Source organism: Hakea prostrata, chromosome 1 (assembly GCF_041222555.1).
Source record: "Hakea prostrata isolate BN-2017 chromosome 1, UWA_Hpros_2, whole genome shotgun sequence".
In the NCBI taxonomy this organism is placed as follows: Eukaryota; Viridiplantae; Streptophyta; class Magnoliopsida; order Proteales; family Proteaceae; genus Hakea; species Hakea prostrata.
Window position 1 is genome coordinate 42755435 of NC_142600.1, and position 72089 is coordinate 42827523.

Genomic DNA, 72089 nt, shown 5'->3' on the forward strand with positions numbered 1-72089 from the left:
AGAGATAAAGAAGGCAAATTTGATCTACGGCTGAGATTTTAAATCAAATCTACAGAGATATTATTGAGAGAGTCCAAATGGAAAAGAGTCCTTGCATACCTCAATATCTTATTTCCTATCTTGGATTTAATTAAAGAAAGAAAAAGAGGAAAAAGAATTATATTCATAAAGAAAAAGAGGAAAAATCCCGTTTTTGAATGCCTCTGTCCAGTTTCGATCAAACCCTTCATCGAACGGTCATCCGATGTCCGATCGTGCTGATTTTTGGAGGGAGAGCTTCACGACTACTTAAACCTCAAATCAAACGGTGGAACTATGCATCGGATCTCTCTAAGTTGGCGCGATTAGTACGTCAAAACCCTAATTGGCTGAGTCAGATAGAAACCCTGAGTTTTATTCAAATTCAGTCGTACTTCATATCTCATGTAAACTCTATAAAAGGAGAGCATACTCCATCAAAGGAGAACGTGTTCTAGAGCTTAGTAGAAGCATTCTTTCTTCTCTCTTCAGTTTATTTAGGCTTTCTCTAGTTTTCTTTGCTTGCATTAGTGAGATTTAAATTTCTAGATTCAATGTTTAGGTTTAATCTTTTTATGTAATGCAATTCAAGTTCAAGTTTCAATTTTTTTAGATTCGTTTTTCTCTGAGTCTAGCAATTGCAGATTTAGATCATTCTAGATCTAGATCTGGTTGTTAGGGTTGGTTGAGATTCGAATTGTTTGTTCAATTCGCAAGTAAGTAACCTTCTTTATTAATCTTCTCTCCTCCCTCCATTCCCGCTTCTATCTACCCCTCCATATTATTAATTTAGGATTTACTTTCAGCATTATTTATTGTTCTCCCTTCCCCTGGATCCTTGATCAGAGATGCCTACAGTCGTGCCTCTCTTTGGTTAAGGCTTCCTTTTCCTTTTATTGCTTTGTTATTTATTTTCTGTTATTTACTTTCTGCCTATTCATTCATCATCTCGGACCACATAACCGGAGCAAGCCTACAGTCGTGCCTCTGCTTCTGGTGACGGGTGTTATTGCATCTGCATTTTAGCTATGAACTAAATTTTACTGACTGCTTTAACATACTAACTGGTTTTATTTTATTTTTTTCCTTTTTATTTTTATTGTTCGCATTTTTTTTCCCTGTCTTTTATTTATGCATTGATTGTGTTTAATTTATTTTTCGTTTCAATTCGATTGCATTAGACGTATAGATTAGGATTTTTTAGTTTAGTTAATTAGTTAACAAAACTTGAATCATTCCACTCTCGCATTATTATTAAGAAGTTGAATTATAAGTGGCATATCTCCTTGAGATCGACCCGTTAGCTACACGATACCGTGCGCTTGCGGTTACTTTTAAATTTCACAGACATGCGCCCATGAGCCTTGGCTTATTATGTGCAACCTTACCAATGAATGGCCCCCACAATGTGGTTGTGTCCTCTCATAGGTTGGTTACCGGTCTTGAGCGCCCACCAATCCCCAGTGTTGCCACAAGTCACTCAGCCTCAATACCCCTTCCGATAGGGTCAAATATGACAGGGTTTCCCTAGCCAAACTCATCTAGACAAGTCTTAAATATAACATCCAATAGTTGCGGAAAGCGCTAAGGGGCACCATAGGAATGCGTCCCATACCACCTCCACCGGTGTCGAATGACAGAAACACCAAAAGGGCATTCCCCAATCCACAACCACACTTAGGCAATCACAATTGAAATCAATGACATTCATACAAGCATGCAATTTACATAATGAAACATATTCTAGAATTACAAAAGTATAACATTATAGAAAAAGTATAACTACAGTAGCTCACACTTGCATACAAGTCTTAGCATATCAAAACATATAATTGTATTAATTGTGAGTGAACGTACTAACCTTGAATTTGAGAAACTCTAAAGAATGAGGTCAAAGGGTAAGTCCAAAATCACCAAAATAACCCTAAACAAACAAATATAGAGTACACGGATTAAACCCTAATGATCGGAGATGAAATAGATACAAAATAGAGGAAAGTTGTTGTCAGGCACCTCTTTGGTCATTTGGGCTTGGACGCTTGGGGTAACCAAACCAGGTGACCAAGCCTCCTGTGTACGGACAACAAACTCTGAAATTGGTTAGAAACTCATCGTTTGAGATCGGAACACTCCGAAATTAATAGGAAAAATCTGAAATAGTATACTAAAACTATCTAGCATGATCTAAGCATCAAACATGGTCATTGGAGTGAAGATCTAATAAATCATATAATAGGCTTGATCTACGAATTCTCACAAAAAGATTAGAATGAATAAGGATTCACTTTAGAGATAAGAAAATAGTAGATCATGGTTATAAAACAATCTAGGAGCAGATTAACATAGATTGGAAATCAAACAACACAAGTAAGAATAAATCATGGTCGTCATGCTAGGTTAAACACCGAAATCACACCGTGCTCTCCACAGAAAGAATAGAGTGAATGGGAATTCACTCTAAGACTATGAGGATCAGATATTAGGTCATTACAGTAGTGTAAGACCTTCCTCACAATCAAAACAAAGAGTTGAACCAGTAGAGAGAGTAGATCAATAGAGAATCTTGTAGAAGAAGATTCAATGTAGGAATCTCTCACGGATGCTTGGAATCAACCTTGGGCTTGAAGAGGAAGCTCTAGGGTTCTTCTCATGTTCTCCAGAGGCTAAGAGGCAAAGTGGTATGAATTAGATCGAAGTTTGAATATATATAGGACTCCAAAAACCTAACTTTTCCAAAATAGACAATTCTATCCCTAGCCAGCTTTGGTCGCTTGGCTTGGTTGCCTGGGGTGAGGGGTGACCAAGGCAATCGACCAAGACAGTGCCTTTAGGTCAGTTGCTGAATTTTGGCCTTCGAAAGCCATATTCAGCACTTGGGTCCTCTACCAACTTAAGAAAGGGCCTTACCTGATTTCATAAGACCTTCCGAAGGTGTCAACACCTTACTCAAAGTCCACTTCCCAAGTCCATCTTCATTCAAGCTACATCTTCTCTCAAAGTCATTTAAGGTTTCCATAATAGGATCTTCATTATTAACCTCCATTGGTTCTATGTCAGAGCCAATGGTTCAAATGAGAGGGTCCATAGCTGTCTTCCACCTTGACTTCGGATCTTTGGATCTACAACATATATTTTTGGGTTAGGGTTTGGGCGGGATTTCACATTTGGTAATTGCCCCGCCTCACTAGGTAGCGAGCAAGAGCAATGTCATCCTCAGAAGACTCCTCCTGTTCAACCTTCTCTACCAAATGTTTCCCCTACTATTTGGATTGAGGTAGGTTGCTCAAGAAGGAGTTTGGGAGCCAACCTCCCTAAAGACAATCCTAGGGAGCATGGGAGTGCGTGGCTTTCTTCTGCTGCCCATTCTTAGTGTGGGACTCTGCCTTCTTCCAATCCTTAGCAATGGTAGTATTAAGATCAGCACTTGTGAATTTGCAAGGCATTTCCAAAAGGATGCCGAGTAAGAAGAGTTAGAACATCAGAACAATAAAAGAAAAACTAGACTAGGACAAAGGATGAAGAATTCACTTAGGGCAAACCCCCAAAGGCATAGGAAATTTAGGTACTCTGAGTACGCATGCATAGACTCATCTATGGTGAGCCTTATAATGATTGCAATAGCTTTCTGCTCTTTAGGAGATAGAAGGAGTCACTTGTTTGTCCCTTTAATTGTAAGTAGAGGCTAGATGATCAACCCAAGAAATTGGGAAGTTTGGATCCCTGGAAGAAATACAAGAGATAAATTTGGGCCTCCACTCCTTGTGATTAGAAAGGAAGGGCTTTGGATGTGATGAAGTTGCCTTTCCATTTAAGGACACTCAAAGAACGTTTGGAAAAATAAACCTAGCCATGCAGGGAATTTTTTTTTTTTTTAATTTTTTTTTTAACATATAGAAATAAACAAAATGGGGAGGTCAATTTAGATCTAGATAACTATAAAAGCCATAAAAACCAACCACATGTCTCCAACTGTTTGGGACTAACATCCTCGGGCATATCCCCTAATGATGGAAAACTGAAGCAAAGGTTTTGAGAATGGGTAAACAAAGACCACTAAGGAATTGTCATCACGATCATTGGGCTTGGGAACACGAAGAATAGAATTGTTGAGAACTTGGAAGTCCTGCCTAATTTCTACCAAGTCCTCCTCCTTGAGCTTGTGTTCGTAGAACTTTGGGCCAGGAAAATTGAAAGTCATAGTCAATGTGTTTGGTAGTCAATGGTGTGACCTTGGCTCTTTCTAATTTGATCCTTCAAGCTCAGATGCAAGAGCTTGGTCAGGAGTAGGGGATTCCGAGGTTCAAAGGCCTCTATCTCAGGTGGAAGCTCAACTAAAACGGAATCTGCTTCCTCAGAATCAAGAATTATGTGGGAATGGGAGGTCGCAGGGGGGGATTGATCATGCATGGGGTTAACTCGCTCGGGCCTATATAGGTACCCCTAAATTGGTCACTGCTCCCTCTCTCATTGAGACGTCCTCAATATCATTCCTCTTTTTGGAGTTTTTGGAATAGGCTTTTACTATTTGTCTACAACCCATTGAGGAAAAAGAACGAAATAAAAGCAAGAAATATGGAAAGCAGAGAAGGACAGAGGACTTACTTGTGAAAGAAAGTAAGAGAAAACAAATGAACGATGGGTGGAGGCACTGGAAGACAAGAATATTGGATGCACTAAGAGCTCAAATCGCCTTTAAATCACGTAAAGAAGAAATGAAGTAAGGATCTCCTATTTATACAAAGAAAAGAAAGGGAAATTTTTGAATCAATGGACGTGATTGAATTTAATGGACACATCAGATTGGGCAGACAACTGAAGATCCCAATGGCTACATTGTCTTAATGACGGCATTTGATTTTCCTAGGATTTTGCTTTAGTTCAATGTCATTAATGCGTCGAACCATTAAGCATGTCTTAAGGCCGTCAAATTGAGATCTCGTTCGGAAATCTCAACCAAGATCTCGATTCGATGGCCCATGTTTTTGGATTTATTTTGGCGCTTGTGTGGATTATCATTTGCACATGCCTCAAACGGCCAACACTTGGCACTTGGAAGATCCAAGGGTCGAAACAAGACTAAAATTGTGAGTGTTGTTTTCTAATATTATAGTTTTCTCAAATTGACATATTGAATCCTTGTACTTAATCTAATTCATTTGAAAAACCATTGTTACATGATTTGGGGGAAATTTCAATAGTATCCCTAGATAGAACTTCTCCTACCTCATTGACGACGACAAATAGGCAGTCCACCATTTCCATCGTCGCTTGCACTTGACCTTAGCCTCTCCTTCTTCCTTCATGGGGAGATCTCAACACCTTGAAGTTTCAAAAGGCCCCACATCACAGTAGCCTTTTCAAGGGTCCTCAGCTCCCTAGTCCCCGTAACTTTGGTAGCGAGTCTTTTTCAACCTTTGGCACTGAAAGTTTTGTTCATTTTGGTTATAAAACCCTAAAACTTTTAATGTGGCAAAAGAAAAAGAGATATGTTTGTTTTTATTATCCAATGGCGAAGAAGAGAAACGTTGCTTCTAGAGCACAACAATCTCCCTGTGATGATGATGAAGACGACGTGAGGAAGAAGATGAAGCTTCAAAGAGGGGAAAAATCGCAAGCTCTTGGAACCCTTTGGGAAAGACCAACTAGTTGAAATTCTCAAAGAAATGCTTTCAAGGACCGCTCGGTTGTCTCTAACATTAGCAAAGTTGTGGAATCTGACACCGTTCATCACAAAAACATACGTTCATGGCCTAGGCTAGGACACCACCTTTGAAACCTTAGTTTCAACTTTTAAACAATGTGCTTCCTCTTCCTTGTACTCCTTCCATCTCTCAGATTCTAACTCACCACGATCAGAATTTTCGAGCCCATATCCACTTTCTTTAGACTTTATAACGTGACAGAGTTAGAAGTGGTGAATAGTAAGGGAGAAATGATGGTCTGCTCTAAGACCCAAATCTCAGAACTGTTCTTTGGGGTTCTCAGTGGTTTGGCCAGTTTGGGATTATTACTAAAATTAGGGTTTTGTGAGTTAAATTTATAAATCTTATAGATCGTAGGACACATAATTGTAATACTGAAAACTTATGATATATTAAAACCGGTTATAGATCTTCACTTGTTTATTTTGTTAGGCTATTTCGTGTTGGATTCTGATGCCTGGACGACCTGCGGACAAAAATCCATGTTTTTTCGCTTTAATTGTTAGCAAACTTCCTGGGCAGCCACCACCGAAGCAAACTTCGAGGGCACCCACCAACCATACTTCTTCTAGGGTGCATATGTAATATGTTATTTCTATTAAGCAGAGGTAGCTGGGAATTTTACATTAGAGCAAATTGCACTAGCAACCCAAAATGGAAGCCTTAGAGCATTAACACCCAATTTTATGTTTAAAAAGCACAGAGACCTCAAAATTGGATTTTTATTAGATATATTTGTTCAATTAATCACTAAAAAAGCTAAATTATCTTTTTTTTTAAAAAAATATCCGGGGGGGGTAATACATCAAAAGAATCAATTCATAATTGATGGGGAAAAATTACGATCGCCCCTTACTTGAAGTATTCACGCGGAGTTTAGATCCACGCCGCCACCACCAAGGTTACGGCGAGATTCCCAACACGGGAAAGGGAATAATATCACAACCAAATGGGGTTAATGGAATGAAGACAAATACAGCAGAAGAAAAAAGGCGATTCTAAGAGAGAGGGGAGAGTGGGGGGGAGAGCCGGGAATGAATACCGACGCCACTAAGGGGGTTACAAATATATAACCTATTGAACCGCCTAAAGTGAGTTCAATAGCCCTGGGCATTTAATTTATTAATCAAATCAATAAATTCACGCCCCACGACAGGGCAAGGAACCAATGTGCCGACACACGTATACCGGATATCACACAACCCGCATGTACCCGGAACAAGACCTCGGCCCGGACACACAGCATAGGAATACAAATATGATCCTCACATGTATCCCGATACAAGACCGGCCCGGACACAATATCCACAATCAACGGCAAATGGGTGTGCGACCGGTGATATACCGCACGCGTGAGCCCCAAACAGAAACCTCGAGGCGAAGGCACATCACCATAGAAACAAACAAAAAGCATTAGATAACACGGGCAGGTTTATTCAAACCACGGACTAAAGGTACCGACCTGAGAGATCACCCTTGCCAAAATGTTCACTATTGAACACATACAGGGCGCACAAACACAGGGTGCGTGAATCAAACCTTTCCTTTCACCCCGACCATCACTACACCGGGATTGACTCCTTTCCCGGTAGTGCCCCTTTAGGTCGAATCTATCAGACCATAGGTAACACCCCAAAGTAGCCACATCAACCCTCGTCATGATGTGCGAAAGTCACTAAGAACACTAATGGACCATAAGGCCAGGACTCACACAATGAGAGGAGCGGGATCCATCCTCTCATTCCAAGAGCAAGCACACATAGTATGATATATGTGCTATGGTGGAGCATTCATATACAAAGAACGATGTCCATCCAACACCATACGGGCTAGTCAGGCAACGGCTAACGAGTTACATGGCCACCCGCGCACATAAAGTACCGACGCTCATATAGGCAACATGAATAGTGGGAACATCATGGATTCTCTCACAAAGAGAACCTCATCTGATTCCAAATCAAGGCGACATCATGATTATGAATTGACCTACACAAAGTCATTCACAACCGCCATCTCGCCGCCCCAAGGCGCCGGAGGCGAATGCTCGTGTGAGTGAGCCATCTCTGCCTATTGACATATGTTGTTTTATGCTAGAAGAAACACAATCACACGAAAGTGAATAATAAAAATGGGAATGAACTCATATTATTCATTAATAAGAAAGTCTCGACAAAATAAGTCACAACTACGAAGCCCAAGGATTTTACAGAGAAATAAAACATCCTGGCTATAGGTTTGGTAAGAGGGTCGCTACCATCAAACTAGTAGATATGTGCTTAAGTACAACTTCTTTCTTGATGTAATGTCTCTAACAAAGTGATATCTCAATTGTATATGTTTGGTCTTCCCATGATACTTGGGGTCCGACATAGCAAGAGGCGACATCACGAGACAAGGGCGCCTTGGATGTCATCACAACAGAGGAAGGAATCTCCTCAACCAAACAGCCCGAACGCAGGGAGCATGCCACATACCGCCCAGGGAGAGGGAAACAAGCGCCGCTACACACGAAAGGCGATAGAGAAAGCATATCGAGGTTGATTTGCGCCATTGATGTCCAGCCGGGCATCACTATAGCAACAAGAAACGATCCTTGGTAACACAACATGTAGTAGCGAGATATCTCAATATCCTCTGATCGCTTTCAGTGCTCTATGGGGTTTGATTGGTATGACTAACCAAACCACGCATAACAAATATCCGGCCTAGTACACACATAGCGACATAAGGCTACAGCACCGGAATATGGAACTCTTCCACTTGGTTTTCTCCTCGGAGTCTTAGGACCCATATCAAGGCCAAAGCAAACCCTCTCGGAGTATCAATTGGTTTGGGGGATTTGGTATCTCGTAAGACATTGTCAATATAGGTCTCTTGAGATAAACCCAGAATCTCTTGCCTATTTGAGAATCTGACACCAAGCACAAGCTTGCTTCACCCATGTCCTTCATATCAAATACGGAGGACAACCATTCGAATGGTTTCCAATAGCTCCTTGCTATTGCAGCCATAAGTATGTCATCTACGACGGGTGAATGACATAATTATTATCGGATCTCTTGGTGTAAACACGTGGTCTTCCTCAAGCATGGAAAAACCATTTTCCATCATAGCTTGGTGGAAGCGCACATTCCACGTCTAGATGCTTGCTTTAAGCCATATATGGACTCTTAAGCTTGCACACTTTGCGCTCAAGTCCAGTGCTTCAAAGCCTTGAGGTTGATCCATATAGATCTCTTCCTCAAGTTCTCCATTGAGAAAAGCAGTTTACATCCATCCGATAAAGCTCCAAGTCCAATTGAGCAACAATGGCTAGTATGAGGCGAAGAGGCAAACCTAACCACGGGGAAAAGTTTCCTCATAATCAACGCCCTCTCGTTGGGTGTAGCCCTTAGCCACTAAACGAGCCTTGAATCTCTCAATAGATCCATCCGCCTTTCTTTTGATCTTGAGAACCCACTGTTCCCAAGCTTAGGCCCGGCGGAAGTCAACCAAGTCCGGACATGATTAACTTCATGACTCCAACTCTTCCTTATGCTTTAACCATCCTGAGCTTGACCCCGCAAGAGCTCCGCACGCTCTTTGGTTCATGCTCATCAACTGAAATCATCTCACGGCGATCTCTTAGGAGTTACCATGTAGGCTTCATCCTCTATGTCGAAACGCGACGAGGAACAGCCGCGCCACACGGCGCAAGTGCATGTCGGATTGCTCACCGTCTAAGGTAGCTATCACATCTGCACTCCCACTCCCACTAGGATCTCGGATGAACCCCGGGTTCATTATCCGAATCGATTCCCTGGAGTGACAAGACCACTATCTTGTATCTCAAAGAATTCGATGATTCTTTGTTAACTCGAAAGAGATGGAAAATCATTCTCCAAGAATGTTGCATCCCTAGACTCAAGTTCCGTTCTCCTCTCACTCTCATCTAGTCCAATGAAGACATGGCCCTTTGAGGGTTCGGAATATCTCACAAAGATACACTTTCTTCCTCCGGGTCCAAGCTTTCCATATTGGTGAGAAGTAGAGTGAACATATGCTGCACATCCCCAGCGCGCAAGTAACTCAAACGGCTTCCTTCCGGTCCACAACTCATATGGTGTGGAAGGAACCGATTTGGTTGGAACTCGTGAGGATATAGGCCTGTCAGCAAAGCATCTCCCCAATAAGAGATGGGTAGATTTGCCTGCGCCATCATGGATCTCACCATGTCTAGCAAGGTTCTATTCCTCCTCTCGCAACCCCATTTTGCTGTGGAGTCCCTGGAATAGTAAGTTGTCTAGATATCCCCTTTTCATCACATAACCCTTTGAACATATCGGAGAGATACTCTCTACCTCTATCCGTTCTAAGAGTTTTAATCCTTTTATCTAACCGATTCTCAACCAAGCTCATGAATTTCTTAAAACATTCCGAGCTTCGACTTATGAGAAATTAGATAAATGTGACCATACCTTGTATAGTCATCTATGAATGTGATGAATTATGACTGTCCTTTTCTAGTATGCACATTCATGGGTCCACACACATCCGAATGGATAAGTTCTAAAGGAAGAGAGGCTCTCAAAGCCTTTTTAAATGGTTTTCTAGTTGCTTTTCGCTAGACATGACTCACGAGGTTGGCAAATCGGATAGTGAACCTTGGCCTAAGAGACCTTCTCTTGCCAACCTGCTCATCCTATCTAAGCCAATATGTCCTAGTCTAGCATGCCACAAATTAGAATCAATACACATAGTATTTTGGCAAACAAAAACATTACTAGAATTAAATGAATAATCAATTGTATCCAATACAATGAAACCATTATCAAGAAAACCATAATCATAAACCGATCACCCAGATACAAAACCAAAGAATTGTTTTCAAATACAATTCTAAAACCATGTCTTAAAAGATAAATAACGAAACAAGATTTCGCCGAATGTCCGGAGCATACAACACATCATGGAGTAACACGCCGGCCACCTCGCAAAACTAATTTGCATGTGCCTATGCCATGAACCTCCACTCTTGAGCTGTCCCCATCATTATCCTTGCTTCCTCTTGAATACGACGGTATTCCACGAAGCTCGAGCATTCCCTTGTTATGTGTCGTCGCCCGAATCAACAATCCACAAAGGATTTAGTTCAGCAAGCATAGTAGAACTTGTTACATAACAAGATGAGGTATAACACACAAGACATACCTCTTGCTCGGTGCAATCACGAGCAAAATGACCAGGCCGGCACTTGAAGCAAATCAAAGCCGATTTCTTCTTGCAAGCACTAGTCCCCCTTGAACGCTGGGCCCACTCGTTGTTCCCACCCGGTTACTTTGCTTGGACCGCCGAGGTTGAGCTCTCCTCTTGCGCTAAGCCCGCACCTACTAGTGCTAGCCAGCAGCAAACACATCGACTTGAGGGGTATCCCAACATCCGATCCTCATCAAGCTCAAGGTGCTTGGCGGCTGATCGAAAGTCTTGACCTCATCGGCATGAGTCAAGAAGATCTTCATATGCTCCCAAGTCTTGGCAATGACCCGATGACTGCGGAGACTTGCTCCTCATCAGCCTTGGCGCCCACATGCGCTCAACTCACTAATCATGTTAGACATGATGGTTATATGCTGCCTCATGGTGTGACCCCGGCGCATCTTATAACCGCAAAAGTGAGTCCGAGTGGCGGCCTCTTGTGGTGGAAGTCCCTCCACCCGGAACTTCACGCCTCCCACAAAGACTTTGCAGCCTATGCTCTCATAACGAAGCATCAGGTCATCCCTCATGGAGCTCGGGATGAACCACGGCACCCGGCTTTCCTCTCCAAGCATTGTATATATCAAGGTCCCCGCGACGTGCGGTGGTACCTCCTCGGGTGGGTCATGGTCCGGTTTATGGTCTCTAGCATATCCCGCTCTCCAGGAGATATTGCACCTTCGGTGCCAGAGGTCATAATCCTCTCATTCAACTTATCACCTTTAGTGAGGTCAAGCAACAATGCTCTTGGTAGCAGCCATTTTCTAGAGATATTACATACAAGAATGAGTTCAATAAATCTAGCATAAAACACAACTCATGCAACAAAAATCACACTAGCATAGTCAACCTATGGGATAAGCACTTAAACCAAAAGAGATGCTAAAAAACATTCAATCAAATTCTCATGCAAACCCACATAGACTTATACACTAACTTCATTCGTGCAAGAAACATGATTGATAGACCCATAAATAAAAAAAATAGTTTATTAAAATAAAACATGCAATCATGTTAAAGCTATGAGGTGGTTCACACAGAACACTTCTACCTCATTAGCTCCCACTAGGCCCCATTAGGCCCTAATGCTCAAACATCACCTAGATTGTGAGCCATTGATGTCCAATAAATAGAAACACATTCAAAATTGGACAAAAAACTCAGACGGATTCAGACGGATCACCGCGACAACCGTCGAGACAAATCCAAGACGCCCCGAGTCCATCAGCCCAGATGAGCCGCCTCACCAGACGGACTCCAGCACGGACCAGACGGATCCGAGACGGCGCACCGCGAGAGTCCGTCGCACGGACCAGACAGATCGAGATGGCGCACCATCCGAGAGTCCGTCGCACGACCAAACGGATTACGAGATGCGCACCATCCGAGAGTCCGTCGCCGACCAAACGGATTCGAGATGCTCACCTCTCGGCATCCGTCGTACCGACGCCAACCCCATTAACGTTTTTTTCCTTCTTTGAACGGAATTTTTAAAAAAAACGGAAAATCACGTTTTTTCTTTACAAAAATTCATCCAAAAACACATGAAAAAAATCCAACAATAATTATTAACAAAAATTATCATCATGGATTATCAATTCATGCAAATCTTCATTAGGAAAATTCACGGGATCCTCCCACTCGAATCCGAATCAAAAATAAAGGTTTCCAAAAACCCTATCAATCTCCCATGGGTTTCGATTAAACCCTTGATCCTCCCATTGATCCATACAATAAAATTAAACAATGGGAGGAACAATAAACGTGGGAACCAATGGCTCGATGCCAATGTAGGTAATACGTCAAAAGTAATTCAATTCAATTAATGATGGGGAAAAAATCCTACCGAATTCGCCCCTACGAAGTATTCACACGGAAGTTAGATCCACGCTCGCCACCACCAAAGGTTACCGCAGATTCCTCAATCACGGGAAAGGGAATAATATCCACAACCCAAATGCCGTGGATTAATGGAATGAAGATCAAATACTAGCAAAGAAGAAAATCTAAGCGCGATTCTAAGAGAGAGGGAGAGAGAGATGGAGCCGCCTTTCTAGAGATTCGCCGTGCGAATGAATTACTCCGTTACTTGCTCACTAATGCGGTGGTTACTAAAATATATAACCTATTTTGTAACCGCCCTAATAGTGAGTTTCCAATATTGCCCTTGGGCATTTAATTTATTAATCAAATCAATAAATTCCAACAATCCCTATAATAAAGAGTGTATTTTTAATAATAAATTAGACTAATATATCAAATAAAAATCCAATTTTAGAACTTTTATGCTTTTTAAACATAAATTGGAGAATCAATGCTTTAAAGCTTCCATTTTGGAGTGTATTTACAATTTGCTCGTTACACTATAAACAACGTTCGCGGATAGCGTTTTATAGGGAGGTCATGTTTACAGGGCTGGGGCCAAAAAAAAAAAAAAGAAAAAAGAAAAAAATAGAATATAGGTACAGCAACGAGTACGGATCATCTCGTCCAACGGGCCGATGGCTACAGAAAGATCTTTATTTCGATGTGTGGCTGTGGCTTTTTCCTGTAACTGAAGAGTCTGAAAGAGGTTTCCCTCTTTGCTCGGGAAAAATGCCCAAATGATAGTTTTTCACTAAAATAAGTTAATCTTCGCCAAAGGGGAAAGAAGGTTCTCTTTCACAGAATGCCTCTCTTGGAAAGAAATGAAAGAAGAAACAAGGAACAGAAAATGGGGATGGCTAATTTAGCTGGAAGCTACAAAATTTATATAGTTATGACCTTGTCTTCATTAACCATTGCAGGTTACGTAGTTGTACTTCATTCTTATATCTCAAGTGGTGCAAGCGCCAGTGTTCTGGTTTTCTATCAACACATTGTCGCCACCGTTCTACTTTCCTCTCTCGCTTTCCTCTTTGAAAGGTATGCTTTAACCCTTAACCCATTTGAAAAGTATGCTATCTTATATTGGCTTTCTCCAACACTTGCATTTGCAGAAAAAGAAGGCCTCCCCTTACATTAGAGACAATCAGCTGGGCTTTCTTGTTGGGTTTATTACAGTAAGTTTTCTCTCTACTTTTGATTCATTTAGGATAAAAAGACTACAATTCTCTGTTTGAAGTTGTGGAAAATCACAAATATGCGGAAGTCTTCTCTTCTTTTCTTGAAACTTCCAATTTAGGGTTCTGACTGTTCCAATGATTCTGAGTTTATCCAAATCCTAATTAGTGAAGGTTCATCTAATGTCTTTTTCTGTACTTCTTTTTCGTTATTCTTTTCCCTTGTAAAACATTGATAATGATATTCTTTATTTATTGTTATTATGAATTATGAATGAAGAATTGACAGCCTTTCTGTAAGGGTATTGAAAATCAACTAGCACTGATTGACTGATTGGCCGACAACCAATCTAAATCAAGTTTTATACCAAAACCAGGAGTCAATTAATAAAGAACTGAAAATATGAGAAGTTCTTTTAGGAAACCAGCTCTTCTTGAGCAAACTTTTTGGAAAGAGAATTAGGGGTTACAGTGGCTATTGACAAACATACGACACAAGGGCTACTTGGTTTCTTTGCAAAAATTTTGGTTGAAATTCAGATAGATGCTGAGAGGGTTGCTGAAATACAGGTATGTTCAAGGTATTTAGTTTCATTCAGGAAATTCAATTTGAGGATGAACTCAATTGTTGCTGCTTTTGCAAAAAAGGTGGACATTTGGTGACACAATGTCATGCCAAGGAGTCTGAAAGGAAAATCAGGCTGTGGAAGTTGAAATTCCAGGTGCTAATTATGTGCTAGTAGAAAGACACAGTGGGAGGCAGTGGTGGAGGGCTGCTCCAAGGAAATGATGGTCACGGAAGCCCTAGAGAATCAAGACACTGTTGATGTCGCAAAGCAATTGCTGATGGAGGTGTAGAGCAGATGATAGATAAAATAGTTGATCGGGTAATGGATGACAGGTTGGACTTTCATGCCTCAGGATGGATTACCAAGTGTAGAAGAATCTAGCAACCAGGAAGAATTAGGCTGTCAGAAGGATCTTCATACTTTAGAGGGGAGACTTAGTGATCTAGTGGGTGAGTCTAATTGTTCCCAACTTCAAAAAGTACCTTTGATCCTCAGGTTGGGTGTAACAAGGCCTAAGAGGAAGGGGGTGACCTATGGTGCCCATAGTGTAAAATCAATAGGGCGTGGGAGGGGGCAGAAAGGGTCTGCGTGGTGGGCAGACAAAGATGGCGGACCAGGTGAAAGGGGACAGGAAGGTGCAATGGTAATGCGTTCGAAGCCCTCTCCAGGACAGTTGATGGTCTCTTTTGAGAATGTATATACAGTGGAAAATAACTATAGGAAGATCTGGCAGATGAGTCTGATGAAGAAAAAAGTATATCAGATCAGTGATGAGAATTTGCTTTTGGGATATTAGAGGAGTTTAGGAAGTAGCAAGGGTGAACTCTATCAAGTTATTGGTAAGGAAGTACTCACCTGATTTGATTTGTCTTGCTGAACCAAAATTAAAGGTTCAAGATTGTCCTCTTTTATTATTTAATAAGTTCAAGAGTATTTTGCTGAAGTTATCTCGAATGAGCCAAAAGAAGAGTGCCATGGCCGGATGTAATCTCGAGTTCTAAGCAACAATATCAATGGTGGAGTGTAGAGGAATTCAAGTAGGAGTTACCTGTGTCCATGCAAAGTGTCTACATGTGGATTGACGATCCTTGTAGGAGGAAATAGTGGTGCATCCAGTCTCTTCAATTCCATGGGTTGTCTGTGGTGATTTTAGTGTTAACCTTACTAGAAACAGAAAGGTGGGCATGTTGCTGCAAGATTGGACCGGAGTTTCTATTCAGAAAAAGCCCATCTCAATTTGGGGATGTGTATCATGTAGGGGTGTCAATAAAACCCTATTGACGTAGACCGGCCAAACCCGCCCTAAGCCCGCCCTGATCCCAACCCCATTTTTTCAACCCGAGGGCTGGACTTGGGTTACAAAATAATCAGCCCTGACAGGGTCGGTCGGGTTTGGGTTTGGGTATAGCCCAAGGGCTAACCTGACCCCATGTTACCCTATGTTAGTTTAATTAAAGTTATACTTAAATTTAATACCACTGCTGGGTGGCTCAGTCGGTTAGATCAGCACCTCACAATGAAGAGGCCTTGGGTTCAATTTTGCTTGATGACATATTATCTCTTTTGTTTCAAAAATTACGGTCAAGGTCAAGGTTAATCAGGGTAGGTCGGGTTGGGTCAGGCTCTGTCAAGGTTGGGTAGGACTTGGGTTCAAGGCTGGCCAGACTCAACCTGGCCTGTTGACACTCCTAGTATTAGGAGGTTGTATCAGGGATGGCATCAGAGCATAAACCTAATCCTAATTGCTGGAGACAAAGATGTAAGGATCAGAGCATAACCCCATCCTAATTGCTGGAGACAAAGATGTAAGGCCTCATAATGTTCCTTTTTCGATTCTGCAAATTTTTAGTTAGAAAATGAAAGCTTTTTGCATGTGGTGAAGGATAATTGGGAGCTTTCTATTGAAGGTAAATCCAATAGAGGTACTGTACCGAAAATTTAAAAAAGAAATTGAAGGGTGAGTTGATAATTTGGGCGAGAGCAGCATTTCCAAACTTGAATGAGGAAGTGGATTTTGCTTCGGAACATTTCCAAGCGGTGCAGGAAGAAATAAAGAAGGGTGGGATGACAGATTCCCCCTTAGACAGAGAAGCAGATACTAAGACAGTTGCTAAAGGCTGTATAGTTATAAGAAAAAAATGTTAGTTACAACTACTTACAAGAAACAATGTTTTCTCAAAAGGCTAGGATTAAGTAGTTGAAGGTAGGGGACAAGAACTCTAAATTCTTTCACTTATTGGTCAAACTGAAAAGGGCAAAGAATAGGATAAGAAGGCTTTAGAAGGAAGATGATTCTTGGGCAGTGGGGCAGATGGAAATTGCGGAATATGTGAAAACTTTCACAAAATGGTGGAGACAGTTCAGCATTTGGATCTCTTCGAGGTCATTCCTTAGGTATTGACAACTGAGGAGGTGGAGATGATTTATGCAATTCCCACTCGTGAAGAGGTGAAGGTAGCGGTTTGGGACCTTGACCCAGATAGCTTGCCAGGTCCTGATGGGTTTCCAGTCTCATTTTTTAGAGCAACATGGGATATTTTCTACTGGGATTTCTGTACGGTTATATGCTAGTTTTTTTCACTTGCAGAAAGGGAGGTTACCGAGGGGTGTGAATAACAGTTTGATAACTTTGATTCCCAAAGTAGAAGGGGCTCTGAGCTTAGGGGAATTCAGGCCAATTTGCATGGCGAAGTTTTCTATAAACTCCTATCGAAGGTGGTGGCATCAAGACTAGCTAGACTACTTCCTAAGCTAAGTTCAGCTGAACAGGGGGTGTTTCAGAAAGGAAAATTTTTATCAGATAATATTTCGTTGGCCTCGGAGATGACAAACTTGATTCATGAGGTGGTGAGAGGTGGTGGTATGGGTTTGAAGTTTGATGTTTCTGAAGCATATGATACCTTGGACTGGGATTTTCGATGCCAGTGTTAAGAAATTTGGTTTTCTGCAAGATGGACTGAATGAATCAAAGAGCTCCTAGTGCCCTCTAGAAGTTTGATCCTTCTAAATGGGTGATTGGTAGGGTTTTTTGGGGTTAAGCGAGGACTAAGGCAGGGGGATCCAATCTCCCCAACGTTATTCATTATGGTAGAAGAAGTGCTTAGTAGAGGGCTGCCTTTCTTGGTGGAGGTGGTGGAAATCTTGACATCGAGAGGTCAAAGAGGAGCTTCGGTGCCATCTAATCTACTTTATGCAGATGACCTCATTATCTTTCAGAATACTTCTTTGAGGGATGTGAAGAATCTGGGTGTTTTTTCGCAGAAGTATCAAGAGTTCTCAGGTCAGAAGATTAATCTTGAAAAAAGTAAGCTGCTGGAAAGGTGGCTCCCCTTAGATGGCACAAGATTGTGGAGCAGCTGAACATCTCTGCTGCAAAGTTTCCAATGATCTTTTTAAAGGTAGAGTAACAGCAAAGAGAATGCAGCCGCTGTTAGATAAGCAAAGGATGAAAGGGTGGAAGGGAAGCTTTTGTCACTGATAGAACCCTCTTAAGCCTTCCCTGGAGTCCTATCTCCTTACCCTGGATTCTACCAATAACTACTTATTTCAAATAGGAAGAACAGCACAGCAATATAATCTTTCATTCATTATCACAGAAACAGCAAATACAGCAACCATGAAATTGACTCTATTCATTCGATAACACTGATATCAATTCATCAAGGATACCTACAGCTATCACTAGATGAAACTAATTCTTGGAATTAAAAGACAGTAAGTAAAACAAGGTCCCTGCTCCCATTACGAGTGATAGTCCCCATTACCTATCCTCTTCCCCAACTGAGAGATCACTCTCTCCCCAGCAAGCTCTCTGCTGCTCTCCTCTTTTCTCCTCCCCCTTTCCCTGCCCTCTCCACCTTACATATATTGTTTTAGAATCCTAACAAACTCCCTATGCATAACCCATTCTGTCACCATCAGCCACTCTCCTGTTGCCAACTGGATGACCCCTTCTGCTCCTCTGACTACAGCAAGTTAGTGGTTGCTGTCCACTTGGATGCTGCCAGCTGTCTTCTTTTCAGTTGTATCCCCTGTAGCAGCTGTAGGTCGTATCATGTAGTCCCTATTCTTCTCTCTTGTATACCTTGGTGATTAGGGGCTTATCAACACTTCCCCCTAAGTTTCACCTTGTCCTCAAGGTGAGGGGAAATTTGAAACCTGGACTTCACATACTTGCCACATAACCACGCTAGTGCAGTAGCTTGAAATTCAATCATTACTTGGATAAGAGCGAGAGCAATTCGATACAGCAGGACATCAGTGCCATGATCATGAACAATTTGCACTTGCTCTCCCAAGATCCTAATTAGATCAACAGCAGCTGGAGACTCATCAACCCCAACTGGAAGGTTGTATACACTTAAGCCCTGAAATGTGGGAGTTGTGGAGATAGCGGCCCTTTCTTTGGCTCATTCTTCTGCAATGTAGAATCCTGGTCCAACATTCCATTTTAACTATGTAGAATGCTTCTCCATATCCTCCAGGACCGTTCATGTAAAGCCTATCTGGTTTAGAAGGAGAATTGCCACTTGACAACAAACTTCCAAATCGAGATCTACCAGCTGCATGTGTTTTCCTAACCATGTGATCACTGATAAATCCCATATGAGGCTGTCTCTTACTTCAACAGCATCAAGCACTGATCCAATCCGAGCTTTTCCTTTTCCAATTAAATCTATCATCTCACGTTTAAGCTGAGTATAGCAATTACACAATTCTGATATCCTAAGCCTCATCCAATCATCTGAAGAAATCCTTTGCTTTGCCAACTCAGAAACTTTGTTCTTTAAATGGTCTTCAAGCTGCAGTCCCACGCGGAGCTTGTTTTGAGGATGGTGTACTGAATTTCGTAACCTCTCCAGCTCTTCTTCCAAAGATCTTTGAAATCCAACGTAGAGGGAAGCTATTTCTGGCGTGATGTTTTGTTTTGATTTCATGGCACAGGCATTGATGGAGCGCAGGTCTTTGAAGTCGAGCACCATACCACAAAGAAGAAAAAGTGAATGTAATCCACCGCAGGATAGACCTCCAAGCAAATCGAGAAAGACTTGCATCGAAAAACCAAGGGAACGATGCCGATCAATGGTTTCTCTTGGCATAAATTCCAGTTCAAGTGTTGTTGTTGGTGCAAATCGCACCCCTGCAATTTTTGCTGCTGTTGGGAGAGGAACCCCAAAGACCTTGTTCCTCAGCACTAGAACCCCTACAAATATCTGCAAGACAACTGGGAAATAGTATCAAAACCAGAGAGGATCCACTCGGTCTTAAAGCTTTTGTTGCTGGTAACAAAAACAACACCCAGGTCAATCGTTGCAGCCTGATTCTCGACGCCTCTTTTTCCGTCTTGAATTTTGAGAGGTTGAAGACGATGCCACCCGAACTTGCTAGTTCGGTTGTACCATTCTTTGGTAAATGCGTGGTTCGAATTAATGTTAGGTGTGGGTCGTAGTCCTACTAATGTATTTGGGTCCAAACTATAAATGAGATCTATTGGGTTGTGTTGTGATGAAATGGGCCAGGCCCAGAGTGGGTCTTTTAATTCGGTGGGGGTGCAGCCACTTAAACCCAAGAGTGTAAAGGGATAGGCTGGGTGTTGGGTTAACGGACTTGGCTGGGCTTAAGAGAATGACCTGGGTCCATAGTGTTAGATAAGGATGTTGGGTTGAGGCTAAACACTTGAAATCACGGGCTAAGACAAATGGGACGTAAATTGGGTTATTGAAATAGGATGGGTTTGGGCTTTGGTACATGAGAAGGGAATGGGCTGGACTGGTTAAGCCGAACCACTTAAAACCTTGGGCTAAGGAAATTGGTGTAATGAAATACGATGGGCTAGGGTGTAATGGAATGGTCGTGGCCCAAGGGGGTTTCGATGGGGGTCTGGTGGACCAAACTTGGTATTGGGTGTGCTTGGGCCCTATGTATGAAATGAAGCATACTTGAATGTGGCCCAAATAACACAAGCTATGGCCCATAGGGTTTGGACCAAACCCAAGAACCATTTTGGGGTGAACCGAACCAACCCCAAGAACCCTAAAACCCCATCGTCTTCTTCCTTTCCTGCGAATAGATTTGGTTGCCGCCGTCTGGAGATTTCCACTCAACTTTCCGATTGCTTTTGGCATCCTGTGATTCTTCTTCTTCTTGCAAGTAGATGTTCTGGCGGCGTAATTCCTTGCTGCTAAAGTAGGCCGGTAGGTTTCGATATCCAGAACTCTCCTTCTCTTCTTCTCTCTTCTCTGAGTAGGGTATGGAACCACCGTAGCAGTCGATCGCTCTCTTCCGGCGATTTCACTCAGTGTTCTTTCTGTCGGATTTTCTTGGTCTCCCTTTTCCTCCACTGCCTTAGCATTCATTATTTTTTTCTGGTTGCCGTCCCAACTCACGCTCACCTCCGTCGCGTGGCTATCGCTAAACTCAATCTGCAGGGCTTCTGTGAAACTTACCCAATCAAATACTGGCCAGCGATTTTGGTAAACCCATTCCAAGGCTTCACCCTCCAAATGCTGGAGAGCCACACTCTAGTTGTTGCTCATACTCGATCTGATTTGCCCAACAGAAGAACAGTACCTCGATCAGCCATTTCCGAGCACTTCCATCACTGGGAAACAGCGACAAATGCATCTCACCTCCCTGGGATCGTTAGCGCTCTGATACCACGTTGATAGAACCCTCTTAAGCCTTCCCTAGAGTCCTATCTCCTTACCCTGGATTCTACCAATAACTACTGATTTCAAATAGGAAGAACAGCACAGAAATATAATCTTTCATTCATATCACCGAAACAACAAATACAGCAACCATGAAATTGACTCTATTCATTCGATGACACTGATATCAAGTCATCAAGGATACCTATAGCTATCTCTAGATGAAACTAATTCTTGGAATTAAAAGACAGTAAGTAAAACAAGGTCCCTGCTCCCATTACGAGTGATAGTCCCCATTACCTATCCTCTTCCCCAACCGAGAGATCACTCTCTCCCCAGCAAGCTCTCTGCTGCTCTCTTCTTTTCACCTCCCCCTTTCCCTGCCCTCTCCCCCGTACATATATTATTTTAGAATCCTAACAAACTCCTTACGCATAACCAATTCTGTCACCATCAGCCACTCTCCTGTTGCCAACTGGATGACCCCTTCTGCTCCTCTGACTACAGCAAGTTAGTGGCTGCTGTCCACTTGGATGCTGCCAGCTGTCTTCTTTTCAGTTGTATCCCCTGTAGCAGCTGTAGGTTGTATCATGTAGTCCCTCTTCTTCTTTCTCTTGTATACTGATAAAACCCTAATAATATGTTAAAACCCTAATAATACTTCCCAAAAATTCATACAAGAATGCAAGAAATAACAAGATAACACTGGTTTCTATGGTGCCAGTCACCCCCCACACCTCACAGTGTTTCTTTAGCCTACGGCTGCCCACAAGACTCTCCAAACATTCGATATTCTCTCCACTCACTTGTCCCTCTATTTATAACCCTCAACTATCCCTAACTAACCCTCATTCTCTCAGTCTTCTCTCTCTATTTATTATCTCAACTAACCCTAACTAACCTTCATTCCACTTGGCCTCATCCTTGGGTCCTAACACTACCGGCCCCTCGAAAATCACCTTGTCCTCAAGGTGATGGAATTGTTGAAGTTTATTCGTGTGATGGTGCCGCATAACCGTAGTAATTCAACATCATCCTCCCAGGCTGAATAACACACCCACTACTCAAAATCAGACTTGGAGCGAAGCGCTTGGTCTGGAATTTTTTTTCCCGCCGTAATGGAGCATTGCATCTCCCCTTCAGTCGCTGCAGAGGTTGAAGACGATGGATTTTCCCCTTCTTGGCTCGGTCAGACCACTGGTTTGGTGAATCGTTGGTTTGAATTGAGCCTTGGGTTGAACCTTGGTCTATTTGAGTTAATTGGGCCCAAATTAAAAATCAGAAGAAGTGGACTATGGGGTAACGAAACGGGCCAGGCCCATGATAGATGTGTTAAATGGGTGGGGTCCAAATACAAACTATGGCTTTTGATAAATGGGTGGGACGTTGGTTTGATGGGCTGGATTGGGCTGTGGGTCTTGAAAATGAAATGGATTAAGAAATATGGGTTAATAAAATGTGATGGGCTTGGGGTTAAAGAGATAGGTTGGGCCCAAGGAGGTTTCTTTGGGAACCAAGCGGCTCAATCTTTGTATTTGGTTTGTTTGGGCCCTATGTGGGAGGATAAGTGTACTTGAGTTGGGCCCAATTTAGAAGAACCTAGGCTCTTAAGGGTTGAAACCAACCCAAAACCCGGTCTGGGGTAAACCAAACCAACCCTAAAAACTCTCCAACTCCACCATTGTCTTCCCCAATTTTTGGGGATAGAAACTTCAGCCGCCGTTTGCAGCTTTCCAGCGAGTTTTGCTGGAGTCCTTCGATCCTTCTTCTTCTTCGAATCATCGGCATGATCTCTCTCCTTCTCAACTTTGGGCTGGTAGGCATCGATACCTGAACTTCTCTCTCTCTTCTCTCTTCTCCATGCTCGGCGAGACATATCCCAACTGGCTGCAACTTCCACCGCTTTATCTATTGATTTTACAAAGTGGTTTTGCGATTCTTCCTCTCCAAGAACCAATACAGATTCGATAGGAGGACTCGTTGCAACCTTCCCGTTACCGAAATTGTTAACCAACGCCTTCTTGAAGTTCGTCCAGGTAAATTCCATCAAGTCCTTGCCATAGATCCAGTCGAGTGCCTCTCCTTCCAAATGTTGGATTGCCACTCCTAGCCATTGCTCTTCCTCGATTTGGTTCTCCCAGCAAAACAACATAATTTCTAGAATCCATCTCTGACTTTCTCCTTTGCCAGAAAATGAAGGTAGTGCCATTACCTCCCTGGGATTGTGAATGCTCTGATGCCAATTGATAAAACCCTAATAATGTGTTAAAACCCTAATAATACTTCCTAAAAATTCATACAAGAATGCAAGAAATAACAAGATAACACTGGTTTCTATGGTGCCAGTCATCCCCCACACCTCACGGTGTTCCTTCAGCCTATGGCTGCCCACAAGACTCTCCAAACATTCGATATCCTCTCCACTCACTTGTCCCTCTATTTATAACCCTCAACTATCCCTAACTAACCCTCATTCTCTCACTCTTCTCTCTCTATTTATTATCTCAACTAACCCTAACTAACCTTCATTCCACCTGGCCTCATCCTTGGGTCCTAACATATACCTTGGTGAGTAGGGGCTTATCAGTCACAAGCTGGGATGGTGGAGCTGGTAAAGTCAGGTGTTTCAAGCATTTTGATAAACACTCTCTCCATCTAGTGGTGCCTTCAAGTTGTGTGAAGCAAGTGGAAATATGGATGTGAAATTTCATTTGGACAGGGGAGATAGAAGAGGGCAAGTGCTGCACTGTAAAATGGGAGAAAGTCAGTCATCCATGCGAAGGAAGGTTAGGAATTTGTCAGTTGAGAGACATTAACAATTCATGCTTATTTCGCCTTATCTAGAGGATTAAAACTGAAAATTCCCCTGGTGGCATGGTTCTTGAGAGCTAGATTTCTCAAACAAGATGGATTTCTAAAATCAGGGGATGTGAGATCTTCAATTCTGCCAGGTCTGAGAAGGACATGGGGATGTAGTGGGGAAAGGAGAACATTGGATGGTGGATGCCAAAGGGGAAATGAAATGCCACTGGAGGTAACACAACTAGCAGTGAGTTTTCCATTAAATCTTGTTGGGAGGAGGTTAGGAATGTTTCACAGAAGGTTACATTAGGAATGTTTCACAGAAGGTTTCATGGAGTAATTAGGAGTAGAAGTTTGGTTTACGGGCCCCATCACACGGTGCTTGGTTGGCCATTTTTTTGGGACAGAACTGCAGTGGATGAAAAACTTAGTAAATTCGGACCTCCCATCTAGATGTGACTTGTGGCTTGAGGAGGAGAGTATGCAACATCTTGTTGTCTCTTGCACATGTTCAGCAACTATTTGGAAGATTGTAGCTGGTTGGTTTGAGGTCGATTGGGAGGAAAAAGGTTCAGTGGAAGAATGGAGTTGTTGGTGGCGTAGTAAAGGGAAGCTGCTGAATTTATCACAGGTGTGGATGAAAGTTTTCATTTTGACATTGCATGTGATTTGGATGGAGCGGAACAATAGACAGTTTAAAGGAAGTAGATAGTCGATGGACAGGCTATGTTGAAGTATAAAGATGGAGCTGGGTGATGACAGTTGCAAACTGACCAAATCAATGGAACAAGTGGATTAGACTACAGCTGAGATTAATTCCAAACTGGTACATGATCCGCCAGAAGTGTATTGGAACACCCCAAAAAGGTTGGTGAAGCTACAAATCGATGGATGTTCTTTCGGAATTCTAGGTAAAGGAGGTGCTGGTGGGGTATTTAGGGATGAAAAAGGCAAGGGTTATTAAGTGGTCAACAAATCCTTGGGTGTTTGCACAAACTGTGTTGGAGATAGAGGTTATAGTGACAGGTTTTGAATATGCAAGACAGTTACAGCTTGTGAGGATATGGATGGAAACTGATTCAGTGGCGGTAGCAAAGTGTTTCAGCAAAGAAAAATACCCTGGTTTGTGTTTCAACAATGGTGCGATTTGCAGCTTTATTTAGATACGGTTGAATGGAAAATAACCCATTGCTACCGTGAGGCGAATCCCATTGCTGTTAAGCAAAAGAGGCAGCAACATCTCAAGTTTCATATTAACTGGCCAACTCTAATAGTCAAGGAAATGGAAAGGAGATGCAACTCATCAGCCGAGATTTAGATTTGAGTAGTGGCTATGTTTGCCTCTAAGGACAGTAGGTTTGTTTCTCATTTAGTTTGCAATCGTATCATTCATTCATTCTTTTCAATAAAATCAATCTTTAGAAGGAAAAAAAAAATTATAGTGCTGAAACAGATAACAGCTTGAAAATGACTTACCAATAACTGTCAGTTTAGTTTTGCTTTTTTTTTTTATGTAAACTGAGACACCTTGTCCATTTAGTTCCTGTTTGCTCCAATCATGTGAAAAAGGGGTAAGGGTGGGTTTGTTAGTGTCCTATGTGTCTATCACTCTCCTACACTTTTTGATTGGTCAGGGAGTCATTTTAGAGGGGGAAGAGAGAGATGGTCATGTTGGGTGCTAGCACATCGTATACCACTAGCATAACTATCCTTCTCCATATTAAAAATGATTGAAACCAAACCAAACCCTTAGTCTGACAAATGTAGAGCTAGGATTAGAAACACTTATCCCCAAATAAACCCCCAAAAAAGAGGAAGAGCTAGAAGAAGATAAGGACATAATTAGCAATTTAAGGTCAAGCTAGCCTAGCCACCAAAACTATGATCAGGTCAGGTTCAAGTGAAGCTATGTGTGTGAACCACAGTTAAAAGTTTCAATAGAATCAAATGGTTCAATTGGTAGGCATGAGGTAGCATACAGTCCTCATTTTCAGAACATGGGAAGAAGACTAATGCTTCAAGGGCAGCAGACCTCCTAGAAATAAAGAGAGAAGAAAGGGACTGATTGTATTTTTGTTGCCCTCAAAATGCTTTGCCTTGCCTTATTTTATTTATAGACTACATATTGCTCCTCCATGTTGTGACCCTTCTAACTCTAATATTCCCTATCCCTTGACCCATTTCTTGAAATGACATTCCAATCCAGATTTTCTCTTACAATTCATTGTCCTATACTCGTAACATTGCCAACCCCTTAGTGCACGTTTGGTAACGGTCTTTTCTGATGATGACGTTTTTTGCGAGAATCGTTTTCTAGCATTTTTATCAAAGAACAATGGTTTGAGCACAGATTTGACTGTTTGATAAATTAATGCTAAGAACACTTGAGATGATGGAGACTTTGGGGGGGGGGGGGGGAAGAAGAGGAGATTCTTACGAAGGCGGGAAGGAGTTAGAAGTTGCGAGTGAATGAAAGTTTGGATTGAGTGTCCCTCTTTGATGTAATTTTATGTGCTTTTTCTTTTTGAGAACGACGAAACAAATCAAAGTTGTTTTGCAAAAAGCCTTCTCACACAAAAATTGGGCCGATTCATTTCTTGAAAACTAAATAACAACCCATTTTACCAAACGCTTTTTGGTGTTCTTGGGTGTTCTAAGAACGAAAGAACGCAAACAAATGTTCCTTGGCTGGTTACCAAACCTATCCTTAGGAGAACCTTGTCCTCGAGGTTCAGATGCAACAACTATCAATACATTGTAGATACAGCTTCGTTGAATGTCAATGACATTGTTGTTTCTTGTAAGGTAGACTTAGATAGTCGCAGAGAACCCCCCCCCCCCCATCATTGAGGAAGATGAGCTTCCACCCAATTAAGTGCAACCAAACTGCAATACCTAGATTGTCAATAGCGATTCTCTCAGCTGTCTTAATTTTTGTGCACCTGTAGGTCCATTGAACGTCCAGAAGTAGGAGGAAATGCCATTTACTTGCTGCTCTACCTCAAAGTGGAAGTCAAGAACTTGTTTGGGAGTCTCATTTGCAAGCTTTCATCCTCATTTATGAAAGACACCCATGTTTCAACAAGACCATGCTCAGAATTGACCTCAAAGTGTGGGCTTGACAATTTTAAGAAATCTTGACTGGGTCTGAATCCATCATTGTTCTGTTGTGACCTGAATTCTTGTACCTGATTTTGAAGATGGGCCCGCATCAACATTTTGGTGGGCGACCCTGAATGACCTGCTTTTGGAGATTTGTGATGGAAGTGGAGGGCTTGAGCTGCCCATTACTTATCTTGGTTTATGGAGGGGGTTTGGGGGCGTAGCCCCAAGTACGGTATGACTTGATTCGATGGATTAACCCGTTTACCCTATTGGAGTCTATATATATGTACATGTTTGCTTACGAGTTACGAGGTTATTGAGAGATTTGAGATTTTCGCTTTAGGGATTTGGCTGAGAGCTCTTGTAGCTCTATTTTGGCGATTGGTTTCGAAGTCTTTATTCTATACTTCTCCTACATAGTGGAAAGATCTTCTTCACCCGTGATGTAGCAAACTACACTGGTGTGTGAACCACATTAAATCTCTCTTGTGTTTTCTGTTTCAATTTGCTATTTCTTGGAGTTCGTTTTAACAATCATCGTATATGACAAATGAATACTCTTTGTTGTAATCAAAACATGGCTGAATTAAGGTCATTAGCTTTGTGTCCCTTTCTTAGGAGTTGGTGCCTATAGATTATGATCAGCCCTCTTTGCCTCCTTTTAGGGATTTCAGCTCCCCTTAGAATTTAGAAGTGTTTTATTATTTTCATTAGGAATGGAGACCATCTCTTGGCCAGTCCAACTGAAGTGTATCCGTGACTGACAATGTATAAACCTCTCTCTCATTGTACAACGGAAATTTGAATGAGAACCATAGGAACACACATGAGTCTTCAAGTTCATATGTTTTTCCGTCTCCCTTGTGCTGCAAGGTCTTAAACTAATCGAGAAACAAGATGATGTAGTAACCAATTGAATGACTGAACCAAGAACAGAACCATAAATAATTTCAAGAATGCCTTAGCCATTATGACTACTTAATCAGCTACTTGGAACCCTCAAAAGTTGGATTAGGCTGGAATTCCATCCTTTAGGATCTAAGAAAAGAGTTGCCACTGAAACAAGAGAAAGTAAATTTGCAAACCTCATTAATCTTACTCTATTTTAAATGATACGATCCTCAATTCTAGAAAGGGGAAGATAGATGAAATAGCTGCTCTGAGGGCAGCAGACCTTCTAAAAATAAATATAGAAGAAAGAGATTGATTTTTCATTTCCCCGAAAATGCCTTGCCCTGTTGTATTTATAAACTATGTATTACTCCTTTGTTTTCATCACCATTACAACAACAAGAAGAACCCTTGTCCCAACTTAATGGGCATGGATTCTTGCCTTCCAATTAGCTCTTTTTGAGGCCATACTAGATACAAGGCCTAAGCTATGCTTATCCTTTCTCACCACTTCTCTTAAGATTATTTTTGGTCTACCCTAGCTCTTCAAATTCCTTCAATCTAGATTAAACCACTTCTCCATAAAGGGGCATTTACAGTCCTCGCTGAACATGGCCATGCCTCCTCATATGACTTTCTCGTAGCTTATCATTTTTCGAAGCTACTTCCATACTAGCTTTAATATGATCATTCCTTATCTTATCCTTCCTATTTTTATCCACTCATCCATTTTAGCATCCTTATTTTTGTTACACGAAGTTTATCTATATGGTACTTTTTAATAGCTTTGTGCCATACGACATAACTGCTTGTACGATAGTCTTATAGAATTTTTCTTTAAGTTTTAAAAAAATATGTCGATCACATAAGACCCTAGACACACATCTCCATTTCATTCACCCTATTTGAATTCTTTGGGAAATGTCATCCTCTGTCACCTTTTCTATTTATGATTGAGCCAAGGTAGCTACTACAATAATCGGTTTGAGGAATCTTGTTAGTTGAGTTATATTAAGAGTTCAATTCTAAGAGTTTTAGTTCCTATAATTTTCTATTTTTGTTACCTAAGTAAGGCTATTTTTGTAATAGTGTTTTTTTGTCACGTTATTATAAATAAAGGGCTTGGAATCACATTGATCCATTCAAGCCATTCTATTATAATTGATCCTTACAACATGGTATTAGAGCCAAAGGATGATTAGGGAAGAAGGAGAGAGAAAAAAAAAAGAGAAGAAAAAAAGAAGAAGATCGTCTCTTACTGCCACCATTGTAGTTCCTAAACAACCATCCCACCACCTTCATTGTGCCTCAAACACCACTCCATCTCCATCGCTGACCTATAACATCTATCGCAAAACCCCTATAGCCATTGCCTAGCTAGAAATTACCCTGCAACTTTTGAACCAACACCTGTAAATCCCTTTTTAGCCATTGCTTAGCTAGAAATTACCTTGCAACTTTTGAACCAACACCTATAAATCCCTTTTTACCCATTGTTAGCCATTCCATAGCTTGCAACTCCACTTTGCACCCATCGTTTCTCACTGTCGCTGCACCACCATCACTGTACCAGAGGTTTTCTCTTTCTTTCTATTCTGCAACTATATTCCATCACCATAGCCTCTGCTACCATCACTTTTCTAGCAGCCATTAACATGCCTTCACCTGATTTCCCCTAACCGATTGCTATCGCCAGATCCTTGCAATCATCTTCTTCCTTATTTTCAAACACCCTATCAAACCCAACCATAGTTGTCACGGCGACGAGGCGATGCAAGCTGGTTTAGGCTAATTGAGGCGATGAGTCGACGAGGCGCCCTCCTAGGCGCTTTTGAGGCGGTTGAGGTGTTTTAAGTGAAATTTTTAGTGTACATCTCATTCACTATAAATTTATCATATCTTATATAACAAAAAAAACTAATATCAGACTACCTCAAGTCATCCAACATACTATAAACCACACATAATAGGTCCTAAATAAAAAGTCGCGAGAAGAAAGGAAGAGAAGAAGTTGTTTGTCGCTGGCCACTGTTTGCCGGAGTGTCGTCGAGGGAATGGAAGAGAAGAAGAGAGGAAGAGAGAAAGAGATTAGGGATTAGTGAGAGTGAGAGTGTGAGACTTGAGTCAAGAACTTATTCTTTATCGATTTTATTTGTTTTTATTTTTATTTTAACATTTGATCACATGTAGCATCATTATACATGTGCATATAGGTTCAAACAATAGATACTTTACAACGGAATCTAATAAGTGTTTCAATATATGCCTTCGATTAGGCATCTTTCTCGTGATTTAAAAAAAAAAAAAAAAACCGGACGCCTTATTGCCTAAAAATAAGGCGATGCCAATTTGAGGTGTTCCGAAGGAGCCCAGACGCCGAGGCGATGCCTTGGCAACTATGAACCCAACCTAGCATTAAACCCATTAATCAATTGTGTCACATCCTCCCAGCCGGTACCCTAACTGGCATACTCGAGAGTGTGATTCACATCCCCGAAGATCAAGTATCGAGGAAATCATCCTCCCACATATTCAATAACATAATCATAAACAGGAAAAATCAAGGTTTAATATTATAAACAAGGTTCAAAACAAGAAATGAATAAACAATATAGTCAGAGTGCGGAAAATGATACCAGATATCTGTAGATATCAAAAGAAGTAAAGTGAGGCGGAAACTCACTCCACAAATACAGCGGAACGTAGTATGTAAGTCTAAAAGGAATTACAACTAAAACAAAGGAAATAAGAAAGATATCAAAACTTAAGAGTCTTCTATCCTATAGATGACATCTTCAAAATAGTGGACTTCATCAATCCAACGGAGATGTTCCAATTCCACGTTGCCTTTAATCATAGTATGAAACTTGATCAACTAAGGGATCATCAGAGTAATCTTGATTGTCGCCAACACCTTGCGTGTAGTACGCTTCATCGGCTTGCGCTTCATTGTACTGTTCTTCATAGTAGTCGTTCCCTGTAGAATAGTCTAACAAAAGATTGTACAAAAAGGAATGAGTTTCGAAGAAATTTAGTAAGGTAGTTTATCCATAACAACATAAATAACATGTGGTAGAACATAACAAGATGCAATGCAGTATGAAACAGATAATGTATGTATGCATCTAAACTCTATGTATGCTGGTCTTTATTGGCAGACATGCTTTAAGTCATAGCACCGTACTTCTTTGGGTAAGTCACGCGTACGGCTCCTGTTGGTAGTGGGTCCGGCATCCCTCGGGACAATCCATGGTTGGGGGTTAAGTCACCGCTCTCTCACATCACCATTTGATCTAAGTACCGGCGCATGTCAGGGTAAAGCCTAGCCCAATGCAAGTCATCTACTCAATTACATCAACTCAGGTCCAGATACTTCCATTCCTCCCCTCTCGGGATCCTTTCCACTAGAGTCCTAATAGTCTCGGACTACGGACTCATCAACCCTATTGGTTATCCACATATGGTAAACGGGAAGCTCTCATGTCCTCTCATGGGTTGGTTACCGGTCTTAAGCACCCATGAGCCCAAGTCTAGCCATATGCATCCCTCCAATACATGGCCCCCACAATGTGATTCCCGTCCTCTCACGGGTTGGTTACCGGTCTTGAGCGCCCGTGAATCCCCATTGCTGCCACGGGTCGTTCGGTCTCAATACCCTTCCGATTTGGGTTTGATATAACGGGGACATCCTAGGCCAAACACTGCTAGGCAGTCCTAGGTATGACAATCAATAATTCGGGAAAGCGTCGATGGGCAACCCCGGAAACATCCCATACTATTTCCGATAATGTCCAAGGACAGAAGTGTCAAAAGGACACCTCTCAATCCCAAATCATACCTAATTAGACACAATCTCAGATCAGATATGACATACACAATCAATAGTTCATCATATACAAGAGAGTATACAGTCATGATCTAATCGTTAAACAATATAGTAATAAGCAATTCACATAAGCTTAAATAATAAAAAGAAAACATAAGCAAGTGCTATGTTCTCACAGTAGTAAATCAGAAATATAAAGTATAACAACAGTAGGTAAACTCATAGTTTCATAAGGTAGAAACCAGAGAGTATGCGATCTATGGTATTATGAAATAACTGTCCTTACTTTCTAACTCATAAAGGAACTTAGGGAAACAAGTAAGACCTTGACTAAACCTGAGAAGAAAGTCTTAAACAAGTGTATACAACATGTTAGGAAAGATACATAGAAGGAAAGATATCAAATCAATCAAAACAGACCAAGAATGAGGTTGCTGTACTCATTGGTCGATTGATTGGTCTATCTCCTGATCGATCGACCAATGAGTCGACCAACAGAGACAGTGGCCTTCAAGAATCCGAATTTTTAGAAAAAGAAACCGAATTTGGTGGTTCAAAAGGGTACAAAATAAGGGGGAAACTACAATGGCAGCATCCTAGTATATATAGGACATCAAACCACCAACCAAATCAAGTTTCCAAGTCACAACTTAGGAACTAAAAAGTTAACCTAATTAGGTTAAATCATGGATCATGAAGAAAACATAGTATGATCAAGGATAAAGAATTAGAGGATGATAGGTTACAATTCTTGTAAGGAAAATACATTAATTGGCTATTAATAGGGTCAATAACATATATCCAAGAAGTTAGGGTTTCAACTTTTTTGGCTCTCATGAAAGGTCAAGATCACAGGATGAAAGGGAAGTAAAATTGTTGGCCAATAATAACAAGAAAAACATAGAAGATCAAATTTAGATTAACCTAAATATTACCCATGAGGTTTCCTTAACATGGGAGGTTACCAAAAGGTTTCCAGAAAGATCATTCAAGGGTTAGGGTTACAAGAATTTAATTGGCTAGGGTTTCAAGAGTTCAACTGGTTAGGGTTAACATCATGACGATGATCATAGATCTTAAAGAATCGAACGAGATCATGGAATAGATGGTTGCAAGAATGCAACATCATCTTCCTGATCTCAACCAAGAACAGATCAAAGAAAAGAAAATCAGAGATGGGAAGAAAAATAGAACATAAACATACGTTTGTTGCAGGAGGAAGGAGATCACTTGAGTTCTTGCGAGATATCAACCAAGGATGTAAGGGAATTGATTAGAATGGAGTTCTAACTCGTTCCAGAGGCTTAGGAGGCAGATGAGGCGGAGTATTCCCGAGATTAGACTTAAATAGAGTAGCCACGACCTAATTTACAAAAACAGAATCAATTAGTCGATTGATTGGTCGACTGGTCTAGTTGACCAATGAGTCGACCAATCAGAACAACAACTTCAAAACAGGGAGTTGAAGGCTCAGATCAAGTCCAAACATCAAGGGGTTTTGCACACACCTAAAGTGACATACCTAGTAGGTAGAAATGCCTTCGAACCAATACAGAGAGCACTCCAAGTCCATCAACTAATCCGATCTTCAACAGGGTGCAGTTTCCATAAATGGAACACTGACATCAACACTCAAGGATTTCAATCCAGCCACCAAGTCTTCTACTGAAATGGCCCAAAGCTGACTTCTTGCCTTACTTCGGGTTGCTGAACCTACAAACAACAGGTTTTCCGGGTCAAGGTTAGGGCTGGGTTTCACAAATTGACCCACCTAACCAATTAAACCAATGAACCAGGGTTGATTTCCCCTTTACAGTAGCCGATCCCTTTTTTCCTTGCTGTTAAAACCAGTACCCAAAAAAAAAATGTTGTACCTTACCCTATGGATCTTATAAATCCCTAAATTTCTTTGGGTGGTCATGCTATTCAAATTTGTGATGTTTCAGTTGTTTTGAAAGGGTGAAGACTAAAGAACAATGGAAATTTTTTGAAACATGGCAACCAACGATAGTACTATTGCTCCCCCTGGCTCCGAACATTATCCCACTCTTCCTCCTCTTTTGGTAAGATTTGATGGAACAAATTATTTGATCTAGTTTCGATCTACATACCTGACTGTTGTTGGAATAGGACTTGTTTGACACATTACAAACACCACTATCAAACCTACTACCACTGGTTTTTCTCAGGATAAATGGATCTTGACTGACACTTTTATCATGTTGTTTCTTTTAAATTCCATGAATCTAAATATAGTCTGTGGATACCTATTAAGATACTGCAGCCTAGGTCTGAAAGGCCATGAGAGAAATATATGGATAGTTGGGGAGTGATGCACATGTTTAAGAGCTATGGAAGAAGCTTTATGAGACTACCCAAAAGGAACTGATTATGGCTGAGTATTATCTTTCGCAAGAGTTGTGATATCTTTAGTAAGAGTTGGATCATTATGGTCATTATCACCCCACTAATCCAGACGATGTGGCTACTTATAGGAAGCACGTTGATAAGATTCGGGTTTATAGCTTCTTAATTGGTTTTAAATGTTGAGTATGATCTTATCAGGGGACAAGTATTAAGTCGTTCTCCCTTTCCTATACTAGAACAATCTTATGCTCTTATTTAGTGTGAGAAAAGCCATCGATTAACCATGCTTCATACTACTATTGTGGAGAAATTAGCCCTACAATCTGTTAGCACCAAATTTGATTTAAAGAAGGAAACTGTCAAATGTGAGCACCGTCATAAACCATACCATACTAGGGCCAATTGTTGGAAGCTCCAGGGAAAGCTTGTTGATTTTGAATAGAAAAGGGCACAAAGAAGGGGAAAACTAAAGGCTAATCTTTCTAAGACTGTTCCCACAATACCCTCTGTAGACATTGGTTTTTCACAAGAGGAATTAGCTACTCTGCGACATATTTTGCAGTCTCTTACTGCTAATGTAGCCTCTACCACTACTTCCTCCACTACCTATGCAAACTCCTACCTTACTATTAATGGTAAAACTTTTATGGGCTTCCATGTTTCTTCGGTTTTGCTCCTTAGATCATTGATATATGAGCCAAAAATCATATGACATATTTATCCTTTTTTTTCTTACATTATTCACCAACTTTCGGGAAAAATAATTTTTCAAATTACTGATGACTCTTATTCTTCTATTGCTGGAAAAGGGACAATTCAACATTCTCCATCACTTTTTTTGTCTAAAATTTTGCATGTTCCTTCCTTTTCAATTAATTTACTTTCTATCAGCAGTTTTACACATGACTTAAATTATAAAGTGACATTTTTCCATCCTGCTGTGTCTTCCAAGATTTAGTAACGGGAAAGGAGATTAGACGTGATAAACTAGACAATGGACTTTATCTGCTGGAGCGGATTGGAGGATTTACTTTTGCTTTGGCTGCATCTTCACACTGGTCCATTCAGTAATGTCAGACCTTCATCAATGTCATCGTATGCTCGGTCACCCCGTTCTAGGGACTCTTAAGAAAATATATCCTAATTTAGTTTTTTCTTATAATGACGATTTTTTTTGTGAAGCCTGCATTTTTGTGAATTAGACTTGTTCTACTTATTTACCTTCTCTTCATAATAGAAATCTATTTCTTTTGTGTTAATTCATACTGATATATGGGGCCTTTGCCGACGTGTGTTTATTACTGGCCATAGATACTTCGTTACTTTATTGATTGTCACTCTCGTTTTACGTGGATTTATCTTTTTAAAAAAAAAAAGAGTTTTTTTCCGACGTTTTTGTGATTTTCATAATATGATTAAAACTTAGTTCAATGCCACTTTGAAGGTCCTTTTCAATGACAATGGCACGGAGTATATTGATGGTGAATTTTAGAGATATCTCTCTGACTCTGGCGTAATACACCAGACCAGTTGTGTTGATATGATTGCTTAGAATGGGATTGCCAAAAGGTAGAACCGAGTCAACCGACATCTCTTAAAGATAACCCATTCTATTTTGATTACTATAAATGTCTTTGACCAATACTGGAGTGATGCTATACTCACTGCCTCCTACCTTATGAATATGATGCCCAATAGAATACTTGGTTTTAAATATCCTAATAAGATTCTCTAGGGAAACTCTTCCTTTCTTATTCCCCTAAGGTTTTTGGTTGTGTGTGTTATGCCAGAATCACAGCCCACCAGAGTAAGTTAGCTCCCCATAGGCTACGTTGCATATTTATGGGGTATTCTGTTACTTAAAAGGGTTACAAATGTTATCATCCTCCTTTCAAGAAAACTATTGTGTTTATGGATATAATTTTTAATGAGTTTTGCCCCTATTATACACCTTTAAGGGAGGAGTCCTAGAGGAGAGGTGTTTTTTCCAACTTTGGACCTTCCTACCACACAGACTTCCACACACCACCATTGCACAATTTAGTAGCTCAGGAAGAGTTCGACTAGGGGGGACTTCGGCCAGTATACCAGAGGACTCTAATTCTCCCCCTTTGTTTTCTTAACCATGTGACGAACCTAGTCAAGGAGATGCCACTTCTATGAGGCATACAATTGAGGTCTTTCAAAACAAAATTGATCATAATAAAGAGGTGCAAACTTATCAGAGGAAGAATTACAATCGGCCAAAGTAGGTGAAGAAAGATGATATGTTACCACTTCAGTCTCTTACTCCAAAATCAGATTCTATTGTTCCCCCCTAAGGTATAATCTTTTGATCTTTTTATTGTTGTTAGAAAAGGGTTAGGTCTTGTACTCAATATCCTATAGCTTAATATGTTTCGTATGACTCTTTGTCTGACTCTTACTGTGCTTTTATATCCTCTGTATCATCTATTTCTATTCCTAAAAGTTGGTAGGAAGCCTATGTTGATAAGAGATGGAAAGCAACTATAGTAGAGGAAATGATGAAAAATGATACTTGGGAGCTGGTTACACTTCCTCCATGAAAAAAACCCGTGGTCTATAAATGGTTATTTGTGGTTAAACAGAATATGGATGGATTGGTGAACAGGTTGAAGGCTAGACTAGTTGCAAAGGGGTTTACCTAGACATTAAACAACTTTTGCCCTTGTTGCAAAACTGAGCGCTGTCGAGTTCTTGTTATCTGTGGCTGTGGACAAAGATTAAAACCTGCACCAACTAAATGTAAAGAATGCCTTCTCACATGGGGAGTGTGTGTGGAGATCCCACATAGTTCTTTTGATGACAATACTATAAGGGAAGTTTGTCAATTAAAGAGGTCAATGTATGAGAGAAAGCTGTCTCTTAGATGTTGGTTTGGACGCCTCCATAAGGCAGTGACCTCTATTAAGTACAAACAAAGCAATGTTGATCATACATTATTTGTCAAGAAGTCAGGTATCAATATCACACTTCTCGTTATTTATGTGGACGATATTGTCATCATAAGGAATAATGGTGAGGAAATACAAAGATTAAAGGACTTTCTTAGTAAAGAGTTTGAGATTAAAGATCTAGGGAAGTTACAGTACTTCCTAGGAATTGAGGTGGCTCGATCAAAGAAGGATATATACCTATCCAAGAGAATATGTTCTAGATTTATTATCAGAAGTGGGAATGTTGGTGTGTAAAGCAGTTGATAGTTGATACCCCTATTGATGCTGGAGCTAGACTTAAGGAGAAAGAGGGAGAACTAGTGGACAAAGGAAGATATCAAAGGCTGCTAGGTAAGTCTATTTATTTATCCCACAGCAGGCCAGACATTGCTTATGTTGTAGGAATAGTAAGCTAGTTCATGCAGGATCCATATTCAACTCATAAGAAGGTTGTTACCAGAATACTAAGTACTTGAAGGGAACTCCTAGAAAGGAATACTTTTGTCACCCACTCATAATCTAAGGGTGGAAGCTTACACTAATGTAGACTAGGCTGGGTCTCCTGTCAGGAAGTCAATTTTAGTTACTGTACCTTTGTTAGAGGTAATCTAATTACTTGGAGGAACAAGAAATAGAATGTGGTAGCTTTATCTAGTACAAAAGCTGAATGCTAATGGTTAGTGGAGTTTATGAGCTAGTATGGTTGAAAGGTTTGCTAGAAGATATTGAAATTCAAGCTCTAGACCTTATGATGTTGTATTGTGACAGCATAATGGTCATTAGTATTGCCAATAATTTTGTGCAACATTATCGAACTAAGCACATTGATATTGACAAATTTTTTGTCAAAAGAGAGCTGGAACATGGGCTGATTTGCATGCCTTTTATGAGATCTGGAGACCAAGTGGTAGATATTTTTACTAAGGGTTTAAAGGAAGGAGATTTTCTTCATATTGTAGGCAAGTTGGGCATGACTAACACCTATGCCTCAACTTGAGGGGGGAGTGTTGGTTGAGTTCTATTAGGAGTTCAATTCTAAGAGTTTTAGTTCATGTAATTTTCTATTTTTGTTACCTAGGTAAGGGTATTTATGTAATAGTGTTCTTTCCATATTATTATAAATAGAGGGCTTGAGATCACATTGAACCATTTAAGCCATTCTACCATAGTCGATCCTTAAAACTAATCTCCTTCTCATCAAGTTTCAATACCTCATTATCTGCCTAATCATGACCAAAGTTACAAACTAAATATTTCATCTTTGTTTTGCTTAGTATAAAGCCTTTTGATTCCAAATTTGTTTTTTATGATTCTCTTGGTATTAGTCCTACTTGTATCTCATTTATAAATGCAATATCATCAGCAAAAAGCTATTTTGAATGTCTTTGGTTCATTCATCTATTATAAGGGTAAATAAATATGGGCTTAAGGCTAATCCTTGATATAGTCTAACTGTAAATGGAATGCACCACGTTGTCCCCCCACTATTCTTACACTTGTCATTGAACCATCATACATATCTTTAACTATATCCGCATATTTTCTTGCAACATTTATTTGCTCTAGTACTTGACAAATTCATCATCTAGGGACTCTATCATAAGCTTTTTCTAGATTAATAAAGACCATAAGAAGAGCTCTCCTACATTCTCTATAACTCTCCGTAAGTCTCTAATAAGATAAATAGCTACCATTGTAGATCTTCCCGGCATAAAGTCAAATTGGTTCTCCGTAATTGTGGTTACTTGTCTTAAACAGGTTCTAATTACTCACTCCCATAATTTCATAGTATGATTCATCAGTTTGATGCCTCTATAGTTATTACAACTTTGAAAATCTCATTTATTTTTGTAAATTGGAACCACAATGCTTTTTCTTCCTTGTGCTTATAATCTTTTTGTTGGTCAGTCAAGCTAGCCTTTAGGTTCCTAAGCTCCTCCATACTTCTATTGGGATTTCATCCAGAACCTGTGTCTTGCCTGCTTTCATCCTCTTTAGAGCTTCTTTTACTTTGGACATTGAAATTCTCTATATATATCTTTGAAGGTTGGTGCCATGTTGAATAGTGTAATCGTCTGAGTCATAAATACCTGAAGTATGTCCGTTTAGTAGATTAGAGAAATAGATTTCCCATATCTTCTTGATGTCCTCTTCATGCACTAGTACCATGGAAAAAAATTCAACCGAAATTATTGAAATTTTGGTCGAAATGTCAGCAAAATCACAGATCAAAACAAAACACATAGGCAAACACACAAAATGTACCATATTGTATCGTATCGACCGAAATATTGGTCGATACTATATGATATTTCGAATGATATTGTATCGACCCAAAACGACACAAACCTATGTTAAAATGTATATTTTCGACCCAGTTTTCGACCTATAGTCAGTTTCGAGCATACCGAGCGATATCGCCTCAGACATTTTGACCCTATTTTGACATTTTTTTGGATGTCTCTTGCTTTCATCCCCCTTTTCACCTAATTTCTACAACTCTATTTCATTCAAACACTAGTTTTGCTCCTCCATTTGTGGGTTTTCTCAAATCTTGTAAGATGAGTAACCAACTTCCTCATTTTTTTATTTTTGTTTTGTTTGTGCCTTAAATCTTCTTGGATTGCTTCCAAATTTTAGTATGTTTACTTTAGAGTGTTAATCTATGAATTTATAGTGTGAAAATTGATTTTTGATTCTTCCTACTATTTTTATTTTATTTTTCTGTTATTAAAAAATATTTTGTAAATTATGTATATTGGTAAAAATGTATATGTATGAGCTTCAAATTATTGTATATGAGAGTTGAAACACCATATTGCTGTGATGGTGTTGAACCAATTTTTTTATTCTGTTAATTATGTATTTTTACGGTATTTAATATATATTTAAATAATTTTAAAAAATATTTAAATATTATAAAATAATTAATTTATTTTTTAAATTTAAAAAGTGGAGTATTAGTGGAAGCATGTATGCGATTTTTGGAGCATGTTGTGGAGCTTTTTAAGATAGTGTGTATTTTATATAGTTTTAAATTATTTATATATTAAAAAAAATACTTATATATATATATATATATTATTTTTTATATTTAAAAATAGGAGGTTATTATTAGAAGCATGTGTGTAATTTTTTGAGCATATTGTGGAGCTTTTCAAGATACTTAGTGTGTATTTTTTGTATTAACCACTCTATTTCAAAGATATCAGACATAGCTAGGCAACACGGGAGGCCACCGATAGCTGATAGGAGGAAGAGCGAGTGTAATTACTGCAAGAAAAAAATAGGAGTAGGAGGGGCTACTAGACTGAAGGTGCATCTAGTTGGTGAAATAGGGATGTAGTAGGGTGCCAAAAGGTGCCCTCAGAGGTTAAGAAGGCAATAGCTCATATATTAGCGGGGGAAAGCAAAAGAGGAAAGAGAAGAGAACACAGAGGGAGGAGTTCAAGGTTGCATGCTTAGATGACCTTCCAAATCCCGAGGATTGTGGACTAGATGAGCCAAGAGAGAATGGATGTGGCCCTAACCCAGAGGCTGAACAAATCAAGAGGGAGCAATAGAGGATTGATGACATGAGGAGGAAACAAAGGTCTCTAGGTTGTGGGTCCTCTAGAGAGCCAACAGGTATGGGAGGCACAGGCTCCTCCTAAGTCCCTATGAGGAGGAGTTAGAGTGTGAGGCAGGTTCCTATCCCACGGGCCCCTACAAGGGATCGAGCTTCATTAGCACATCCTACAGATCCAGGCAATGATTCAACCCTATTTAGGAGGCCTGAGCAAAAGCAGAGAAAGTTGAAGCACTTATGGGGGAGTGTGAAGGAAAAAGTGGGGATGACTTTCTCCAAATGGGCTTATTACTATAGTATTCCAGCACATACAGTCCAAGGGTTTTACTATAGGGATATGATTGAGTAGATAGGCAAGGCTAAGAGTGGTGTACAGGGACCCACTCCATATGAGATATATAATGTCTATTTGCATAAGCATAATGAGGAGTTAATTAAGTAAAAATTAATGGATTAAAGCCCATGTGGGCTAATTATGGAGTGACCTGTGATAGATGATGGTTGGACTTGTCCCACTAAACAGTCCATCATCAATTTCATGTTAAATTTTTATGGGAGGACAATGTTCCTCAAGTCAGTAGATGCATCTGGTGATAAGAAGGATGCAAAATACATTTATAAATTATTAAAGCAAGTCTTGAAGGAGGTTGGAGTGGAGAATGAGATCCAAATTGTGACTGATAATGGCTCTAACTACAAGAAAGCTGGGTTGAAGATGCAGGGGAACTCTAGGTATCAAAACATATAGTACTAATTTTCATTTTTGAATACATACATTACATTATATGTACACTTTATGACTTTGTATTGATGCCTTGATGGATGGACATATATAGGTTCTTTTGGACTCCATGTGCTGCTCACTGCATTGACTTAATGTTCAAGGACATCAGAAAGGTCAAACTTTTGAAGAAGACTATGGAGCAAGCCTGACAAGTTAGCACCTTCATCTATAACCACACATATGCATTAAAGATGATGAGGGACAAGTGTCAGAGTGACTTAGTGAGGCCAGGCAAAACAAGATTTGCTACTAATTAGATAGCACTACAGAGCTTTGAGAGTAGGAAGATTGGCCTTAGGAGCATGTTTGCATTAGAGCAATGGTTTACTTGGGAGGGTTCTTCATCCGTAGGAGGAAGGAGAGCATAGTTGACCATACTTGATGAGACGTTCTGGCATAATGTGAGGATAGTGGTGAAGATACTTGAGCCTGTGGTGCATGTGTTGAGGTTGGTAGATCAGCAGAGAAAACCTACTCTACCACACATATTTGCTGTAGTAGAGAGGATGAAGCAACAAGTTGCTCAGGTCCATTCACACGGCAACAAGAAAGTCCTTGAAATGATCTAAGTTAGATGGCAATCTATGTTGCAGCATCCACTGTATAAGGCCGGTGAGTTGTTAAGTCTAGTATTCAATTTAATTTTCATTATGTTATCACACTATTAAGCATTAACTATTCCCTTTTATGACATACTTTTTCTTACACAACATACTATTTAAATCCCAAGTACTATTACAAGAACAATCTTGGGATGAGGCAAGATTTTATGGATGCTGTCCAAACTGTAGTGGAAAAGTTGGAACTAGATCCATTTAAGCAAGCAATCATCCTTATGGAGATGAGATAGTGATTCGATATTCACAAGTCATAGTTTTATATTAAGTTATTAATCAAGTATTTAATTATGGGTTTTTCCTTTATATATTAAATAAAGGCATTTAGGGATGCCACTGGGAACTTCAGTCGTTCCGTGTCGTATCAGGACGAGAATCTGCCCCTAGGGTTAAGTTCATTCATTATATATTTAATTATTATATTCTATCTTTAATTTAGTTATTTAAGTATTGAAAGTTTATGTTTGTTGCAGCTGAGTGGTGGTTACAATTTGGACGTGACTCACCCACTTGAGTGCGATTGCAATCAAAGTGCTCTTTTAGAAATGTTCTGCCACTATTTGTGACTTGTGAGTTGGAGCACGTTCAGCCTCATCACTCAAAAGAGTTGCAACCAATTGGGTGTGAAGTGTCTAGAGGACCTTGTCTACATACACTATAATGTGAGATTAAGGGAGGATCGTATTAGACAGGGGATGGACAGAGAGAGTAACAATATCGAGTTGGCCAACATATTGCAGAGGAGAGGGGAGCTGATGTGGAGGACTTCATGGCCCAAAAGGGGAGTGCACATGCTGCGCCCGTCTGTCCCTTCGTGCCACATCCTAGTGCATCTACCCAGAGTGAGGATTTGATTGTCTGGTCTGACACTAAGGATGATGTGACTCAGGCTTCCGACGATGACAATGATGGTGATGATGATGATGGAGGGGATGAGGAGGGTGTTGGACCTTGTGATTATGATTAAGTTGATCCTAGGGACAAACCACCACCACCACCACCACCAACAGTACGTGAGAGTCAAGGGGGAGACAACCACCGAGATTCACAAGCGAGAGTTAGTTCACCTACACGATACAGGATTCAGACCATACTAAAGCTGCATCTCGAGGCCAAAATGTTTCCTTTACATATTCGAGGAAGGGGAAGGGGACACAACACGGCTATAGCACAGAGGACACCCCATCATATGGGTCCTTACATCTGGTTGATGCCGAGAGCTTGGTGGGATCTGTGAGATTAATGAGCATAGATGATTCCAGAGCCTCCTCCAGCTCCAAAGGATCCGGATGGCATAGGCCTGTAGAGTCCTCATAAGAAACCGCGGGGGGAAGAAAGGGGCCCACGGGGGTCGCGACTTATGGAGCTTATGGTTATGGACCATATGGTGTCCCGCCCTCCCCCCGGACCCTACGGCAACCGAGAGTGTGATCCACAGCCCGAAGATCCGGTATCGAGTGATCAACCTCCCACATAGACAATAACATAATCATGAACAACCATAACAAGAGTGCGGAAGATAAATCATAGATCCAATAATGAAAGAATGAATCATAAACGAAACGGAATAATGGATATAATCGAGTGCAAACGGATAAGTAAAGTGAACAAAAACCCACACATCCCGCGGAAAAGTAGCCAAAGAATAAACAGATAAAAGCCCCTACGCAAGTACAGGGAACAAATTATTCCCACGAGACGACACCGTAGGTGAGACCAGAACACAAGGACGCCCACCAATGGCGGACTAAGCATCGACGAGCAAACCACCCGCGGGACTTCGAGTAATTGTGGTAACCGCAATCACCTCCGGAGATATGTCCTTCGCCGCGCTCCTCATAGGGACCGCATAGTATTCGACACGCAGGATAGTCAACAACATTGTACAATAAAGGAAGAGTTCAAAGAAACCAAAGCTAAAACCATAATAACATAAATGGCGGGATTCGAACAATCATAAATGCAAATGATATGAGACAAACAATGAATGAATGAATCTAACTCAAGTACGGTCTCATAGCGGACATGCTTTAAGTCATAGCACCGTACTTCTTAGGAAAGCCACCACACCTCAACCATTTAAGATATCTGGACTCTCACGGATCATTTCACCGGCTTGAGCAGCCGATTGGAAGGGCCCATCCTCGGGACAAACCGGCGGGGGTTAAGCAACACACCTCTCACAACCATTGGTATAAACGGCGCATGCGGAATACCTAGCCAAATGCAAGTCCACGGTTACATCAAGTCAGATCCGATACTCCATCCCGCCCCGACGACCTCGTATCCTCACACGAGCGGCGATCCTATGGCACCGACCAACCGGACACGGACCATCAACCCTATGGTTATCCACAATGGTAAACGGGAAGCCTCACGCCCTCACGGGTTGGTTACCGGTCTTAAGCGCCCGGAGCCCAAGTCCAACCATATGCAACCCTACCAACAAATGGCCCCCACAATGTGATTCCGCCTCTCACGGGTTGGTACCGGCTGAGCGCCCACGAATCCCCATGCTACCACGGGCGTCGGTCTCAAACCCCTCCGATTAGGGCGACATAACAGGACATCCAGCCAAACACTACAGACAATCCAGATATGTCATCCAACAGTAGGAAGGTGTCCAGAGGGCACTCCGGAAACATCCCATAATATTCCCGTAGTAGTCCAAGGACGAAGTGTCAAAAGGACACCCTCCTTCCAAACCAACGAAGCAACACACATCAATTCAACATCACAATATGGTAACCCAATATGGAAAGAAATCGATAACAATCACTGTATAACATTGGTAAGTAAATCATACATGAATCAATTCAATATGAATAAGTAATGCACGAATCAAAGTATGCAACAGAGAATATCATGTAAGAATCAATTTAGGAAACATATTAATGATATTCAAATATAGAAACTAGATTCAGCTATCATGTAATTAAGGAAATAACCATCCTACCTTTATAACTCGCAAAGAATCCAAAGAAATCAAGTAAGATCTTGGCAAACTTGAGAAGAAGGTCCAAACAAGATATACAACATATTAGGAAAGATCCTAACGAATATATATCAAAACATCCAAACAGACCAATTCGGAGTTCGACTCATTGGTCGAGTGGATTGGTCGAGTGGTCCATCACCAATCGCGACCAATGCAGACGATAGCTAGAAAATCGAGTTTTGAGATATGAAACCGAATTTGGTGGTTCAAAAGGATACTAATCAAGGGGTAGACTACACGTAGTATCTAACAATAGGGGACCTCAAAACACTAATCAAATCAAGGTATCAAGATCCAAATTAGGAAACAAAAAGTTACCATAAATAAATCAAACATGGATCTTGATGAATTTTGAAATAGAAAACAAAGACAAGAACTATAGGAGGATGGATCATTGCTTTTGGTAATGAAAACATGAAAACATGCATAGGTCTCATGGAATAAGGCAGAAGCATAAATCTAAATAAGGAAATAAAACCTACCAATATGTACTATCATGCATCAGAAGAACACATAGTAAGGAGAAGAGAGCAACCGAATCTATGGATTATGGATCATGAAAGAAAACACAACCATTAACCACTAACATGATCAATGAAAGAAGATCCAAAGAGATCGAATCCAGATTAGGAAATTAACAGAGATTAAATCATGGTTTGATCATGAATCCTTCAAAAGCTTGCAATGATCATGGTTAAGATCATTGTTCAGCCTTAAACCAGGATGATCAGAGAACATGTCGGAGATGTTTGCAACAGAGGATGCAGATCTCTTCTCGTCTCAACTCAAAAGGAAAGAAAAACAAAGATGTAGGAGAAGAAGAGAGAGTAGACATACCTTTGATGCAAAAGAAGAGTTCCGACGAAGATCCGCCAAGAAAACCCAAGGATGCAAGAGAGATGACGCAGAGGTCTTGCGCGGAGGGTTTGGAGGCAGCAAACGAAGGGACCGAGGTTAGACTTAAAAGAGCAAGAATCAACCAAGCCAAAGACACCCATTGGTCGAGTGGATTGGTCGGCCCGCGACCAACCGACCAAGCGAACAAGGCCAAAACGGGAATTGAAGGCCTAGATCAAACCAAACCTAAAGGGGTTTTGACACAAGTCAAGTGACTTACCTAGTAGGTAGAAATGCCTTCAAACCAAGAGAGAGCACTCCAAGCCACAACAAAGATCTCATCGGATGTTTCCATAAATAGAACCCATCACAACCCATGGTTCAAGCCGGACACCAGCCCCGGGATGGCCAAAGCGACTCTTACTTTACTTCGGGTCATCGGACCTACAAATAACAAGGTTTCCGGGTCAAGGTTAGGGCTGGGTTTCACAGTGTCCCTCCTGGCTATCAGACTCGGGGTCAGCCACTAGTGGAACTTTATGGTTATGGAGCTTATGGAGCTTATGGTGTCCCTCCCATTGTCACCTATCAGAGTCATCCACTGGAACCTTATTGTCAGTATGGACCTTATCCTTATGTTGACAGCCAGGTTGCTCCTTCATTTGTTGAACAGATCTTCCACTCTATTCCATAATCACCACCAGCCTTTCCATATGTAGTTGAGCCAGTTTCTTATTTGGAGATTCACAACTTCCCACCGTCAGGAAATCTTAAGCATGTGGATGAGGCCACATACAGAGCTGCAGTTTCCAACTACGTCGACAACTATATGGGGCAAACATTATGGGACTTTTATTGTCATTTGTATAGGGTGCAGATAGAAGAGGGAGACATGAAATAGAGTAGACTTGTAATTGGTAACATTCTCGCTTATTCTCATATGTAATACATACTTGGATTTTACATTTTCAATGGTTTTTTAGGTAAACTAGTGGTTTTATAACGTTTATTATGCTTGAAATAGGTAGTATCATAGAACAAAATTCCATCGAAACTTGCGAAATTTCCACCGAAATTTCCCATTTTGGGAACTTCGAAACAAAAAACTTGGGGACCGGAAAAAATCCTGAGTTTCGATCGAAACTGTCGAAATTTGTCGAAACCTCGAAACCTCAAAACTTGGTTCAACCTAGCTAGACCAATTGGTTCATGAGGAAAAAAAATTCTCAAATTTCGTGGAAACTTGGAAAATTTAGTGGAATCTTGGGAAATTTTGTGGAAACTTGAAATTTTGTGGAAACCTGGGACTTTTTCCTGCATGTTTTGTAGCTTTTCCATATTTTCAATTTTTTGTTTCTTTTATGTTTCCTTAAATACCCCCTCCATCAGGACTTCCATATCCAAATTGCGTATTCCCTCAACGTGGTTATCTTAGGCATGTTGATGATTAGACTTATAAAGTTACAGTTGTCGATTACCCTTGACAACCATAGGCATAAAATGTCATGGGATGTCTATGTTCGTTGGTTGGAGGAGGGGATGTTATCGGCATATTACTACTCGACTTATATAATGGATCCATTGAGGCACTCCTTTTGGCACTGAGTTGTACTTACCTTTTATTGTTAGTTACTTTGTATTTGATGTTTTGAAGTTATAAATTATATATTGAATGTTATGTAGTTAAGTTTATAGTGTACTTCTCGGACTACTCTACATTGATTTTATGTACATTAAATAGCATATCTACATTGATTTTTTTAGCAAAATATAGCCAGTGTGTTTTTTATACTCCAATTAGTTTAAATTGCAGAGTCCCACCCTAAAATACTCCTTAAAATCTGTCAAAACTTCATGTCGAAACTTGTACAAAAAAGTCCGAAGTTTCCTCGAAATTTTCCAGTTTTCCACCTAGGTTTCCCATTTTCACCTAGTCGAAACTTGAGTTTCCCTCAAAATTTTTTCTTCTATGGGTACTATGCAAGAATTCAAATCATTTTGAGTCCATACGAGGTCTAAAATTGAAGTTCCAAATTCTAGAAAAAAGTGTCCAGTTTCGACCAAAACATAGAAATTTTGGCCTTTTACAAGGTTGAAATTCCTGTTTCGGTCGAATTTTGTTCCTTGACTAGTACTTTACCATCTTCACTTTGATTACATCTAACATAGTATAGATCTCTACTCTTCATGTCTCTTATTTTAGCTATCTTATTAAAAGGTTTTTCCCTTTTCTTCATGCGTAGCTTATTAGATAAATCTTCATACTTCTTTTCCCTCGCTTTCCCCATGCTTTTCTTAGCTGAATTTCTACCTAACTTATACCTTTGTAGATCCTCTACATACTTATTCCTTTGCCATGTCTTAAAACTAGCATTCTTATTTTTAATGATTGCTTGAACCTCACCATCCCACCTCTCTATACAGGTTGTCCTTTTTATTCACCTATGACATCTTTAGCATCTACCTAATACATGTAGTCATCTCATTACATATTGTTTTAGTGTCTCCCTCAAATTCCCACTTTCCTTGTTTGACTAATTCAAAGTGAAGGATTTTAATCAATCTCCTTTTAAATTCCACCATTTTATTCTAGGATAGTTTACCTCGTACATTTTATAAGTTTGTGGATCTAGGTTCATATCCAAAACCACCAGTCTATGTTATGCATTTAAGCTTTCCCCTGGTATGAACTTGCAATCTTTGCACAACATTTATTAGACCTACCAGTGAGGATGAAATTTATTTTGCTTCTATGAGCTTTTGAAGGTAATTAAATGCTTCTTTCTCTTTTTGAAGTAAGTATTTATGATAGATAAATCAAAAGCAACAACAAAATCTAAAATTAAGATCCCTTCCTCATTCCTCTTCCAAAACCATATCCTCCATGTACACTTTCATATCCTCTTTAATCTTTCCCAGTATATCCATTTAGATCACCCCCTATGATAATCTTTTCTCCTTCACAAATTCCTTGCACTAATCCAGCTATATTTTCCAAAATTGTAACTTCAAATCGTTCATCTAGTCCTACTTTGAGGTGCATATGCACTAATTATATTTACGATCTCTTTCTCCATTTCAAGCTTGAGAGTAGTAATCCTTATCACCTAATCTTTTAACATGCACCCCAATGTTCTTTAAATCTTTATCCACTATTATACCTACTCCACTATTATTACTGTTATCCCCAGTATACCAAAGTTTAAAATCATCCAACTTTTTGCTTTTTACCGTTCCATCTACTCTCTTGAATACAAGCTATACTAATCCTTCTTGTCCTCGTAATATCTATTAACTCTAAGCTCTTATCTGGTAAAGGTCCTATGTTCCAAGATGCCAATTTAATCCTACATTTCAGGACTAGCTTCTTTAATCACACTTTTCCACGGCATAGGGGACCCTTGCCTCACTGCATTTGGGTGCCTATGCTGCTCATTGCTTATAGGGAACGCCCTAGCTTACCTTTGCCCACTTATCACTACCCTGGCCCATAGTGTAGTGCATCACTTCTTTTGTTGGGGAACGCCCTAGCAGAGCATTTATCATCTAAGGTCGAATCCATGTAAAAAGGTTTGGCTGGATTTCTTTTCTGGTGCTAGGTTCCAACTTGATGCACCAACCCTCCTCCTTTACTCGGGCTTGGGATTTGCAGCAAACCCTGGTAGAGTTATTCTTATGACCATTCTAACCCTGATATCCCTGACCCTTGACCCATTTCTTGAAATGACATTCAAATCTGAATATTCTCCTACAATTTACTTACCTATTGACCATACTCATAGCAGAGGATGGTCACCAAATTAAATTTTTTTCTCAGAAATAGAAATCTTTAGTTTTTAGAGCTTGGCCAACTGGTTGTCTCCGAACTCGGATTGACTGGAAGCCTTAGGGGGGTAATGCTACGCCGCAAATTTGGAGGGAATTTGATGGTCGGGTTTTCGGTTGTGGCAGTGAACTAAACTTTGACAGTCTCAGCATCAGCAGCTACTTAAGAACAGTAGCTGTAGATTTTGGAACAAGAGAAGAAAGTTAGGTATAGGTGGATTTGGCCCTAAAAAGCAAAGCTCCTTCAGCCCTGGGGTTTAGCAGTGGACAGCAAGGCCCTGTAAGCCCTTGGAGTTTACATTTCTCAGAAAGGCGCTGGCCCTTCTCATCACTCACAATGGACGTGAGATTCCTCAAAGACTAGTCTATTCATCAATTCAATGGATCATTAGTTGTTATTTTTTTCCTTTTTTTTTTTGTGGGAAGGTGGGTTTTGGTGTGTGGGGTGTTGGTTTTTTTTTTTTTTTTTTTTTTTTTTTTGGGGGGGGGGGAAGTGAAGGTCTGGTGCATGCTCTCCAAGAATTAGACACTACTAATCCTAAGAATGAGAAACAAAACTGATTCTTGTCTGTGAAAATATAAACAAATAAAATCTTAACTACTCCATATGTAGACAAAAATGACCTTCTAAAAATTTTCACATGATCTGGTCTTGGGCCTCCCAGAATCTTCTCATAATACTCAAACTAGGCAAAACAAGGTGCTGTGACATTGTTCATGTGAACAGTAACATGGACAATGTTTTCCCCTATTTCTTCCTATTTTATGCTTCATCCTTGACACATCTTCCTTACCCAAGCTTTTGCAAGGCTGACAATCACTACTGCAACAAATGCCCTAGGGATGTCTCAATAGAACCACAAAGTGTGTATGGCAAGAATAATGGGAAATAATGTACTGGTTCATTGGACTGTTAGGTCATTTTCCTTGTTTCCTGGCTCAAGTTTAACAAAATGTAGTAATTTTAGAAGCCTCATTAGTCTTTTTAAGGGGATATTACTGAGAAAATTACAAGATTCTACAAAATTAAGTTTCCCATCACAAAACTAACCACTTCATGGTTTGGATTGCTAAAACACACAACATGGATTTTTATTTACCAGACTATCTAAAACAGTGAGATCATGTATTATTTTGACGATTTTGACCTTCCACCTCCCAGTACTGATCATGATGTTTGCTGTTGCAACCTGTCTTGTTGCATCCTTGCTACCACATCCTGCCTCCTACCTCCTCACAATTGTCTCTGTGGCTCCCATCTCTATGCTACGTCATTGTTATCATGCTGAATAGTCATTGTCGCAAAATCATATGAGCCCTCTACTTCTCCCACCTCCGTGGAGTCTACTTTAGTTGCTTTAGAATCAGAGCTTCAAGTAATAGACAGACAAGAAAAATCGTCATTCTAACTTCCGAGTTTAATGAAAGATGTAAATTTGAAGATCTACCGCAAAGTTGTATAAACAAACTAACAGAAACTGATTGTGACACACCAAAGAAGATGTTTTTCTTTGAGGTCTGAAATGCTATGGAAGTGCAAGGGTTCCTTGTGTTGTACCTCCTAGATAACTCAAACAGCTAGCCAAACATACTGTGTACAAAATTTTGACTGTATACAGGAGAGCAAAGCTAGCCACTAAATGTTTTAAAAGTAGCATGCAACAGAGTTTTTCAAAAACTCACCAATATGGTGAACCTGACATACTGTTGTTAGTGAAGGCCAATTTTGCCAAGCTAGGATGTTCCAGGCCCTAAACGCACCTGAATTGCTGAAAGCAGTGAACACTCGATGGAAGTTTGAAAACTCCCTATATCAGTTTCCGGAAGTCTTGAGGATCAAGGCATCACATTTCAGTAGAAAACAGAGATTGGAAGTTTCCTACTGATTTTGTTGGATGCATATTTGGTCCGGGTTGGATTTCAACTCAAAGAAAAAGGGACTGATAACTCCTCCCCTGGGCAAATACAGTTTTCTTGCATTATGTATTTGTGTCATCATAGCCTCATGATTCTTTTCTCATATTCTAGAAAACCTATTAAATCCTCAAAAATACCATCAAGATCATTAACTATTTAGTGTTTATTCTTAATTATATATTTGGATTTGATACTTTTTTTTGGATTATCTGAATTAAAAAATGGACACCCCTGACGGTACAAAAATGGATATGAATTGCATTTGACTCTTTGAATCTGTTCAATATCATAGGGATCATGGACTTATATATTTGTAATTTAAGATTGATTATCCAAAAACAGGAGCACATTGGACTGATGATCGTATTTTAAACCTTTTCTTTTTGGGTTATTCTCTTCTTCAATGCTGTTGTTGCTGTTCATATTTTTTTGTGTGTATGTCTAACAAGTTATACAGGATTCCATTAGGGAAATTGCTATTGACGTGGAGTCTGCGGTTTTTATCTGCCTCAAGTTCAAGTATTGCCATGAATTCAAAGACAGCTATAGTTTTCATCCTCTCAGTGGCTTTGCACAGAGAGAGCTTTAGCTTCTTCACGATTAATGGTCAGGCCAAGTTATTGGGAATCACTTTGTCAGCTGTTGGCCCCACTATTATGATAGTGTGGAGGAAGCCAGTTATTACAAACGGATCAGTGCCAGAAAGCACATTTGAGGGCCAGCTGATTGGGTGGCTCATGACTGGTGCCTCACTTCTCTCTCTTTCATTTGCAAATTTATTGATGGTAAGGAGATTTCTAATTTCAAATAGGTTCTGTTTGTTTGCAAGGAAAATCAACGGGAAAGTCAAATATCCAAACTTAATAAAAAGGGAAAAAGATTGTTAACCAGTCGCATGGTTTCAGTAGACACACACAAGAATGTGGAAGATAAGCCTCTAAGCCCACAGTGAAATTGAAAACTCTACCCAAAAAAATAGAAACAGAAAACCCCCATCCAAGCCAATGGTTCTCTATATGCATTCTCATTGGCCTGCCTGCACGGATACATGAATTTTTAGTGTTCTCTTGTCCTAAAATAATTTCTCTTGGGAACCTAGGTAATTGTCGCCCCCACATAGTTTTATCACTGACTTATAGTCACTGTATATTCGGATTTGAAAACGTGAGTAGGATCACATTTAGAATTGCCTTTTTTTTTTCATTTCCATGAACAGCCTATCATATCCTTATTAGTGTCAAGAACCTAAAGCCACAAAAATAAATGTATTGACTTCCTTTTTAATTTAATGAAGAGATCACTGGCTAGTAGCATGTCCAGGTTCCAGTATAGGAATACTGGAACCAGTCAGAATGTACAAAGAAGAATTAACATGGATGGAATTTTTTATTCAAGAGGGTAGGGCTTTAATTTCATACGAATCTATGTATGGACACAGGGACCTTGTAGCCATGCATTTTTCTTTTTTCCTTAATCTAAATAGGGGAAGGATTCTAGGGTTATTGAACATAATATTAACTAATGAGGAGCAGGTTTTTTTTGCTACAGGGTTGAGGGTGTGTAGTGTCGAGGTAAAGAATAGGGAAAGGAGTTGCTGGAATAAACTCACTATTGTTGTCTTATGTATACATACTCTCATGCTTTCCTTTTAATAACTTCCTTTGTTTATTTTTCATAGGGGTTTAGGGTTTTGAGTTTGAACAGATTAAGTGTAACAGTAGCAGCCATTAGAGAATCAGAGAGACACACAGAAAGGAGAAGAGAAGAGAAGATGGGGAAGACTTAGGAGGAGGGAGAGGTTTTGTAAGAAAAGCTCCTACTTACCCATGATATAATGATTAAAGGCAGTCCCAGTTTAGGAAGCTGAACTGGGTTGCATGAAAATAGAAATTTAATATTACTTCAGAAAATATAAACCAAGTCTACAATGAGTTCGCTTGTGAACCAAGCTACAAGAGATGAGTAAAGAGAAATAAATCTGACTTCTACATGACTTAGGTACGCCTCCACAGTATACTCCAGGTACATATTACATATTATAATTATTGACAGTAAGAATTGAATATAAATAAAACTACCACATAAGTTGAGTTATTGAAAAGTGTATCAAGCTGAATGACATTGAATAAAAACAAATCAAATTCAATTTGGTTTTGGGTTGAATACATCATATCCCAATTTTTAGAATTTTTTGCCAGAACTGAACTTCTTGACGTCCTTATGTCACTCAATTAAGCACTTTATTCCATTATTATTATTATTAAAAGAGAGAGAGAGAGAGTAACTGCAGCTGAAACGATAATTTTGACTAAGAAGTTGAACATTTCATTGCATTTCACAAATGTGGAGAGTTTGGGAATAGGGAGAGAGAGAGAGAGAGAGTAACTGCAGCTGAGACGATAATTTTGACTAAGAAGTTGAACATTTCATTGCATTTCACAAATGTGGAGAGTTTGGGAATAGAGAAAGAGCGATCATGAGGAAAAGTAAGCTGGGGCTATTTTGGGGGTGTGGGGTGTCCTACTAGGTCGGAGTAAGTAAAGAAATAGACGGTCCTTTTAAACTAGCTTTTAGAAAAATCATGGGACTTTCTGACCAACCAACTTAATTCGTAACTGGTTTTAGCTGATAAATAAATTTTGAAGATGAATTCAGGAGGGAATTAATTCTCCTATGGTGTCATGTTCATTAGAGGGACTTAGTGATGTAAATTATTTCCAGGGGTTCCACGGGGCTTTATGTTGATTCCTCAAACCCTAGGACCCCTAATTCGATCTAGTGGTATTTTGGTAACTTTGCTCAAATTTGTGACAATTAGGTACGGGTCCCTCAGTCAGGTGTTGCTTCGACCTTAGATTTTTTTATATATATATATATATATATATATATATATATATATATTTTTTTTTTCTTCTTTCTGATTGTTATTTTGCAAGTTATTTAAAAGCCATAGTCAAGGTGACATTCCTGGTTATGTTTGGATCCCATTATTTGAGTCCACTTTAATTTCCTTAATTTTAGGGCTCCATATCTACTCATGGAATTTGGATTAGAGTCAAAATCTTAGTCAAGTAGTGGTTGAGTTAGTTTTGGATGCCAGTTAGAGTTCTAATTGGTTTTCCAATGTAGAGTCCTTTTTTATTTCTTTATTTAAAGCTATAAATGAACCCTCAAACCATGTATCTTCTAGTTGAATTGAATAAAATCAATCGGCTTCTGGGGGCAAGAAAAGTTTGTGGTCTTCTTGGGAGGGCCATGGTGGATTTAAAGTGATTTCTTCTCTAATTTCAGCCAGTGTTTTTCAATTTCAACAACAAATTCAGCATTCACAGCAGCCTCTCGCCCTTAACCAAGTAAATACAGCCCCTTCATCCCCATCCCAGCCCCTCTTCCCCTCCTAGCTCACGCAGCCCTCCCCCACCCTTCCCGTCTATTGCAGACTTCCCCAGCCCCATTCCTAAACTCTGCAGCACCTATAGGATCCCTCTCCAACAAACACTAGTTCATCCCCTACCCTCTCCTTTACCCTAAACCCAAGTACAGCCCTTCCCTTTCCCTTCTCTTCTTCTTTAACCTGCGGCAAGCTTAGAAAACCTAGAAAACCCTAATTGCAGAATTTTTCCAACCCAAGAAAGAAGAGCCAAGAAAAGTAAGAAAGAAGATCAAGATTCAGTCAAGAAATCTTAGTACACAACCTATTTACACCAATCCAACCTTGGACACCTATAATCCTAACCGCAAGCTCCAAGATCCCCTTGCCTTTGCCGCAAGACCCACAACCCCACCCTCCCTTTGCTATAAGACCCTATCTCCCTTAACCACAAGCCCTAAAACCCCCTTTACCTATACCCGAAATCCTTCCAAGGGCTGAATTTGATTCCATAGCCAAGTTACTAGTTTCCCTAATTCATTACTCCAAACCTCTCCAACCCATCTTGGGTATTGTTTGGGTAATTGAAATCCTAATTCTTCCAATAGAATCCCATAAGATTGTCGGTTCTCAAAGAGGATTCTAGAAGGAACCCAATTTTAGAGTTTAATCTCAAATATTAAAATCCTAGAATTTGGTTCACATCAACTAGCATTCTCTAGTGTAACTTGCACCTGAAGTACTCCAATTTGTTTGGTAACTGATGTATCTCAAATGTTATTTCTTGATGGATTATGTAGATGCCTCAGACAAAAAAAAAATCAATTTCAATTTCATAAAATCCACCTTTCTAACTCAAGTGACACAAAGATAGAAAAGATTTCTAATCATTATTTGACCTCAGCTCTGCTACTTTCTCCCTCTTTCACCTAAGAAGTCATTGAAGTTACTCTCTCCTATAGTCCTATGCAGGAGGAATCTAAGATTTTGAACTGATTCTTAATCCTTGACACTGAAGGCTCCTTTTTAAAGTATGATCCGGAACCCCATTGATTTTTCTTTAAGAATGTTCAATTTTAACATACTCGCATTCCTGTTTTATGGAGAGAGTTTCCTGACTTGACAAACCCATGATCTCTAAGTAGCAATAGAGCAACTCTACTAATGCACAAACATCTGCCCTTCAAAACCAACTTCCATAAATGAAATACAGAATTGTTTTTCTCTAAACAACAAAATAACTATCAAATCTGGATGGGATGGATAATAAGGATAAATATAATTTGGTTCCAAATGGGGGTAGGTTTTGGGTAAGATTAAGATTTAACAAAAGTAAATGGAATGATGGGGAAAATTTTAAGAGTTTTAACAAATTCCCATGGGATGGTTTTGAGATGTCCAGAATCAATATGAGATGTAACAAAGAGTTATAGGTTGTACTAAGGATTCCTGGGAAACCTGTGGTTGGGTATGGGGAGATTTGGTGTTGATTTTGGGTTGTTTCTTGGAATTGTAGGGTAGGTGTAATGGGAGAGTAACACAGGAGAAGGATCTCCTCTTTCTTTCTTTTCCTTTCTTCTTCTTTTCTTCTTCTTTTTCTTTCTTTTTCTTTTTTTTTTCTTTTTTCTGTTTTCTGTTTCTATTTTGCTGCAAGGAAGAAGAAAGAAGAGGGGGAGAGAGAGAGAGAGAGAGAGAGAGAGAGAGAGAGAGAGAGAGACCAAATGGAAAATGGGAGGGGTGTCATCAGGTAGAGGAGGGGTGGGGGAGTGGATGGACCCTGTTGCAAGGGGTAGGGGAGGGCTTAGGGCTGCATAGGGGCCGCGGGGGGTTGCTGCCAAGGTGCTACAGCGGGGGGGGGGGGTTCTAGGGTTGCGCTGAGCAGGAGAAGGGGGGGGGTTGTGATGGAGCTAGGGAAGTGGGAAGGGCTGTGCGTACATGATTTGAAAAGAGGGGAGGTGCTGTAGCATTGCTGGGTCACAGGAAGATGAGAGAAATTTCAGAGATCTAGACAACCGCAGGGTCCTACACAAATAAGACTCTGCTGCACCTTTTTTGCCTGCAATTATCAATAGTTTTTATTCATCCAGACATAAGAAAATTACAAAGTAAGAATGGGCATATTTTTATCCTATTCAGAGACTCCATCCTAAGTGGATTTCCTTTATAGATGAGGATCCCCTTTCAAATAATTTCAACCGTCAAAATAAAGACTTCAAGATCTAATGGAATCTCCTTGAAAATAGATTCCCCCTAAGACTTAAAATTCTAAAGGAACTCTTCTTGTAGATAAAGGTTTGGAAGAGTCTTTCTTTAAAGAAGACTCCCAAGGACTCGAGAATGATCTTTAACTCAAAACTAGACTTCTAAGTTCTAACTGACCAAGGCTCTTCTGAAAATTAAAAAGAAAATTCTGAAAACTAAAATTAGCAAATAATTAGGGCTGGTTTTCACCAAAATATCCCTTTAGGAGGGTTCAGCCACCCCTAGGTGCACCACTTTGAAGTGGCCTTGGGGCCCACTTTAGGGGTTCGGCCAGGGGGTGAATGTGGTTCATATTATACAGCTTTCATATTATTGATATTAGTTCTCCAAATGGCATGTTATTGAATGGAGTCTGATGGAATAGAAGACCTATAACTAAAAGTGCGTGGGACATGCTGTTGTACAGGAAGATGTGGCAGCTAAGTATCGTGGAGTCATGTCATGGGTAGCCATGATTAGCTTTTGCGGTATGATCCAAACTGCGACTATTGCAGCCTTTACAGAGAGAGACCTCACTGCTTGGATGATACAATGGGATGGGAGTCTTCAAGTTCTGGTTATTCTCTATGGGGTAATGCAATACTTTGATAGTCTTAAAAATGAGAAAGAAAAACTAACTGGAGTACTTTGGTTTCATTTATCTCTTTAAAGTCAATACCATTTTAAATAGCTGTGAACAGGGTGTTCTAGTGACAGGGCTGTGCTTTTATGCAATCTCGTGGTGCATATATGAGAGGGGTTCAGTGTTTGCATCAGCATTTCATCCACTGAATATTGTCTTCTCCTTCCTTTTAGAGACTATCATCTTGAGACAAGCTGCTCAGTTTGTGAGGTTGGCCTCTACATTCTATTATTTTTCCTATATTTCAAATTCTTCCATTAATTTAGATTATCTGAAGGTTCTTGGTATTGTAATCTTGCAGCATTGCTGGGGCTGTGTTGGTGACAGTGGGGCTTTACCTCCTTTTGTGGGCCAAATCAAATGATACTGAGCCAACAAAATTGAAGGAAAAAGTTGGAAATTCTACATTAGAATATCATTCTCAGAAACCATTGCTGAGAGATGAACTAATTTCATCATAATTAACACTTGTATAGTTGAACTAGATCTTAATAGTTGCCTCACGGATCTTTTTTGAATCACTGTTGTAGATTATCATTTGATGACTGATAGTCAATGGATTTCACTTTCTTTGTAGATATGCTCTATGAAAGGTGCAGTAGACTCATAGTTCTGACCCCAAAGAGTTTTCTGGCAATAGTCATTTCTGATGACACCTCTTGCTTCGCTAAGCTTGGATTAGCAGAGAGCTCTCATCATTATTTAGCTTTCCACTAGGCCTAACCCAAGAGACTGCTATGGTTAGCCTTGTAATCTTTACTAGGACCCGAAGACCTATCCTCCTTGTGCGGCGTAAATCAGCTTTAAGGATGTCACTCCTGTCTTTGATAATTCAATGATTTGAATGAAAAAATAAATACATGTAGAATGAAGTAGAATATGAACTTCATTACTGTGAAGGCAAGCAACTACTGTTTGGTTAGCAATTAAACTTGAAGTGAAATAGGAACTGATTTGTTGTCAGAATGGATCGAAAGCAGTACATTCAAAACCAAGATTGGGTATCAGTCATCACCTCACCTGGAATTGCCAGCGTGAATATGGTCAGTGGGTAACAAAGACAAGATTCTGCTGTGCACCCTAAGTAATGCATTAATCTCTCTCCAACAGCTTCCAGTATCAATGGATATATAAATGCATCTGAGGAAGATGAAGGAAGACCTTGGTCATTTGAAGACTGTCCTTTGGAGAAGTTGTAGCGAACATCACTGCATGTAACAACACAGTTGAGAACATCATATGGGGGATGGTCAACAGTTAAAAAATCCTAGTGTTTCTCTAACTCCACATGTGCCGAAGGGAAGCAATGAAACCAAGTTTAATGAGGTGCAAGGAGACGGATCAATCAGCCTTATGTGTTTGTTTGATGTCTCATATCTGGCAAGAACCGACTACGAAAGCATCTCAAAGATTCCATACTGAAAAAATAACAGTATATGTCTTCATTTCCATCCATCCTTGACATGTCTATATGGATGCTCCCATAAACCAACTTATCTTAGTTGTCAAACAAGTATGAAGAATAATAATGCATGAGAGAAATGAAAATATACACAGGTGCCTAAACCCAGACTATATATGTTTTTCAATCTCATTCCTAATATTGATTATCTGGAGTCAAAAGTGAAAATTTCATTGTCATTTCCTTCCTAAGGTTGGAATAATTCCACTTCCAAATCCAAATCTACAATCCGGAATGTAATGGCCAAGTGGCCAACCCATATGGATTCAGCCACAGGCAAAATGGAATTACAATCTCAAATTAACATGCAAGAGGCTTTACAAGATGAATATATAGCTTGATCCCAGACCTTAATTGGAAATCCCTTTACCGTACACGAGACGAAGCATTGTTAGGTGTTTCAACTTTCAAGAGCGAGGGACTTTGGTATCTCCGGCCCCCTCAGGCTAAAGGGTAGCAGCCTGGACCAAAACAGATCGAAGAATGTCATTCAACACCAACTTCATCAATTCCAGTCTCGTCTTTCTGCAAAAGAAAGACATGTCAAGGATGTAGAATTAATGCCTCCTTTTTGGTACAACAACAGTTGAAGCAGAATTCATTTCTCCATATTTTTATTCTTGGTAAAACAAAGTTGAACTTGTCTCAAATCACCCATATTCTCTATTATCCTTGAACATCCAATGTTTCCAAAACTTGTACTGAAGCAGGTGAACCCGTGCATCTTTCCTCTTGCTTCTATAATGCTCCAACCTGGTGGTTTCGTTTTTCAGATCCTTCTGATACATACCCATCCTCACATTTTCAGCTTTGGTCCAGCTCTCAACACTGGCATGCACGTTGCTCAATAATCATGTATGGTAACCAACTCCATGATCCGTTCGGCAGCGTAGGAGACAATTTTATAATCAATCAAAATAAACCCTAGAAGCAGCAAGCAGCAAGCAGAGCGCCCCAAATCCGACCATCTGGTTTCACGACCAGTTTTTCAATTATAGCTAGGGCTTCTAAAAGCTTTCCTGATCGACCAAGATCGAAGATCTACAATCCAAGTATAATGATTATTTATATCTGGTTTAATAGAGTATCTCTCACTCATGTATATAGCTGAAAATTCTACAACCTTCAGTAACAAGACTTAGACCAGAGTGGCTACAAGCAGAAAGCATACTTAAAAAAGGTGATCATTGTTTGGTTTAACACCTTCCTTCTCCATATATATGATAGAAAAGTTCCAGAGCTTCATAACCAAGTCCATGTATCCCATATGTCTCAATCATTAAACTCCATATATGCTATAACATCTCTGTCAACCATTTGATCAAAGCACCTTCTAGCCAAAATAATACTGCCACATTTTGCCTACATATTTAAGAGATCAGAGAAGTTTCCATGGCTTTATTTCCTTCTTCAGGCCTGTAGACCATGTTTTTAATTATATACCCATGAACTCCTTTCCCCAAACATAATGCACCCAAGTGGGTATATGTATGGACAAGATCTCTAAACATGTCAACCCCAGGTTTAGAACCTTCAAATTGCATTTGCTGAAACAAATCAATTGCCCCTTCAAACCCATAATAAGCTCACTCAAGTCGCCAAATTCTTCGGGGATTCCTCCGGTGAGCCTGTTGTTAATGGATAAATCCATATTCTGCAGAGCACCCAACTTGGACAGACTCACTGGAATCGGACCCTCAAGCCGATTCGCCATTAAATTTAGATATCTGAGTTAGTCTCAACTCACCCAATTCGGCCGGAATTTTCACCGAGGGGAGACTATTGTTGTCGAGGTTAAGAGTCTGGAGGTTGCTAAGCAGACCCAATTCCGACGGTGGTATTGGCCCCGAAAGGCTGTTGTTAGCAGCGACGAAGGCGCGGAGGGCTGAGCAGTTACCCAGTTCAGCTGGAATCGGTCCTTCAAGTTGATTCACTTGCAAAATCTGCAAGCTTTCGAGTTGACCGAGTCGCCCAAGCTCTGGAGGAATCGGACCTCAGAGCTGAGGTTACTGAAAGCTAGACCGATCCAGAAAGACCAAGTTGGAGAGATCACCCAAAGAGCTTGGAATACGAGGGCCTGTGAGTTCATTGCTACCTATCCGAAGGACTTGGAGATTAGTGAGCTTGCCGAGTTCAGGTGGAATCGGTCCAGAATAGTTAAAATAAAGACAAAGAGACCAAGTACGTGAGGTTGCAGAGGTCAGGTGGAATGGGCCTGTGAGTTAGTTGTAACTTGTAAGAGAGGTCGAGATAGAGCAGATTGGGTAATTTACCGAGTGACGGAGAAATTGACCCGGCGAGTGACGAGTCAGACAGGTTGAGACCAGTCATTTCAGACAAGCCATTATCACAAGAAACTCCTCTCCAAGTACAGAAATCTGGGTTCTCTGCTGACCATCCTCTCAATACATTATAAGGGTCTTCAACGAACGATTCCTTCACTTCCAAAAGCACACTTAAACTCGGCTTCTCTGTCTCTGCTGTAGACTCAAAACCCATGAACAGAAACAGAACAAGAACAGATAAAATGGTCATCCTCATCTTCATCTCTGCAGAAGCTCAAGAAGCTCTCAATCTCAACCATTTCAGACTCAGGAGAGATCATGAAAAGTGATTTAATGAAGAGACCTTGTAATTGTAAACCCATTTTTCTCTGTTTCCACCGCTTATTTTTGCCACTGCATGTATGGATTGAGCAGCTGAATTGAATTACTTCGTCTCCTGTGCTGCAGACAAGTTGTAATTTGGATGAGATACGGGAAAAATAATTATCTAACCGGATCCGCCCTTGCTTCGACCCTCTACCCCGTCGGTAAGAAACGGACTGACTCACATCTGAGCGGGTCGGGTTTAAAGATAGCTTGCTGAGGAAGAAACCTGACTCAGTCAACAGGCACGCCCGAAACCGTAATTATCGGAGTGGACGAATCGTCAAGGAGACGGTTAACGGCACTTACGGGAGCAAACGATCGTGCTTACTTAGATAACTGCCACGCTATGATCGTGCTAACAAAGAAGTTATCCATTATCCCATTAACGAACGGATCTATTATCAACGGATCTAATCGTTAAGATCGGATGGCCACCCGAGGAAAGCTCAAATAAATCCAACGAAGGAGATTCGAAGGTAAACAGTATATAAGACATGACCTACGTACAAGAGAGGTATTTGAATCGTATTTCATATATTTGTATTCATACTTTTGCTCTGTATTCAAGCAGAGCCTTTTATGATCAGTTCATCAACTGACTTAACCTTCGGAGGTGGACTCCCAACCCCCGTGGTCGGGTCACATTTGACGATTGTTTTTGCAGGTCATTCATCCATGATCTAAGGGCTGAACAGATTTTCGACGCATCATTTGGCACCGTCTGTGCGAAACGCTTCAGAAAGTCATGGTTACTAGATCATCATCATCATCAGCAGCAGCGGCTCAGTGAGATGCTAACACTCAACTTCCAGGAGGGAACAATGCAGATAATATCCCTGAAGGAAGTCGAACTCGTGAAGTATGAGAAGATGGTGGACAAGGGGGCAATAACTAATTGCATCCTCCTAATCCACTCCAACAGCAGTTGGATCAACTGAAGCTCAAATTCTTGGAGATGAATCAGACGCTTCGGACGTTGGTCAGGCAAGTGGTGGCACCGCAGGCTCCTAATCAGCGTGAAGCGGGAAGGTGTGTAAGAGAAGGGGAGGAGGTATTTACCTCTCTTCCACGAGGGCATTCCCCACGAAGGGAAAGAAGGCTTCTAGATGACCAGAATGTTGGTTAGAATTTCCGGGAAGATGCCCGGAGACAAGGCAGAGAACCAAGAAGAACTGGGGAACTCCCTAGAAGAGACGAGTGATTCGAACAACCGCAAGGAAGCACTACACATTCAATGACAAGGTTGGAAATAGGAGTGCGAACTCACTCACCAACCACCAGGCATGCGGTTCAGGACAATGCTCGCGTCACCGATGATCGTTCAGTGCATATTGGCCAAGAACTAGCCAATATTAATCAGAGGCTCGGACAACTATCTGGAGGAAGAATAACTGACGATATATATTCGGTCATTAGAAAAACCCCGTTCGCCGAAGTGATAGCCAGATATCAATTTCCTCATAATTTCCGGTTACCAACTTTTTCTTCGTTCAATGGTTTTGGAGATCCTATCGCTCATATCAGTTATTACCAGCAGACTATGGTAGTGGCTGGTAATTCAGATGAAATCCTTTGCAGGGTATTCAGTTCATCTTTGACCGGAACAACACAGAAGTGGTTTTCGAATCTTCCTTCGGGAAGGATTGTGGACTTTGAGGAGCTAGCACGAAAATTCATCGGTCGATTCTAAAGCAGAATTTAGATCAAGAAGACCGAGGAAACCTTGTTCACTATTAGACAAGGGAAAAGCGAATCGATTCGGGAATACCTTAAAAGATTCAACAGGGTCACGATGGAGATTGAGAATCTAGATGAACAAGTTGCTAAAACTGTTTTGTTCACTGGACTCACCATTCGCAGACTCTTGGAGTTATTACTTCAGGATATGCCTACCACCTATGCTGAACTGGTGCAAAGGTGTCAGAAGCTGTCGAAAACAGGTGGAGGTAACATAGATCTTGGATGTGTGTCAGGGAGACACGAAGGCCTTTACAAAAGAGCAGAATGCTCCGAGAAAAAAGCAAAGCCCAAGCAGCATGTTTGGGATCGAGTTGGAAGGCCCCGTACGGCGTGGCAACAGAGGTCTCCCGATCAAAGCGAGTATACTCCCATGAATACTCCTCAGGCAGACATCTTAAATGTCATCAAGGGGCAAAATATCCTAAAATGGGTACCAAAGCTTCCAACAAAGCCTGGGGAGCAAAATATGGAGAAGTATTGTCGTTTTCATAAGGATTACGGTCACTATACCAATGATTGTAGGCATTTAAAGGCCGATATCGAGAAATTGATATCGCAAGGTCACCTATTCGGCTTCGTCAAGGGGAGACAGACGGAACCACGAGGAACCGGTGACAAAAGGGAGAGTTCGGTAAGTCAAGAGCAGCCAACTGAAGCTCATAAATCTAAGAAAGGCAAAGAAGTGATCAATGCTACTCGATCACCCATATTGACAATATTCAGAGGACCCGAACCTAAGTCACTCCGAAAGTTGAAGGCCAAATCCAAATTTATTGGAACTGGAGAAATGCAAAAGCGGAAAAGACCGAATGGTGAGGATTCGATCACCTTAGGTGAAGAAGATAAGAGAGACGTATGTATACCTCATGATGACGCCATAGTCATCAAGGTAGAGATTGCACGCCGAGAGGTGCATAGAGTATTGGTTGACACAGGATCTACTGCAGACCTTTTATCTTATGAGGCTTATCAAAAGCTCAAAGTCGAGGAAGATCTAATGGAGTCATCATTTACGCATCTTTACGGCTTTGCCGGGTCGTCAGCTATAGCGAAGGATTAGTACAACTAGATTTATTAGTTGGAAGCTTCCCCAAAGAAGCTACTATTCGGGTGAACTTCCCCAAAGAAGCTACTATTCGGGTGAACTTCCTGGTGCTTCGGGAACTTCCGACTTACAACGTCATTCTCGGCAGGCCATCCTTATCAAAGTTAGGTGTTGTGGTTTCGACAAAGCACCTGAAGATAAAATTCCCAACTAATATGGGAATCGGTCAGGTTTCCTCTAACCAAAGAATCTCCTGATAGTGCTACGTGGTGTATCTAAAAGATAAGGAAGGCCCGAAGAAGGCCATGACATTGCCAATAGAGATACGGGACGATTGGGATGAGATAGAAATGCAAAGACCCGAGCCAGTAGAAAGGTTGGAGCGAATTCAGCTGGATCTTGACGATGAAAAAAGAACTACTCATATCGGATCCGAGCAGCTGGAGGAATTCAAAACAGAACTGAAGTAATTCCTTCGGGAAAACAATGATGTGTTCGCATGGTCTGCGGAGGATATGTCGGGAATAGATCGGCAGGTAGCAAAGCACAAACTTTGGATAGATCCAAAGGTAAAACCAAGTTATTCGAAGAGGAGAAGCTTCTCGATAGAAAAGCACGAGGCCATCAGGGGCGAAGTCGAAAAGTTGAAGAATTCAGGGTTCATTGAACTCATCGAATGCCCAATCTGGTTGGCCAATGTGGTAATGGTCAAGAAGGCGAATGGAAAATGGAGAATGTGTACAGATTACATAGATCTCAACAAGGCTTGCCCAAAATGGAGACTGTTATCTGTTGCCCCGGATAGATCTTTTAATAGATGTCACTTCTGGATATGAAACATTAAGTTTCATAGATGCATATTCGGGGTATAACCAGATCCTCATGAACCAAAAGGATGAAAAGTTTACTGCTTTCATGACCGATCGTGAAAGCTTCTATTACAAAGTCATGCCGTTCGGCTTGAAGAACGCAGGGTCTACTTATTAGAGGGCAGTAAACAAAATATTCAAGGATTTGATCGGGAGAAATATGGAAGCATACGTTGATGATATGCTGGTGAAAAGCACAGCAAATCAAAACATATTGAAGATTTGACTGAAGTATTTTTGGTATTTCGGAAATACCAGATGAAGCTGAACCCAAAAAAGTGTGCCTTCGATGTATCGTCAGGGAAATTCTTAGGTTTCATGGTGTCTCAAAGGGGTATTGAGGCTAACCCGGCCAAAATACATGCTTTGATTAACATGGAATCTCCTAAGACCGTCAGGATGTGCAATGCCTAACGGGAAGAATAGCTGCGTTGAACCGATTCATCTCATAGTCGGCAGAAAAATCCTCCCTTTTTTCAAAGCACTCAAGGATTTGAGGGGCAGTAAGGAGGCAAAATGGTCAGAAGAATGTCAAAAGGCGTTCGAAAATCTAAAAGAAACACTGGTTTGGCCAGCCTAGGGAGGTTTCCCCCAATGTGTGGGTTTTGGGCAAGGGGAAATTTTTGGTTCACATCATAACCAATTCTGTTTGAGCTGCTGGGTTCTACCAACGTTGACAATATTGCAGCCCCAGGCAACACAGTGCCCATCCAAAGATTCTATCCGAACAATTTTCATGACACTTTATTGTACAAGCATTATTGATGCTTTTGTCTGCTTTTAATGTTGTGGGCTTTGATTCCTTCCTTTCCCCTGAATAAGCTGCAAATTATGTCTGGATTTGTTGAATATAGATATCCTTCCACATGTGCTTAAATTCCTCCGGGTCTCTCCTTTCATAATTTTAATGTTTGTTATTTTTCTGCATATTATATTGAACAGGGTTCTAGTGGGGCTGGAGAGGGTTTTGAAGTCACAAAATTTGGCCATGGTCGTGTTGCATTAATAGGATTTCCAAGGTTTGCTATATTTCAACGCTTACAATATGGTTTTATCTAAAGGTAGGCTTCCTACCTCTTGTTGTGATTGCTAGTCCACCCTGTTGAAAAGGGCAAATGTTCTTCCCTGCCCTTGATTTGGGGCCAAGGGATGGCAAGACTTTTTATTTGAGATGACCGTCGAACATTGAGATGTCAGGACCCTTATGGCTGTTGTGTGATCGTATATGTAACAGTAGGAAATCTAAAGGAATGCAGTTTTCTAAGATGTGCCAATATTGGTAACGTTGTACTTTAATTGAATGATCAAAACAGTAGCCAATCAAGATCTTTACATAGAGAATTAATTCCAGCTTTGGAAAGATTATCAGTAACTCAAAATCAAATGGTAAGTAGAACTGAACTAAAAATTATATATTGATGATAAAACTAGGATGACAGTATAACAATAGGGGAAGAATTGTAAATTCACAATAGGAATAAATATGCAGAACAGTTCAAAACTAAGTTTTTCTTTGGTCTTCTGTTGTTAAATTTAACTGATGCAACCAATGGTTCTATTTAAGTGACTTTAATGTTAACTTGGGGGGCTGGATTAGGACCCTGGTCGAGCTCTGCTTCAGTTTCCTAGCCAATTCAAGTTATGGTTAGGCCTTTCCCTTTTAGTATTTGGAGTTTATTTTTTGAGTCTTATATATCCATTTCATGTCAAAACAGATCTTTATTTGTAGATTGGGTCCTTTAGAGAGCCCCCCCCCCCCCCCCACTTTCCTTTCTTAAGAAAGACTATCCCTGTCTTTGTTTATGTCTTGGGTTGGAACAAATTACTTTAATTCGGCCCCGCCTACGGATCAGTCGACATTTTTCACAAATTTTACAGGCTTCTTGGTAGGCTTCCCCCAAGGTGATGCCAATTGTCTGCCAAGATGAATTGTGATTGTGGTTCTCATGACTGTGAGGTGATGCAAGGCGGTTTAGGGCATTTGGAATGCTTAGGCGACAAGGTGCCCACCTAGGCGGTTAATGCATTCTAATGTATAGCTATGTTATAGCTCAAAAAGCTAACACTAAGCCACCTCAAATCACCCAAAAGATTAAAAAAAAAAAAAAAAAAAAAAAAAAAAAAAAACGTCAAGATTCTCTTACTTAGTGATTCACTAAAGTCCTATTAAGTTATTAAGTATATTAGGAAAAATAACTAATTATTATTATCAGTTATTCAACTATAGATGTTAAGAAAATAGAATCCAGGATATGGCTCCCAATTGTCTAGGGTGCCCATTGTAAAAAAACAATCCACAAATCAGCATTCTGTTATCTAGAATTTTAGATAATAAGCAGCAGCATGCAAGCATAATTGGACCAAATTTTAAACACCAAAAAAAACAAAATAAAAAGGGAAGAAGAAGAAGATAAAAACAGGGGCAAAAATACTGACAAGTCATCGAGGTACTTGTATTTATTTTCTGTTCATGTAGATGAGAAGCATCTTTGCAGCACTTAACTCCTTTGAATTGCTGACCCAAAGGAGAAGAAGAAAAACCAGCTCAGGTAATGCTGTGTTGATATCGTTGGCTGGAAATATGAGAGTGTGGGAAACATAAAAAGGGAAACTGGGAAACTGAGACGATGAAGAAAAAGAAAAAGAGAAAATATAAATAAAACTTACCTGAGCTTTCTGTTGTAGACGCTGGAGTAGGAAGAATAAAACAACCTGCATGCATTGCCATGGTGATGTTGCTGGCTTGAGATATGAAAGGTATGTGATGCAGAATTGGCAGCATGTACAAGGAAGAGAAAAACCCAATGGTCAAGCCCATCAAAGCCTTAGGATATGATCCAAAACAGCCCATGGCTTACATGGGCTAAGACTATTGTAGTGGGATAAAATGAGCCCATGGTTTCATGGGCTTGGATTACTTTAATGGGAGAATATCAACCCACTATTTTAAACTAAGCCCAAGTCTAGCTTTGAAAAGTCAACAAAAGGAGCTAGTAGGTGGTGTGATTAGTGGTGGGGTATAGTAGGTGGATGTTTCCATTATTGTTTTGACTAGTGGTGTTGGGTAGTAGTTGGATGTTTCCATTAATGTTTGTAGTAGGTTGTGTTAACTAGTGGTTGGATGTTACCATTAATGTTTATGTCTCTTTGGAATGTTATATAAAGAGACTTATGTAAGTGGTGAAGATAACTCATGAATTAAAATCAAATTGCTTGCTAGCATTCCTCCTCTTTGGAGAACCCTTGTGTTTGATCAAGGTAGGTTGGTGTTCGATCCAATCGATCCACCTTGCGGTGTGAAGCCCGGGTGTTACTTGTTACGTTGTTATTATCACTTTCTTCATTATAGTTCTGTCTCTATTTGAAGATCTATTCAGCCCGTTTCGTTATATGTTATTATCCTTATAATATCATTGTAGTTTCAGCCCTCTTTCCCGTCTAAACTTTGTTTCACCTTAAGCTTATCAAATTTGAAATTGATTCCCTGTGAAAAGGTCCTATTTGGGTACTGTTTTAATCAATCAAATACAGTACTACATTATTTGGTATCAAAGCCATGATAGGGAGTAAAACTTTTGGATTGGATACTGACCTTATGGCACAAATGATGGGGATGTTGCAACAATTGAACAACCAACTCACTGCAAGTCACAAGCATGAGGAAGAGAGGCGCTCAGCAATGGCGGCTAGAGTTGTTGCCTCTACTCATGCTCCACACCCTCCACCCATCAAAGAGTTAACCTAAATTCAATAAGCATGTTGGTGATTCTCAAAAGGTAAAGCTTGAACAGCAGGAGTTCATTCACACTAGCCATAACATAGGGCTGGTATTGGCTTTTATTATGAGAGAAGTTACCCCTCAACCTAAGGTGACATTCCCTCCACTTATCAAATAGTTACTTTCTGATTGTCTTAAGGTGGTTCCTGATGAGTTGCCTAATGAGATACCTCTTATGCACAATATTCTGCATGCCACTGATTTGATATCGTGTTCGGTGTTATCAAACCTACCGACCTATCACCTCAGCCTAGCGGAGCACAATGACTTTCAAACGATAGGTGGATGAGTCGCTACATAAAGGATTCATTCAAGAGAACTTAAGTCCATGTGTTGTACCATCATTACTCACTCCAAAGAAGGATGGCTCATGGCGGCACCACTCTGATGATGGAGACACTGAACAAATATTGAGGCTGCCCCAACTCAAACCACTAATCACTAACATCATTGAGGAAGTTTTGGATGACTCTTACAAAACCACTCGTTGTCGCACTGGATACCATGTTTTCCTCGTAAAATGGAAGAATCGTCCACGACATGATAGTACTTGAATTCATGCTGACAATCTCAAGAAACTCGATCCCGATTGGTATGAGCATTACATATCATTCATCCATTTGTCGGAGACGAATGTTTTCAAGGCACGGAGAGTTGATGCATAATTGGTAGCATATACAAAAAAGAGAAAAGCCCAATTGTGAAACCCAGCCCTAACCTTGACCCGGAAACCCTGTTGTTTGTAGGTCCGACAACCTGAAGTAAGGCAAGAAGTCAACTATGGGCCATCTTAGTGGAAGACTTGGTGTTTGGCTTAGAGTCCATGAGTGTTGATGACAGTGTTTTATTTATGGAAACTGCTCCCTGATAAAGATGGATTTAGTTGATGCACTTGGAGTACTCTCTGACTGGGTTCGAAGGCATTTCTACATACTAGGTAAGCCACTTGGTGTGTGTGTAAAACCCCTTTATGTTTAGATTTGATTTGAGCCTTCATTTCCCTGTTTTGAACTTGCTGTCCTGATTGGTCGACTCATTGGTCGATTGGGCTAGTCAACCAATAAATCGACCAATGAGATCTATTTGCTGATTAGGTCTTTGCTTGCTCTATTTAAGTCCAATCTCGAGCCTACTTCGTATTTTCTGCCTCCAAACTCTCTGGAATGAACCAGAGCCCTCTTCAAGTCATCTCCTCTGCATCCTTGGTGATTCTCTTGCATTTACATCAAAAGGTATGTGATCATCCTCCTTTCTTCTTCATCTTTGATTCTCCATTGTTTTTCTTTCTTTTTCTGTTTGAGGACAGTAGAGTTGATGTTGCATCTCTGTTGCAACCATCACTCTATTCATCTTCTCTCTTTTCCTAAGGATTTAAAGCTTGATGGATGATCTTCATCGTCAAGATCATCATTCGCTTTTAAAGGAAACCATGTATTCATCTTCTTTCCTTTTTTAGATTCAATGTTCTTCAACCTTAGATCTGTTTTTCTAGAAGATGTATGCATGTTTTTCATGAATTCTTTATTAGATTAGTAATCCATCATTCCATAGTTTCTCGTCCATGAATTTGCCATGATTGATCTAATTATGGTAAGTTTTTGTTTCCTATTTTGTGACATGAAGACTTGATATTATTAGGGTTTTGAAGTCCTCTATAGACCAATATACTATTCTTGCATATTCCCTCTTGATTGGCGTCTTTTTGAATCACAAAATTCGGATTTTGAATAAAAAATCTCTGATTTTGTCAGTCACTGACTCTGTTGGTCGACTGAGTCAATAGACCAATCAATCGACCAATGAGGACAGTAACCTCATATTTGGTCTGTTTTGGATGATTCGATCTCTTTCCTTCTAGGTTTCTTTCCTACTATGATATATATATACTTGTTTAGGACTTTCTTTCCAAGTTTAGACAAGATCTTCCTTGATCCCCAAGATCCTTTGCGAAGTAATTAAGGTAAGGATAGTGATACGGAGAAATTATGATAAAACCGGGTTCATACCTGGTTCGACCCTTGACCCAGGTCGAGACAGAGGGAACCGACTCGCTCCCGAGCGAACCGGGTCCAGAAGATGGCTTACTGAAGAAGAAAACTTATTCAGCTACAAGCGCGCCCTAATCCTACTTATGGATTAGGGTAATTACCCTAATGATGACAGACTCGAATTGACGGCTGCGGATAATCATTATCGAAGGGACAATCATCACATAACCTAAAGGTTATCTCAGGAGTCCTCTACTAGTCCAAACTAGTAGAAGTCTATTGCTCAACGGATCTAATTGTTAAGATCCAACGACTACCCGAAGAAGTCTCAAGTGCATCCAACGAAGGAGATTCGAAGGTACACTCTATATAAACCTCACTACCATTCGAGGTGAGGGGATCGAAAACACAGAATCAAAGACTCAGGTTCAGATACATACTGATAGACTTAAACTATCAGCACCCTGCTATCTAGATCACCTTTCCCAGTTCTTCATTCCTTAGCTTTGTGCTTCTAGTAGAGCCGTTTGTGATTAAGTTCATCAACTGACTTAGCCTTCGGAGGTGGATTCCCGACCCCAACGGTTGGGCCA

The 72089-nt window shown here is 40.3% G+C and overlaps 1 protein-coding gene across 1 annotated transcript; it reads left to right on the plus strand.

Moving 5' to 3' along the window:
- Positions 1-13422: 13422 nt before the first annotated feature.
- LOC149028994 (WAT1-related protein At3g18200-like) lies at positions 13423-59948 on the plus strand. The gene is made up of 6 exons (XM_089139945.1): positions 13423-13859; positions 13934-13996; positions 52167-52494; positions 57748-57912; positions 58022-58173; positions 58265-59948. The coding sequence occupies exons 1-6, from the start codon at positions 13624-13626 to the stop codon at positions 58422-58424; spliced, it is 1104 nt and encodes a 367-aa protein (XP_088996071.1). The 5' UTR covers positions 13423-13623; the 3' UTR covers positions 58425-59948.
- The last annotated feature ends 12141 nt before the right edge of the window (positions 59949-72089 follow it).

Bases quoted from the DNA above. Each gene is read 5' to 3' on its own strand.
- LOC149028994 (XM_089139945.1), top strand. From the start codon at position 13,624: ATGCCTCTCTTGGAAAGAAATGAAAGAAGAAACAAGGAACAGAAAATG. The intron at 13,860-13,933 runs GTATGCTTTAAC...TTGCATTTGCAG, and splicing joins CTCGCTTTCCTCTTTGAAAG to AAAAAGAAGGCCTCCCCTTA. The intron at 57,913-58,021 runs GTAATGCAATAC...AGCTGTGAACAG, and splicing joins TTCTGGTTATTCTCTATGGG to GGTGTTCTAGTGACAGGGCT.